Genomic DNA, 72,089 nt, shown 5'->3' with positions numbered 1-72,089 from the left:
ATGACGTCCTTCTGTGGTTGATACAGTAAATGTTTTCAGAGGTTTTCAGCCATGAAATTACTTTCATTGTGAACACTTTCTAACAATCTGTGACTTTCCAGGACAGTGGATTTAGCCATCAGACTTTTACGTAAGCGGTTATACACGGCAAGGTCTTAATATGGTGGAGAAGAGTCTGTTGCTTTCTATATCAGGACATCTCCGAGTGTATTATCAGGCTTATTCTACAGCCACTTACCAAAGGCAAAAAGCAAAGCTGTGTTCAAATCATCGTCAAATCATCATTTCTATCTCTTTTGATAATATTGTATCTGGGAATGCTGCAACATCGCTACACGACAGGACATGCAGGTTGTAAACACACCAGCAGTTTAGGATTATGTACTGCACATTAAATCACTTTATTTGTAGGTAAAACTGAAAGTGAACATAGTGCAAGCAGGTCAAAGTTGAACCAGGAAGTCGATCTGTAAACAGTGATGGATGTTCAAAACGGCCAGGAGACGTTACTTGTTTGTTACCTTTGGACAGAACCAGGCTAGCTTAGCTGTTTTTCTAACTTCTACATTATTCTATATAATCACATTTGTACCGCGGCTGAAAAGAGATGCTGTTTTATACGTTTATTTGAAGTCACTTTCGCCTATCGTTTAGGTCGGTTTCAACAGTGAGAGTTAATATGCTAAAGTAATGGAAGCAGTGCTGTTGCCATGGTTACCTGCAGTTTAATATACAAGTCTGCTGGCCAATCCGAAAGTTTCTGCTTAAAAACAACATCCAAACGTTATTTCTTTGACTTTTAAACGGTCTCGCACCTTTAGCAAAAAGAAACCATGTATTTAAAGCGAATCACTGGTTGTATGCGATCATGTTTGGACTGCAGTGACCCCCCTTTTATTAAGCTTTTCTTTCTTTTGTAACTAAACTAATAAAAGGAGGGATTCAAACAGGCCTTTGGGAATTGCACTAACATCTCTGTTGGCAGCAGTGTAAAAAACAGACATTACACCCCTCCGACTCGGGGTACGTGGCTTGGCATCAGCCCACATTTACACCCTACAGCCAGTCTAACCTTCGTGTCTATCATGCATCAGTTGGCAGCAGAAGTAACATATAGATAACACCTCTCCGCTCTCTCTCACTCTGTCCAGATGTTACCCCACTTCCACTTGCCAGCTGACCAGATAAAAATAAAGGCTTTCAACAAAGAAACTCGATCACCTTTAAGGATTTCAAACCTTTTCATTACATTTCCTCAGGTCTGTCTCTGAGTATGTGGTCTGGCAGTGCAGTTAACCCAGGCGTTAGCCCACTACCTAACCCTCTGTGTGGAGCTGGCGGTGATGTTAAAGCAGACATTAGCCTCCTCCCTCTGGCCTGGATTCAGCTGGCAGGCTCGGACCTCATTGATGGTGCTGCCAGGTGGACTCCATCACAGTTGGCGATTTTGATCAATATCAACGTTAACAACACCCAGACAGCTTGTTGGAGAACAAACAAGCATGTAAATAATGCGTCAACACATCTTGACGCTCTGGACGGGGTGGTTGTTTGTGGAGGGGTCAAAGAGGGACACGTTTATTTCACTTCAGAGGTCAACGTGGGTGAAGCTCCACACGTGTAATGTATATTTTCATAATCCTTGGATTAAAAACTTCACTTCATGTTATTGTCTCTCCAAGGGAAACTCACCTTTTAGTAGCCATTGAAAAAAACACCAAGAGATATTTAATATTGTAAATGAATGCATAAAAGACAAATAAACATAAAAGAACAATAAACAAGTTAGACTCGTAACACAAAAAGCTGATAACACCAGGGACAACAATGGAGATGGTCCAGGACTTTATTGTTCGTGGGCTTTATGAAACATTTTGATTCTGGTTCACTTTGTTAAAGCTTCATCTTGGTGAAATATTGTAGAAGGTGAGGCAGGAACCACTCGTTGGCAAACAAGTGCTATGAGAAGCTGGCGAGCTGACCGGCCAGGAACATGCTAACACTAGTCAGTCGTAAAAGCTCTCTGCGCTTCTTTCTGTTTCCTCTGTACTGAGCCATTTACAGTTATTGAAGAGCTAGCTTGCTAACTGACGTGCCATTGACTCCTGTCACCTGACTGTCTGCAGACCATTCCTCTTTTGTGGAGCAGTTAATGCTTCAACGCAGCAGTTAAATAAAAGTGGCTGGTGTAACGTTAGCTAATGACCTATGATCTGGCTCTCCATCCCCTCAAATGTTGTCAAGACGGCTTTCAATCCAAATCCCCCCAAAAAAAGCTTGTCTTTCACAATTTGAGCCGTGCTTATTAAACATCCTTCTGGTTTCCTTCAGTCTGAAATCTACTGTTGGGTTTACATCTCTCTATTGCATAGTATCTATTAATAACATTATATTTCATAATACTTTAACATTTTAATCGTAACAAGCAAGTTTGTGGCTGCTGCAGAAAAGCCAGTGAGCAGGATCAACCACAGACCAGCAACCCTGGAGCTGGAGAGGCATCAGTGCTACTCAAAGCAAACGCAGAATTTTATGTTTACCAAAAAGCATCTCGGCACAAAGATCACTGATCAAAAACGATCCCACCATGTCGCTGTGAAGACAGCCGGTCAGTCCGCACCAGCTACGCCTGGCAAGGCTCAGCGGTGTGAACGCAGCACCGACGACGAGAGGGAAACACACAGGGAAAGCACAGCTCTAATTATAAACAGGCATTATCATGGGTGTGAAACCAGAAGTGACAGCAGCAGTGGGCAGCCCGACACACACACCAACACACACACACACACACACACACACACACACAAACAACGTCTGTATGGGCCAGAGTCATCATATGGACAAATCAAAACTGCTCTGGCTCAGTAATGTCTGGCAGATGTTAACGCTTTGTACTTAATGACTCCCTCAAGACCTCACCCAATCAGACAGGACACAGTGATAGGCCGGGGGATGTGTGTGTCTACTGTGTGTGTGTGTGTGTGTGTGTGTGTGTGTGTGTGTGTGTGTGTGTGTGCTGCAGTAGGTGGTGGTGTGGTGGAAACGATGATCTTCAAATTCATACATGTCATTAAACCTTGTTGAACATCTGTAATATTTGAATCTTATGTGCCTCAGCTTATATGGAGGTTTCAGATTTAAATTTTGGATTGTGTGTGTGTGTGTGTGTGTGTGAGAGAGAGAGAGACAGACAGGCAGAGAAAGAGAGAGAGGAACCCTTCTGTTACCAGAGAGTAATTTCATGCTTGACTACAGCATATTTCAAAGAATAACTAGATTTTTATTGCACATCACAGCGAAGTTCTGTAAAATAAAATGATCGAGCCAAAACACACAAACACATTTACAAATCTACTCCATGATGATTAAAGTAATGACAAGCCTGGTTGTTTATATAAAAATTGTAGTTTTCTGTTGTTTCTTGTAGATAATTTTGGAGTTAACTTTAAGTTTCATCATTTTTATTTTTTTTTGTACTATTTTGTTTGTTTTTGTTTGCTTATTTTGGATTTTTATAGTCTATTGGATGTGGTCCTTATTTCTTTTATGTTTATGGAAGAGGTTTTTATTTTATGTCTAAATGATGAGGATAATAATGATTGATGTTATTATGTTGCTGTTGTAGTAAGGATACTATTTTTACCAATGTGTTGCAGGGTTGGCTGTTGAAATGAGCCTGAATCTGGCATCTGTAATTCTTTATTTGCTTATTTCTTTTGACTCTGTCAGGAGTCCCTTTTTCTGTTCTGTTTAATGGAGGAAAAAAACAATAATATAGCAATATATTTTCCCATGTGGTGTAGTATAACTGCACCATGTGTTGTCACACTGTGGTATGACTTTAAATTTTGTATTGTGGCTGAAGTTCTGTCATCAGATCCTGAAACGGCACCAATAGGCTGCATGTTCTTGCATATCCATTTTGCTATCTTATTGGTGATGGCCTTTTTACGACATTCTGGCGAAGGTCCTGAGGATGAATGAGGCCCAAAGCAGACAGTCAGACAAGGTCGTACAGTTGACGTAATTTCTGGTGCCTCACTCACCCAGGTGAGTCTTTAGATTAGTTGTTGTTGTAGAGTAAGTAAACTGTTTTTTTACAAAGTTGGCAAACAGCCATAACTTTGCTTTTTGTCTTTTTAACTTTGTCAAATACTTCCATACACTGCTTCTCAGATGCTTCATGTCATGATTACCCAATCAGCACAGCTTTGCTCGTTTGTGTTCTCCTCCATTTTTATTTATTAGCTTACTTTATAAGTCAACAGGGTGTCAATAGGTCAAACTGAGAGTGAATTTGAGGAAAACTACTTCAAACTATATTTTGAATTGAAACAGCTCATTACAGTTATGTAATTTTTTCCCACATTTAAATGGAAGTTTGGATGTCAAATAAAAAGAGACAGCCCCAGTGCGTATACATATAAAAGCTCTATAATATAAAAGTAAAGTAAAAGTAAAACCTTTTCTTGGTGAAACCAGAAGCCGCTAAAATGTATGATTCAGTGGTATCGTTTTGAAGTTAAAGCCAAATTTCTGCATGTCTCAAAGAATATATACATTCATTTACAATACAGTCAGTGTATGAAGATTTGAAAGTCCTACACACACACACACACATACACAGTAAAAAGAAGTGAAGGTAGCTTTGTGCAGAAATCTTTCTCTCCAGTACATAATGTCATAAAAGCAGCAGTGGTCTGATTTGCTGTATTGAAAATGTCAGCAGCAGCAGATGCTGTGCTAATAGCCACTGGATGCTGCGCTGGAATCCAGCAGCTGGTAACCATGACGCTAACTACCACCAGGGAGAATGGCCAAGCTATACACAACCCTGTTGCAGTCGAGCAGCAGTGCACAACACTTCATCACAGTTTTTTGGGACAATTCTGCACATAAGCCTCACTTTAGACTTAATGTGGGGGATTTATCAAGTCCAAGCCAAAGAGGAAGTTTGTTTGTGAAAGTGTTCAGAGTCATTTGTTTAAAAGAGTACTCGATGCAGCAGAAGCAGAGATATTGTATTTTTTATTCAACTAATTTTTCTTCTTTGTCAAAACCTGGCACATACGTTACCCACCATGCAACTTGACTGCTGAGATGAGGAGCGGGCTACAGAGGTCTGGTTAGTTCACTTATTTTTAGATGGTGAAGTTTCATCACTTGAGGCAACCCTATAAAATACTAAAAAACAGTATTGCAAGTTTAGTGTGCCAGCGAGAGGAAAAGTTGCCATCAACAAGCACACCAACACATGAGCACTGTCGCTTTCTGATGCCCCACCAAGAGCTGTCACTCGTCCTCACCCCACCCCCTGTTCATCCCCACCTTTCTCCGTCTGTCCGTCAAACAGGAAGAGCGCCTTTCCCCCCTCCATCTGTTATCATCTCCCCTTCTCCAAGAGTGCTGGGGGGTCAGTGGGGGCCGTCCACGGGCTGGTCATCCCGTTAGAGGCCTATTAACAGTCCCCGGGCTCTCTGCTGGGGCCTACTGGAGAGAAATCCATATCAATACCTGTCTGTTATGCCTCCCACCGCTAGACACAGCCAGGCTGCCTGCCTGGCACAGACAGCCCTGCATGGGCCTCCTGTCGGGACAGAGAGAAGATGGGGTTTCAATGCGAGTGTGGCACTTGAGTGTGGACCTCCTGTCAGTCCTCCTGTTGCACTGATGGACCTAAGTAGACAATGCAGAGTTTGAAAAGGCACACTTCCTAGACCTGTTGGTGTCTTTAATACCATCAGTTGTCTCTTTGGATCACATCTGGCCTGCAGAGTTTACAGCATGCAGCTTCCTCCAACAAGCTGAGAGAAAGGAGGCCTCAGAGGTCAAGAGAAAGTGGGTGGAGGTGAAGACATTCATGGAAACAAACTGATGTTGATGAGTTTGTAAAATGTGCAGTGATTTACGATATGATTCCTGGACATGCCGTCCTGCCGTCACATTTCAGAGTCAGACTGCTGCTGACATTAACTCTGTTAACTCTTAACTTTGTTTGTGCCTTCTGCGGTCGTCATATGCTGGAGCAGGAGAGATGACTAATGCCTGAAATTTGTAAAAAAACAAAAAAAGGCACTTTTCACTCCTGGAAAAATCACATAAATCACTGACACACCAGTTTGTTGAGATAATGCCGTATTTACAGCGATTGCATGTGTACAAATTTCAGACATTTTTCAACCGGGTAAACTCCATCCAGTAATGAAGAACATGTGATATGACTGAAACCTCCAAAACAGCTTATTTAATGGACCAAACTATAAAGAAAACTATTGCACTCTCATTTATATTACATATTACATTTTAAAATATTTTAGCCTGTTTACACCTGCAATTTTCAGCACAGGCAAGCACATTTAATTCTCCTCAGATATGAAGAGATGTTGGCTTTTAGTTTTTATAGATGGTTGCTGATAGCATGAAAAGGGAAACCACGATGTGTAAAAGGTGCCAACAAAAGCTTTATCCAAGTTTCTCCTGGAGGAACAAGAGCCCTGGGTCTATTTTGTACCAGAAAGAAGTGAAAAAATTAGAAACAAATATAGAAATACCTGTTAGCAGTTACCAACCACACAAATTCAAGTTACTTATTGATAATAGTACCGTTGATATGACTACCAATCACATGCCTCCAAATCTAGCCTGTCTTCCATCTAATCCATCATATCAGTAGGAAGTATAAAACAAACATGTCGTGTGCCTCCATCTGTCTTGATGTTAGCGGAGAATAGAGGTCTGTTTCCTCATTAGCAGCTTATTAACGGCCCCGGCCCAGCAGAGAGCACTCTCCCTGGAGGACAGGGGCCCAGGGGGAGGGCATTCGAATGGCAGAGAGCGCTTTGTTTCTGGGTCTGGCCTCCCAGACCGGCCCCCTGTCCGGGCCTGCCCAGGGGACGCTGTGTTATGCATGGAGAGGATAAGGAGAGCCAGAGGAGAGGGACGGAGAGAGGAGGAGAAGGGAGGATGGAGAGGGGAGGAGATGGAGAAGGAGAGAGTTGACTGGAGGTCATCCATCAAACCTGCTGTCAATGTTCTCACCTCCTGCGGAGACACAGAGAGAAGAGATTAAATACGGCCGCTATGAAACGATTTAGAGTCAAACTGAAATTAAAATCAGCAGATACAGTTTGTTTGACTTATTCGGTCAAACTTGTTTTTACAAAAAATAAGAAATGTAAGTTTTATTAGTGCTCCTTACATTAGTGTTCTCTAAGGGGCCTGAACCACAAGGTCAATGTAGGCGGGCACTAAAAATAGTAATATACAGAGTGCTGAGGCTGCAGGACGACCTGTTGCATCAGTTTTCATAGTGTGATTATTTCCTGTGGACCCATGAAAGAGACAGTTAACGCTAGCAGCACCGCCTCCTCTCTATAATGCAGGACGAGCACTGTGTCTGAGATCACTCCCTGGTTCACTCATTTATATATTATTTATTTACTCTAATGGACACTCAACAGTGAGCAGTAAATTGTGATTTTGTGCACTTATCATCATTTCACGTCAACACTGACAGCTGTTGAATCGTGTTGAAATAACATGAACCAAATGTAACGTCTAGTAATCAGTGCTAATGTTAGCAAGCCAGGCTAACTAGCTTCCACTTTCCGAGTGGGTTACAAACTTGATAGCAGGATGTTTCTGTTGAATGTTATAAAGGGACAGACATTGATATGTTTACAGCTTAGTAGGCCTCATTTGAAAGTGATGTCAAGTTTGAAAGTGAAAAGAAATATGGGGATGTAGCCCTCTCCTCATCGCTGCTCGTGGCTAGCAGCTCGAGGCTATATTAGCCGCTACTAGCATAGTAGCTCACCTGAATCTCAGACCGAACTGTCGGCGGTCGAATTGCAAGGAAGAAGAATATCTAACAATGTTATAGGAGTGCTACGCTACATCGGGGGAGTACTCTACACTATGTGGGCTAGTTCAGTTGGGGGGAAGCTGTCTTGTATCGACATTTGTAGGCTGCAAAGTTATGACATATATGAGTCAGTAGTGCACCACGGAAAGTTAAAGTTTGTCTCGTAGCATGAAATGTATCCTCTTTTGATAAATGAAAACCATGCACAATAGCTGCAATATCATTTTAGTTTATATTTCCTTTCACAAAAGGAGGCTCATTTAGATTTCAGTTAAACTTTAAGGATTTATTACATTTGTTCTCATGTCATGTTGCCCGTTGAAGCTGTGATGTCACTTTTAAGACAGAATGAAGCACTTCTCTGAGCTGCTATTTGTCCCCAGATTCAAGAATAACACATCTGTTCAGGGTGTGTTCGTGCCAGCACAGACATGTGTTGACCTCAGACCAGAGCTGCACCCTGCAGGTCTCATGGTGTTTGTTCGGTTTGTATTGGTAATCGGGAAAACAGGGTTCAGGTCTCTGTAGATCAGGTCTCTGTAGATCACACCCGTGCAGCGCCCATCTGTCCAGCGTCCGATATGTACTGTACATGTAAGAACACTAATGAATACATACAGTATCACAATAGACACACAGGAGCACATATGTTCCTACAGATACACATGAATATAATCTCACAGGAGTTTAGGAACACAAACATGGCCAGCTTCCCAAAACGCACACATTTTAACAAGGAAAACACCATATTCCACTAGTTAACGGTCTAATTATGCAGTCGTCCTTATATTTACAGTATTGTGAAAGGCAGATGACACAAGCTGGCAGTTCCTCACAATGCTTTACCAGGCTCTGTAAGGCAGCTGGTTAGCAGAGGGCCTGAGTAGGAGGAGGGAACTGGCAACAGCTGTTGGAATGAATGCGAGCAGTTAAACACAAAGTCCTCCAGAGGCTCGACGTTCGGAAATTATCACCTGAAGCTTTATATTCCAGCACGATGAAGAAAATAAGATGAAAATGAGAGACGTGGGAGTAAAAGATGGCAGTAAACAGTTTCTGAAACAACAAGTCGATATTAAACGGCAAAATGCGCTGTTTGTAACTGGCCTTTAGAGCGAGACGTAGAAGCATTTTCTGATTTGAAAATCCAGTTACGCATTGCTGACTAAAACCAAATCCGTTTAATGATCTGACACCACTATGGTTAAGGTTTGGTTAGGTTTAGGCACAAAAAAATGACTTGGTTTGGGTTAAAAGATTTTGGGAACCTTCGTTGTCATGGTTACAGTAATTACCACAACTACGATTAGGGAACAATTGCGGTCATGGAAGAGAAATATTGACTCTCGGTTAGAAACGGGTCCAATGTTTTGTTGACCCCGTCCACCCACCCTCCCTACACGGACTTTACCGCTCTAACGTCACCTGACTCCTTCCTTTGCTCCCGTCATGCTGACCACAGCCACTAGAGGGCTTTCTCTCTTGAACATATGTCGTTTTGGGGCACTTAAAACTGAAACGACTGATGCCGTCGTTCTTCCTGGATGGACAGTCTCCTCTAAAATACTTAGTGTATATTGAGTGAATAAGATAAAACAGCTTGTAAGAAGTTTATTCCAACTTTACAGTTTTATTCCAGCTCTCTACTGATTCTCCATCCCTGCGACTCCTCTCTCTAACCACTCCTCCCCCACTCTTCTCCAGGCCACCCTTCCCTTCCCAGCCTGCTTTGCGGGCCCGGAGGCGCCAGCCGCACCCTGTCCCGTGCAGTCTCCTGCCGTCCCGCTGAAGACCGTGAAATCGGCATGATTAATAATTATAATTATTGGCAAACGTGCCAGCTGCTCTGTGGCAATGGGCACCTCTGATTTATGGTTCTGTAAACGCAAACAGTCATTGTCCATATTCGGAGAAGAAAGGAGGGAAGGCAGGAGGGGAGACGCAGGCAGACGGGGAGTTTTGGACGCCTGCCCTCAAAATATGATTTTATCTTCGGAAGTCAGCAGCCCTGTCCTGCAGGCATTGTCCTCCGTCCCTCCCTCCTTGCTTCCAACCATTTGTCTCTTGTTCTGCCCATGCTCCTCACCTAGTCTGTGCTCCATGGAGCATTGCTTTTTGATCTCAGTGGGCTTCAAAGGAGTCTGGGGCCACAGGGTTTCAAGCATTGTGCACGCAGACGGCTGGCTTTATGAACAGCCCATCGTTAGCATTGTATTACCATGGTCTTAGCTCTTAGTGTTGAGGTGTATGTCCACAAAGCTGCGTGCAGGGGTTGAGGACAATTAATGATTAGAAGAAAAGTGAAACTAACTGACTGTTTAGGATAAATCATCAATTATCTGGACATAATTAGACCCAATAATAAACTGGAATTCAACCAGGAGTCTGCCACAAAGTAGACAACGCTAACGTGGAGTTTGCACTTCGTATTTGTGCTACCTGTGTGTGTGTGTGTGTGTGTGTGTGTGTGTGTGTGTGTGTGTTTATTTATGTTTGTGTGCTCTGCTGACTGATGGAGCTGCACAGCCTGTTCATCAGGCTCTGGGGGTCTGCTGATGTGTCCATCATTGACAGAACGAGACTATGGATTACCTCGCTCATTAATCACCATCAACATGGCAGCTTGCACGCACTCACTTACACACACACACACACGCACACAGACTATCACATACATGCACTAATGCAAGCTCACACAAGTATGCCTTCATGCAAACACACACACATTAATCTCTCCACACACAGGCAGAGTAGTTGTGACAGCTACTGGCCACCAACCTGTCCGCAGCCTAATCTCATTAGGGTCCTTCTGGCATCTGGGCCTGTTCTGCTGAGGGATGGTCTATGATGGAGTGAAGAAGACAAGGCGTTCAAGCGTATAATAGATGTCTAAATCATCTGGCCTCAGCCAGCGGGTCCTCTTGCTCTTTCATGTGATGCTCTGGAAGTATGCAACTATCTGAAACACCTAAGATAAAGATAGATGGAGGGGGAAAGAAATTAAAACAGATGCATGGAATTAGTTGGAAAGTTTGAATTCTAGCTGGTTAAAAAAGGCAGCAACAGTAATAAACTGCATGTATCAGTGGTTGGTGGTGGCACAGTGACACTCTTCACACCTGTCTGCTGCAGGCTTGTCCTGTCCTGTCTGGTCCTGGAGTGCAGTGTTGTACCTGTCTGTGTTGTGCAGATGGGCTCCAGCTCCCCCAGGTACCTGGGCTAAATACCCGTCATTAATCACCACATAAAGCCTCCCCAGCGGGAGATGCCCCAGGTTAGACCACATCAAGAAATAAATTGGCTGAAAAATGGCTCTGGACGAAAGCTCCGTCCCTGGAGAGGAGAAGAGAGGAGAGGAGACTCTGAAAGCAGCCTCCTCGAGCCCACTAAGTGATCTGTCAGCGAGCTAAGCGACATCATCATTCACTTGGCCCCAGTCGTGTTCCCGCGGTGCTGACAATCTCGGCTGTTTGCTTTCAGATTTGTACACATTCATCTTCTTTATTTGCCAAAGTGGCTATGGTTAGACGGAGGGCTGAGCTTTAACACTTCGAGTGTGAGGGAACTTCAGGTCCATCAGGCTTTGAATAAACACTCCTGAACATGAAAGCATCAGATGGAGAAAAGATGCAGACGGACGGAGGAAAGTTCCCATCTTTATTTTTTAGCAACAAACTCAGTGGTCAATATTGGATTCTTTGCTTATTCTACTTTTAATTTTGGGGATCTTTTCTCTTCTCACAAACTTAAAAACTGTGTGTTATGTGGTAGCTTCAAATACCAACCCCCCCTAAAATAATCTATATTAATCTGCCTGTGACCCACCTTGAGGTCATGACCCAATCTTAGAACAACATTGCTTCAGGGCTCACACTGATTTAGGGGCCAATAACGACAGAAAAGCTAAATTGGGACACTGCCCTCTGTAATATGGGGTCCTATCAGCAGAAGAGAGACATGTCCTCCTTTGAGCAGTTAATCAATCAATCAATCAATCAAAATGTATCCACACAACATGTTACATCCATGAAGATGCGATAAAATAAGCAAGGACACACTACAGTCACGAGCGTAAAGAAACACAGATAAGTAAAGAATCACAATAATAGAGAAGATAAAAGCACAGATAAGGTCAAGGACATGTTGTAGTCCAGTGGCCCAGACCTGTCCACCTCAGAGTAGCTTGTCTCCGGCTGTCCAGTCCTATGATTAATGACCACAGGGATTTCCCTGGTCAGCCACTGAACCTTTATTGACACCAGTCCACCTTTCACTAGTGATATTCTGCAGCACCTCGGGGGCTGGCTCGGCTTTCCACCACTGGGCTCGGCTTTCTGCCAGCGGTGGAAAGTTATATTAGTTACAATTATGTTACTTCACACTTTTACTCCACTACATTTCAGAGGGGTACTTTTTATTGCACTGCATTTATCTGACAGCTAATAGTATGTAGTTATATTGCCGATTATGTTCCCATCAAGACATATCTTCTAGCTTCTGAAACATGATGCATTGTTCAGAGAAAACAAAATCTAATCTCTTCCCAAGATATTGAGTAAAATAAATGAAACTTTAAGGGATCTTTCAGTTGGTCGGTCGGTCCACCACTTTGGTCCAGACTGAAATATCTCAACGACTGCTAGATGGATTGCCATGAAATCTTGCACAGTGCCCAGAGGATGAATCCTACTGATTTTGGGGATCTCTAGTGTCGCCATGAGGTTCACATGTATTATTTATTTTTAGAGAAATATCTCAACAACTATTATCATGAAATTTGGTATAAAGCTGCCGCGCAGGATGAATCGTAATCACTTTACTGATCCTCTGACTAAGTGCAGCCTCAGAGCAGCTAACATGTCTGTGAAGTTGTTATGTATTTATTTTCCAGACACAATAGTTTCAGAAACAGAAGTAAAACCCCCCATAATACAGTAGCTGCCAGCACACAGGCAGAGCTTACCTGTCTTTCTTTCTTTAGAAGCAGGAAAAGCGCAGGTGGAAACGATGGATCTGTCGCATTAAGTTTCCGAGGAAGCTTCTCCAGTGAGCCAGCATGTACAGTACCAAACCCTGGACCCAGAGCTACTTATCAAAGATTAAAAAACACTGACATACAGTATAAGCAGCTCATTGAGGTCACTTCATACATTTCTATGGATGAAGCAGTTTGGGTTTCTGACAAAAATGTATATTGTTGTCAAATGTTGCTGCTGTCAGGTGGAAACCAAGTATTTTAACAGTGCGTTTAATGTTGATAGTCATGCATTTTTAATTTAGGTGAGAAATTTAAACAAAAATGCTATTATCTTAGATTTGTAAATGAAATTAAACTTCAGAACTCCATAAATACACTATTTTTGTGTAGATTTCCAAGTTGTTTAATGTATTTTCTTGATGTTTTAGAGGCTCATGTGTTTGTTTGTCTCAGTTAATGTTGCATTTCTTTCTGCTTATACCTTTTTTAACAGTTGTGCATGACTGGCAATTAATGTGAATGAAAGCACCAGTCCCTGAAGTTACTGGGGTGACTTAACAATATGCTTCAAACTCTGCAGAGATCACAGAAACTCACACCAATTGAAATCCCACCATAAGTCAGCGCTGACTTTGAGCTGAAATGTGGCCTTTACCTCTACGTCTCTGCACATCACGTCTGAACACAACACACACTTAAAAGGCATAGCAGAGGACCACAGGCCATTATGTATTTTAAAAAGAGGGGCATGGTGAGCGGCCAGGTTATGCTCCTCCATTCTTCTTATTCTTCCTTCAGCAGAGCGGTCCGTGTCAGTAGGAGATGGCGGGACAATGGAGGTGATCTCTCTGATCTCAGTGGTTCTATTGTTGCTCGTCATATTATTAATGTTCATCTCTGAGAAAAGCCACAGCCTCTGCCTCACTGCTTCTGCATCGCTCTGTCATCTTCTCTCTGCTGGACTTTCTCTCTTCTCTCTGTCGTACTTCATCTCCATGCAGCTCTGCCATCTCTCGGTCAAGCACACATGCATGCACAGAAAAGTTCTTGTCCCTGTTTTCAAGCCATCTTGATCAGTTGTAATAATAAGACAAATCAGTCAGATTTAGAGGACACTGATCTTTAAATTCCATCCCAACTTTCCTTTGCTTCAAACTTATATTCGGACATTCCCACTCATTCCCGAGGTCTTTGTACTCCTGCAATTGTGCAAAAATGAAGGTGTGTGTTGCCCACTCTCCTTTCAAAACACACAAACGAGAGAAGCCACGGTAGCTGTCGCTCATTTATCAGCTGTGCCGTGGGCTGCCCATGCCTTGCTGTGCCGTGCTTGGGGTCAGGCTTCCCTCACTGTGGACTCTGGGTAATTATTAACCCACTGGGATTGTCCCGCAGTCCTCCGGTCATCTGGGACTGCTGAGTGTCAGTTGGCAAAGGTCATGACAAGGCAACACAGTGATGAAGAAGAGAGAGAGACTGACTGATTAATTAAAATCAAACTGGAAAATTAGACCACTTTCACAGCAAGAGGCGTGGATCATGGATTACACACTTAAATCTGGTTATATTCTATATTTTTATTTTCTTATTGTCAACAAATCCCATGAAGAGCCGAAAAAACCCAACAAGGAATTTATTCTACCAACAAGCAGAAACTGACGTAGCTCACTCCTCTGTAGTGTGCAGTGTATTCTTTCTCAGTAATGAGAAGTGTAAGGGATTACAATTCAGTAATTACACTACAGTTACTAATCTCAGTTCTGGCTTGTTTGTTTGATGGTGGGTTGATATCAGATTGGTTTCTGTTCGTGGTACATGTTAGCTTGATGCAGGTGATGGAGATCTGGGGAGGAGGTTAGCTTCTGTCAAAAAAGGAGAAATGTGTCTCCTGGTAATTTCAGAGTTGTATTATTTGCATTTCGTGCCTTCTTAGCTGGCTTGCTAACATTGGCCACTGGTGTGCTTACATTCAGGAGCCCCATAGCTTCTCGAGGACGGGACTGAGGCTAATGTTAGCAGGGATTCGGACAGAAAACAGAGCGGTGGGGAGGCATGTTTATGGTACCGGTGAGACGATGAAATATGATCCAGGAAGTCCAGTTAGAGTAACAGATTAAAGACTTTAAAGACTCATCAGACACTGAAACACTGCACAACAGTTTGTAATACTCACAGACGGATTTTACAACTATACGTTATCACAACGTCAAAACGTAGTCTGGCTGCTTGTTAAACCGTTTTCTAGTTACACCTGTTAAATACAGAAAATGTGACGTGTGGAAGAGGAGGCTTTGAAGTTGTTTAAAGGCATCTTTGATGGAGAAACGACAGTAAAGTAACAAGTAATGTAACTAGTTCCTTTTGCTGTTGAGTAATTAGTAAAGTAACGTTATTACTTTTGCAATGAGTTATATGTAATGAGTAATCGATTACATTTTTCAAACTGTTTTCACACTTTTCCTCTGAGCTCCACAAACACCATCCTGCTGGGAAAAACAAAAATATGGAATATCATTTCTGCACAGGTAGCTAGTATTGCTATCTCAAGAGTTAAGAACAAGTAAATTGATTTTATAATGAACTTTTTACTCCTTGAAACTTATCACTTATCATAATTAATGACCAAATGCCTGAAAATAATGAGTTAAAGTCTGTGTGTAAGTAAAATGCTCAGATTTATCATCAGAAAGTCTTCCAGCTGAAATGATTAGTCAATTAATGAATTTTAAGTCGATTCATTTGCAACTATTTTGAGAACCAATGAATCATTTAAGTAATCCAAGCCTCTCATTCATCAATTGTGAGGATTTGTTTAATTTGTTTAATTTTAACTTATGTGGCCATAAAATCTTTGGACAAAAGATGTTTTATAGACCAAATGATTAATCAATGAATTGAGAGAATAATCTGCAGATTAATCGATAATTAGTTTCAGACTGAAACCGGCAATTTAATGAACTAAACACCACAGATCTTTGTGTTCCAAATGTAATGAATTAACTATCTTAAAAACGTCCTTGTGTCCTTAATAACATTAATAGATATTCAGGTTTACTTTTACTTTTAGGTCTCTGTGATCTTACAGCTCTTTCTTCCCAAACTAAACATTAAAAAAAATGACAAAATCAATGATATGGCTCCTGCTTCCCCAACCCACTCAGCTGGACCCCCTATGTGTGATATAACCTGGGAAAAAGTGCTTTTTGTTATCATGGGAAGAGCAGGGTGTGGACGTTCTCTACATAAAACCCACCACCTCTAACTGAAGGTAATTTATACTGCTGCTGTGGCATTGTGGCCTACAGAGCCTTTGTGAGGCAGCGCACAACACATCTTCTAAAGATGTTTGGGTTTTGTGAGGAATAAATTGTGCTGTTAGTCTGCGGTCCGGCTCTATATCATATTCGGCTGGCTTGTCGGTGCCACTGAGGTGGTGAATGGGCCGCCGGAGGCCCAGCCACTAGCGGGTGGTCTGACACAGAAAGGTTAAATATGGTTCAGCCACGGACGCTCTCAAAGGGCCTTGCTGTTAAAAAAATAAGTTATGTGGGTTGTATGTCTTCACGCAGTCAGGAAATTGACAATACTGGCGCAGTGAGGCACAAGGCTGTCCCAGGGCTGAACTTCATGCTTGACCGTCCAATTGAAAAAAAGAGTCACAACATCACTTGTTTCCGGTGGATTTATTGACGGCTCATCAAAGCCCTGGCTAGACAAGAGGTGTAAAATCAACACAATGACCGTGCCTCTATAACGGTTATATTCATCTAACTTCTTTGTGCTTAAAAGTATGACGACAAACTTGAACTCTTCAGTGACAGGAAAAAATGGAAGAAAGCAAAAATGCGGCAGTTACAGAAAATGAATGGTTGAAACATTAACATAGTACCAGCATTAATCGGTGCCTTAAATACCGGGAGAAACACTGGACCAAAGACTTGCACACACACTGCTATAGTCATCTATTGTACTACTTGTATGGTTAATTGATCATTTAATTCTGCTTTGTATTAAAGGGTCAGTTCACCCATGCTACACATGGAGGATATTGTTGTTAAATGGGAATACAGAATGGGGGAAAAGACTGGAGCAGCTTCTTCGAGTTCACTTAACTCTATTGAGGCGGCAGCAGAAATCTTTTAAAGGCAAAACTATCTACATGGCAAGATACCACAAGAGGCAAGTAAGAAAATATGCTTTTTATTATTTGGGTGGACCAACCTTAAGGGGACGATGGAGGCCGGTTTCCACCAGTCCCTGCGCAAAGAGGATGAAGTGTGTAGAAAGGATCCCTGAGGAAGCGAAGCACTGGTTTTGCGACTGTGTGGTCATGTTGAGAGAGACTCTCTCTCTCCACTCTCTCCAGGCTGAGCTGAATTTAAGAGGAGCTACTGTTTGATCCCCCAGTTGCAGGTCAGAGGCAAGTTGCTCGTCTTCTCCTTCTCCTGAACATGATGATGAATGTAACAGAACGCAGTGTGTTTGAACTCACTGAAGAGGAGTTTCGATTTTTTGGCTGTACATATGCTTGACTGATGCATTTCAGGGTTTATATTTGTGCACATGTACACGACAAAGACTGCACAAAGGGAAACAAATACTGTGATGAAAAAGACAGGAGTGAGCAGGTGTTTCAGCCACGTTAGCAGCGTTGCAATGTTGGTCAGTCCAGACTGAAATCTCTCAACAATTATTGGATAGATTGCCATGAAATTTGCTACACACATTTATGAGGATGAATCCTAATGACTTTTTCTCTAGTACCACCATGAGGTTCACATTTGTGTTTTTAAGTGAAATGTCTTAACAACTATTGGATGGATTGTCATGAAATTTGCACCTAACATTCATGGTCCCCTCAGGATGAACTACCTTGGTGATCCCTTAACATTTCATCCATCATCAGATCAAAGTTTTAATCTGTTCAGTACTTTGACTTATGACAACCTAAACTAAGATAGTGAACATGGTCAAAATTACTTGCTTATTAACAGCAGCATGTTAGCATTGTCATTGTGAGCATGTTAGTATGCTGACATTAGCATTTAGCTCAAAGCATTGCTGTGCTATAGTGCAGCTCACAGAGCCGCCAGCATGGCTGTAGACCCTTAATCTTGTTTAAGAATTTAATGCAGATAATCGCACCTGCAAAGAATTTAGTGTGCATGTGCCTCCTGATGATAGGCAAGTACTGGAAAAAATGTGATCACAGGTACTTGCACACCCTGAACGGCATAACCCTAAAGTTCTGCACACAGATGTGTATCAAGGTTAAGCTCTATGGCTGATATGGCGAAGTAAAAGTCAGTGTGTTTTGATATTTTCCACAGGGGTGGGAGTGGGAAGTGTAAAGAGGGTGTGTGTTGGGGTGGGTGGGACCGAGAAGCAGTGAACAGGATGGGACGGAGCTTCAAAGTGCGGGGAAGAGGTCCCTGGCCCCCCACTGCAGCCTTGTTCACATGAGAATCAATCTGGTGCCAGTGTTTGATGTGAACCACAGATAAAAGAAACGAAACAAAGAATGACAGCGGGGAGATATGGAAAGATGGGGCACAAACAGACAGGGAGATTAATGGGACAGGCAGATAAAAAATGTAGAGGTATGAAGAGGTGCCACATTTACCAAGGAAGGACAGGGATACGGGATCTGAACAAGACAGGACAAGCAACGGTACAGACGTGGAAAGAAGAGCCGTGAAGATGCTAGAAGCATAATTCTAGGGAAGGCAGCCAAAAAAACAACAAACCAACTGATTGACAGAGACATGTAAGTAGGAGGACAGACACAGTGTTTCAGTCAGACAGACATCGAAGGGCAAAAGAAGGTTCAAAGCCAGCGTGTTGGACACTAGTGCCTCGCGCAGTCTCCCCCGTGACGCCAGGAACCCACATTAGCATCACAATGCAAACTGCATTATCATCATCGCCATCACCATTATCATGAAAAATGAAAATCGTATTGAGTTCGGAGCAAAGCCTTCAGCCGGACAGCTTTCGATAAAGGATTCACCCCTCAGGAATGTGGAGGTTATCTGTCTGCGTCTCTGGTTATCAAGAGCTCTCTCATACTAAGCTAACATACTGTGTCAAAGGTAGAAGTTGTAAAATTAGCATAAGAGCACAATAATAAATCAGAAGCCCCCTTTTTAAACCTGAGTCCCGCATGATCAGGGCCGAGAACTGCCCCCTTGCTGGTCCATCAGTCGGTCGTCATGCTCCTCATGAAACAGTGTAGGAATGTTGTTTTATTTGTACTAAGTTGAACAGAAAAGTCAGAGCTCTCTTATCACGGGCCGCACGGGGACAATGAGAGGCGGAGAGAGCAGCTTTTGGGTCTTTTCTTGTTTTTATTTCAGTCAAAACAGGCGCTGACATTGTTGTTCTTTCTGCTAATTAAGCTGTTAGAGAGAGGGGCTGGTCTGACAGGGCCCTGCTTGGCGGGGAGGCAAAGAGTCAATGGGCCGAAGCTGAACAGGAGACATTTATGGGCTGCCTTAAGCCATTGTTTCCCCCCACCGAGGATCTTTTCAGGCCGGCCGCCTCTGTCTCGGTGACCTGTACAATGAGAAGAATGCCACTCCGAGAACCCAGAGCCGGCCACAAAGAGCAGCCCCGCCGATTGAGGATTTCACGGCACTGGGTCGAATCCGGACACTGCCAAGATTCCACAGATAGTTTTCTCACTTCTTCTGATCATGGAGACACTGAGACACTCTGAGACACTCAGAGTGTGTGTGTGTGTGTGTGTGTGTTTATCTCACAAAGGTGGAGAAATACTTTGGATGTAGATGTTTTGCATGTATTCAATGACACAGGTAAGTTTAGCTGGACAAATCAAAGCTCAAAGCCCAGTTTGTAATAATGAAATTGAGGATATTTTTCTGACAAAAACACATTCATAAGAAGCGTGAAAAGTTCCTTTCCCATCAAAGTGTTTCTCCTCAAGATTATAAAAGTATAAGTTTCCAATTAATGTGCTCAGAGAATCAGATCTGGGCTTTAATCAACTCTTACAGAATGATCCCTCTAAGTTTGTCCAGCAGCAGTTGTTTGAGCCACCTGTTCCTGTTACAGAAGCTGTCGCCCAACCTTGCAGATTAAACAGGTGAGATTAAGGCAAAACTCTGGGCAGCTTGCAAAACATCCCCTAACACAGGCTACAAACACCCCTTCTGTGAGTGCGTACGTGTGTGTGCGTCCATTTGATGGTCATCCAAGCGTCTCTGTGTGTTTACTTGGACCGGGAGGCAGATCCTTCCTCTCTCGCAGAGTCACACAGCTCCGTCGCTGGCCTGAACATGAATTTCAGATGATCTGCTTAGTTGTTGCAGAAAAACTTTTCCTTTTTCAAATTGTGGTTTTTCTAGTGACTTAAAACAAACCATTTCTGTGTCAACACCACCTGCTTATGTCTTATCAGTGTGCCAGTTTCTGCTCCTTTAGCAACTGCCATGTGTTGTCATAATGTAACTCCATTTACCACAAAGTGTTGAACGGCACTTTCAGACAAGCCAGCGCCTCGCACAACAAAGCGGCCCAATTATAGAGCCATTTATGTGTTTGTCAGGGGCTTCAAATGGGCACTGGTTTCTCGGGGTAGCCATATTGGCGAGGTCAGGCGCAGCATCTGAAAAGGCAGCTTTATTACAGAACAACCCATCCCTCTCTTAGATGAACACCCAAGAAGAAAAAAAAATGACAAAAAGAGGAAGAAATAAAAAATGACAACTTTGTTCTTTATAACAGTTTGGCTGGGCCTGCCTGTCTGGCTGCTCTGCGGAGCGCAGCAGCATGTGTTTCAGGGATTGTTCTGGAAGGGGGAGTGCAGAAACAGCAGGGAGCAGAAGACAAACAGGCAATTCGTGACTCATTAAACACGGCGACGGTGGCCAGCACAGTGGAGGGGTGTGAGGACCCGCGTTCCAACCGGGCGATAAACCCCCCCCGTACCAGCTGGAGCAGGCATCTGTCAGCCGCACGCCGCACCACGCCACGCCACCGATTATCAGCAACAAGCCATATCTGAGTGGCCGGCCGCAGCCATTTTCAAACACCCTACACTTACATAACAGTCCTGATTGGCTCACATGGGACCCGCAGGTCCGCTGACAGGCTTCACGTTGGAAAGTTGTTGCGGGCCGAGTCACGGAGAGGCAGGCAACGCAAGACTCTCTCTCTCTCTCTCTGCTATACCAGAGGTCAACTCATGTTATTTTGTCATTTTGTTATGAGCAGCAGGTTGGCAGTTTGGTTTGAGCCCGTCTGCTAACAGTGGCCCATAACACCAAAGCAAAGAAAGGACACCAAACCCAGATTAACAGCCTGCTCCCAGGGCAAGAGTTGGAGTCCAGGTAATTTTAATTACAGATTTAGGGCACATACAACAGAGAGTTACTTGTAATAGGTCATTTTGCTTGTCTCTGTCCTTGAAGAAACTAAAAGAAATGCATATACATATTGCACTGGGTGTGGTCTGAGGCGCAGCTCTTTATGAACTGGGAAACTGTGACTGTAAAATGGTTGTAAAAGTTGTTAGGAAACATTTGGCTTACTTGGTAACTTGGTCAAATTTAAAATTTTCATATGTGAGTGCAAAATAGAGACGCACTAATGTCTTTAAAGTGGCTATGATCAATATTTTTATAATAACAATGGCTCAAATGACAATGTAACATTAAAACTCACAGAGAATTATCACCCAACTCTGCAGCTCTCCTCATCTCTACAGAGCGTTTTAGCGTCTTTCAGCGGGTTGTTTTGGTTTTACAGCCCACAAGTATACTGTTTTGGTTTCATCTTATGGTTCTCATAGCAGCTGATAAACCCACTGTACGCTACCTGAACCAGCTCCAAACAGCAGACAAAGTTAGCAACTAGCTGGTGAACATAATGGAGCTTAGCTAGCTGCTAAAGAGCCAGATATTTCGCTCAGGAGTTAGTGGAGACCAAAAACAGAGCTAGAAGGAGAAGATACATTGGACACAAATGAATGCTCATGTTGTTCCTTGTCTGGCTAAATATTAAATTGTTTGCAAACAAGTTTTGCTCGTTTAACTTAAAAGATGATAATATGTCAGTGTTGTGCCCCCAAGTGGCCAAACAATCACTTATTACAGGTTTAATAAGTGATAAGTTTGATAAGTTGCTTCACATATACCATGTGTAAGTTTAAACTTGCATATTCAGACAGCAATGAGGTTAATAGGTTGAATTGAGAGGTTGTAAACTAGAGACTCCAGTTTCTTTAACAACTATTTACTCTTCCATCTGTCTCAATGAGAAGAAAAAAATGTCAGAAGAGAATATTCTCCCTGAAAACATGAGGTGCTAAACCACAAAGACAACATAACTCAATATTAACTTATGACGCCAAGGATGCAAGGTAATCAAAAATCCTCCCTCGCCTGGAAAAGCTCAACATCAGCACAACTTTGCAACGAGGTAAAAGTTTGCTCTCGATAGAATTTAACGAGCTGCTAACTGCCTAATTAAACGCTGAGAGCAGATAAAAGCATGAAATATAGATAAGCTGGAAACGCTGCCTATAGCTCTACGGTGGTCCGCGCTGAGGAAGACAGTGATGTCTCCTAAAGCCACAATCAGCGGAGCAACTAAACCGCGCCTCGTCCTCCACCCGGTTGTGAATGTTTAATAAGAACGTGAAGCTAAACATGCCGCCTCACAAGGCATGAATAAGGCTGAATCGCCTGCCAATGGAGCAGCGTAAAAAAGTGTCTAACTTTCGATGAAAAGCCAGTGTTAATGTGGTACTTCCGAAGCCCATGGCACTTTCCAGGACTGAGGGATTGGGGCTTTAACAGCGCTCGAGGTGTGACAGAAGGGGCCTCTCCCTCTCCTCACCAGTGGTAGCCAGGGTTGTAATTCTGACTTTAGCAGTCTTTACGACTCCCTCTCCTCATTTCTCTGGAATATGAAAACATCAGCATATGGCCACCGACAGCACCGAGGCTAAGGAGTCAATTTCCCCTAAGTAACATTGGGACAGGGGTGACATTCATTTCTGTACTGCCCCCCTGGCTCAAAAACAGGACAGAGGAGAGACAGAAAGAGAGACTGAGACAGAGCGAGAGGAGACAGATGGCGGGACGCACAAGGACAGAGAAATTCAGAGGGAAAGAGAGAGAAAGACAAAGATGGTTTGACTCTTATTTTGCTGCACCAGCAGGTCTTCGCTGCCTCTCTGTCTCAGTGTGTTCAGTGTGCAGTTCACAGAGTTTCATGTGGCTACCAGGAACAGAAAATCTGTCCGTCAGCTGCCAAAGGTTCCAGCTCTGCTCCGTTCCTCTGAGCGCTCTTAAAAACCCGCTGTTTCACACCCATGAATTACACTATTTATGGCCCTGGTTAAAATGGGCAGTTTCTGGGCACGCTGCATGTGTGTGCCTCTGTTTCTGTGTGTGTGTGTGTGTGTGTGTGTGTGTGTGTGTGTGTGTGTGTGTGCCATGTGGCAGATGGGAAGCAATATGGCACACCTCTGCCCAGACAGATGTGGCACAGCACATCACAGCGAGCTGGGAGAGGGATCGCAAACCTCGGGAACATCTGGACCTGTGGCAACCTTCACCCTCAGCCAACAAGCTAACTTTACCTAGCTGCTGAGGCCCTGGGAGGAGAGGAGAGGAGGAAGCGCTGGCTCGTAACACGTCACTCGTCCCCGCAATCCCTCACATCGCATCTTCATCTCCAGCGGCATTTTGACTGACAGATGAGGAATCCCACCTCCCTCAGTGAGGCCTGTCAATCATTTGCTCCGTGGAGTGGATCGCTGAGGCCTGTCCCAACATGGGCCTGTCATGGCCTGCTGCACAGGAGTACATTCCCACCACTCAGGGGGCAGCCTGGCTGGAGCAGACTGGGGCTTCTACGAGGGCCGGGGTAGTGAGAAATCACATAGGGCAAGCCAGGAGAGAGAGTGACGAGGTCAGGAGAGAGGGACTTCTTGGGAAGAGGTGTCCGAGTGTTTTCCTGCTTATGCTTGTGTCTAATGTCAACCAGCAGCTGTTGGTTTCCGTTCATTTCACTGAATTATTAAGTGGCAGGTACGGCAGCATAACAAAATCTAATATCATAGACAACACGGCCTCTGTTCACTTACATTTACATATACTGTATATACTTGTTCATCAGGGATGACTGTTGGATGGTGGGTCCACTACTTTGGTCCAAACTGAAATATCTCAACATCTATTGGATGGATTGACATGAGATTCAGTCGAGACATTCGTGGCACCCAGAGGATGAATCCTAATAACTTTGGTGATCCCTGACATTTAAGCTTGCAGCACCACGAGGTCACAATTTAAATTTCTCTTTGATTTATGAAATCCAAATCAACCAAATACCTTCAAAGTAATGACATCCCCACCAGTCTCAGTTGTACTTTGCAGTTAGTGCTAATAGCAGGTATTAGCATGCTAAACACACTAGCATGGTTGTAGACACTTAAGTCTTGTTTTTTAATGTAAAAGGTTGTTGAACGCAGCTGATTCTGCAATCTCACAACGCCTTTGAACAACCTACAAGTTGTGTAAACAGGCTGCGCTTACAACTGCATTTCATAATTCTGGCCGTGAATAGATATATAGATAAACACCACCACAGACTTTAGTTCAAGAATGACAACAATGGCTGCCTGGAAGGTAGGAAATCAATCTAAACATTTATATTTACCAAACTTGTTCAGCAAAAGATATCAGGTGCAATTTGCTGATAGCATGACCCTAATCATGATACATAACAATGATTGTTATTCTTTTGACAGTAAAGTTTGTAAAATCCACCAGATCTGAAACAAAGATTTGAATACAAGAATTAGTGGTTAAGTCGCTTTGAAAACAAGTTTCCCTCCTGCCAAGACTGTGATGAAACAAAAAAAAAAGGTATTTCAGTGTGTTTCACAGATAATATTCAACATTAGGTAAACCATAATAACACACTGAAGCTCAATTAAACAATCAGAGAACAATTTCACAGTAGAGCAGGCAACAGTTAATTAGCTGACGTTCCAGGGTAAGAATAAAGCAAACAACTGTGTTTTGTTTTACTGTATGTTGCAACAGACAGGACACAGAGACGGGACAGTCGTGTGAGAGGGTCAGAAAAGGAAAAGTCTGTCATGTGAGCCTCTTCCTCTGTGGGAAGTGTGACTTCCAGTCCATCATATTCTTCTGTTTCTGGATATTATGTTTGAAAAAGTATATTTGAGGACTAGACAGTACTGGTCCCACCATAGTCTCTGCACTAGTAGTTGCATTATTTGTGTTGTTTGTACCAGTACATTTGAGAAACAGAGCTAGAATCTGATTTTCAAAAAAACAATTACCCAGCAATTTTTGAAAAACCCAGGAGGTTGGAACGAGGAGAGGAACAAGAACATATGTCATTTCCAGAAACCTGGATTGAACAAGTCTTTGAGGAATCTGGAGATAGAAAGTATTGTTAAATGACCTCCTGAAGAAAATTAATTTATCACTAAATTATCACTCAGATTATGATGTTGACTACTCAGCGCAGCAACACATTTCATAACTGATCGAGGTAACGTATTAATAGTCGTGCAAATAACGAGCACAGATTGATTAAATGTTCTATCTGCTGTTTCCTTTTCATCTGTAACTTCTACATCAGTGGTCAAAGATCACATCATTTACATGGTGTTGTATCATTTGTTGTGCCGTTAGGAAGCTCTTGTGGGGATGAGAACGGACATGTTGGACGGAGGTGTGCTGGATGCCTGTAGACTGTAGCCCAGATGTCCCCCTGTTCACACAAAGCTCAGTCAATATGGAGCACATCCTCCCAGTCTCACTTCAAACTAAACTTCCAAGACTCAAAAGCAGCCAAATAAACACTGTATGTATCCCCATATCACCATCTGGAGTCTGGGGATATACTGTTGAATACACTGAGCATGTTTTATTTACAGTAATGTAACTTTATTTATATATCTGAGGAAACCCACTGTCAATGAAGAAGAAATAAAATCGCTTTACATGTAAATAGACTATATTATAGTTGTATTTGTATTTGTGTGTATAAATAGTGAAACAATATGTTTTACAATGTGGAACTGTTCTACAATAAAGTTTTGAGCGGCTGTGACAAAAGATTTGTAAATCTTTATAGACATGTGTGTAATTTTTCCCTTATTTTGGGTTCCTGGCAGCTTTACACTTTGTTAAACTGACTAAATGAGAAGTCAGACTTCTAGCTGAGTTTGTTCTGAATAAAAGGACACCATGCATGTGGGGTAAGGACAGTTTAAAAGATGCTAAAAGACAAAAATGAAAGCATAGAAAGTCCCCATGGTGTTTGCATGCTCTCTTGTATAAAGCAGGGTAATCTCACATTACATTACAGAGAGAAAAACGACCAACAGACGCCTTCCTCTCTCTCTCTCTGTCTCTCTCTCAGCTCTTTGAATAATTAGTGATGTGTGTCAATATTGTGGCCCATAGTAACCATATGGTGGGTGCAGGCAGACAGGCCATTGTTGGGAGCTGTGAAATATTGTGTATCCCTGCGAGGGCTGGAGCCAGCAGAGGCAGGAAGTGTTGTCGGGACTGACAGGGACATTGTGCGCTTGAATGGGCGAGTCCTCGGTGGCAGGGAGCACCGCGGACCCAGACAGAAAGTCTTGACCCTGGCGAGAAAGGCTGATTAGGCATGGTGCTGCAGGCCTCTCCTTCATCCACCCCCACCACCACCACCACCTCCCCTCTCATCCACACCCCCCACTGGAGGCCGTTAGAGCCCGAGCAGAATACAACAAGGCCACTTAACTCAGCGGCGCCTTTTCACTGCGCACATAAAAACACTCATATATTCATGTCAGGGGTGGAGAGGAGAGGAGAGGGACGGGGTCTCGGGGCTGCACCGTCAGTGTGTGAACTCAGGAATGATCAGAGTGTGTGTGATTTGTGGGAATGACAGTGTAACATGGAGAGTGCGAACCCGAGAATACAAAATACAGAATACAAAAGAATAAAGTCGTTATTTTAGATTTTTTTGATCATTTTCCTTCAGCAGACGCAACTCACTTTTTAACATGCATCAAACCTAAATGATGTAATTAGTGTGCTGTGTAGAGGACAGATTGGAAATGATGCTAAGCTTTGGTTTTACAGTCCTCACATCGCCACAGCATAATCAGACAAACACATTAGTTCAGATGTAATAGAAGGAGGCCAACATTATCCTGTCACATTAACAAGCTGTGGAGTGCAAGGAAGCCGAGCAGCTAGTGCATCCTGACGCTACACAAATCCTTAAAATACCACATAACACCCCAACAAATATCTGACTCTTATCTCTGCAAACATTTAAATTCAGGAAATCCTTCAAAGTGTCGAGGGGAGACATTTCATTGTGAAACTTCTCTGGCAAACGTCTGAGCTTTATGGCAAACATTTCAGTTGTTAATTAACCATTTAACAAATTAAATATTCAAACTTTATGTTGCACAGAAAAAGTCCACGTCACTCACAAGACTACTGAATAAATCAATATAGTATTTAATGAGGATCCCGCCACTTTTAAAGTTTTTAAAACTGAACTTTCAACATTTTTCCCACAAAAATTGATAATGTTTTGGATTTTTAAGAAGCAGCTCAGGCTCAGTTGTGTGTTTTGTAATTATGGATGGGGGACTCATTTTCTTCCCTGCAACACAAGCTGAGCAGCTTCAACCAGAGGAGCGAGTTCATCTGGTTCAGTTTAATTTTACCATCCTCGGAGTCTTCTGCTCCTCTCTGCTCCATAACTGCCTGATCAAATACGCTTCCATCCACGTCCCCTCTCCTCCTCGTCTCTCCATTCCTTCTCCTCTTTCATCCCGTCCTCCTTTCCCCTCTCTGCCAATTATCTCTCCGTCAGTCTGTCACACTTTGTTGTCTAATAAAGGCGTCCTAAATTGATGCCCATCCCGCCTTTATCCCCCTGATAAAGCACAACAATTAAGGCTCATGTCTCTTTGCTCAGGGCCTTTGATGGCACACAAAGCTGCACCCAGAATGAGGGTGAGGTGGTGGAGCTGCACTCATGTTAGCAGGCAGCTCCCTCTCTCTCTCTCTCTCTCTCTCTCTCTCTCTCTCCAAACCAATGTATGCACACAAAATGCAGGTATGAATGCATACACACAGAAAAAAACAATGCACATCAGAGACTGCAGTCGGGAATCTGATGAATTTAAACTGGACCAGTGACACTTAGCCCTTTGATTTGGAGTAACTTGATATCCTTAACCCTTAGTCCAGACATTAAAATTAGTCTTGAGTGGGAACAGGCTAAACTATAAAAGATAAATGTACTAAACTAAATGATAATGTTGGGAGGCCTGATATCTGTAATCAGAAAAACGACACCCTGAGCAAGAAGCCAGCGACAGTCTGAAGACGTGTTTTAACTCAAAGCCTCCCTGGTTTTCTTTCCCCCTGCTCCCTCAGTATTTTATCTGTACTGCACAATTTGTTTTCCGTCCCCGTTCATTCCATCTTTTTCACAACCTTGACATATTAAATCATAACTGCCTCTCTGTTTCCAAGTGTTCCTTTCTTATCTGTTCTCCTGAAATGTATGTAACGCTGCTTCTTGTCACTCGGTCCTCCGAGCGCTCGTTCACTGCTTCCAGAAATCAACTCTCGAGGGTCAAGCCAATATCTGGTGAAATAATCAATCACGACACTCACTACTGATCATTTGGATTCTTCATCCCTGCATTTACTTTGATTGTCATCACTGTAAAAAATGAAATAAAAATTACAAGGTTCTATGCCTGTGTACCTTTCATTTTTAAAGCCATTCTTGGTAAACTCTCTATCTGCCTCCTGCTTCAGTTATCAGACCAGATCCTATGAATGGATCATCTTCAGAGTCCCTGTTCTGAACTAGGCAAGACTGCATGTTGCACTCCACAAACGCTTTAAACTTTATATATACAGTATATATATGACAGACTTCATTTGGAGACACTACCTTCATGTTCGGCATTCAAACTCCACATTCAAAACGTGTTTCATGAAGAATATAACTGCCGAAGATAGTCACTCTCTTCTTCGTGCCTCTCAGGTCCTGTCTTATATGTGAATAATGTAAATTATTCATATGACTCTTTATAATCTACTCTATTTTGGCCTGGTCTCTCCTGTAAAAGAGATAATGGTCAAATAACAACACATGTCAAACAAGTGAGAGAGAAAAAACACAAGTCTCTGAAAGCATCGATAACGATGTAGTGTAACAGTATAACATACTATAAGGAGATTGTGTCATTGTACTCTCAGCTATCCTGCTGTGAAATGTGACAAATTGAACAAACTCTTAACTTGTTCTTCTTTCTGAGGGGAGAGCAAAAGTTTCTGTTTTTGAGGAAAAAGAGAAAATTGATTGGAAATGATTGATAAGGGTCTTGAAACAGCAAAAGTTGGTAAACAATCATATTTCCTCAGGGTATTTCAAATTTGTTTGATGAGAATTAAAGCATAGATAATTACGGAGTAAATGCTAAAACATTTAGAACAAAAAAAGGGGAACATTTAAAAAACACAGCGTGATTCCTGCAAGAATGTTCAACATGTTACCTCTTTGTTTATTGAGTTCTTGTTGTTTGTTTGTTTTTTGTTTTTTTGCTGTATGCCATGACACCAGGGGGTAAGCTGCAAAATTGAATAGTCAGTGGAAGTAAATGGAAAGGTGTGAAGGAAAGCAGAAGACACAATGTCGTTAAAATCCATCTTCGGTCTGCGAAGGATTCAGACACACAAGAGTAGCTCTGTTGTTGTTACGACGACTGAAATCAAATCTGCACCCTGTTATTATACTGCATCTTTTCACCAGAGAGACTCAACACAAACTTTTCTACTCAAACAAACACAAAAGGATGGAAGTCATATTTCTCTGGATTAGTTGAACTTATCTGTTGCTGCCTACAGCTCTTTTAATATTTAATAATATTTAATATAAGATTATTCTGTGTCATTAAAGAAACATTGTGCACTGACAGTATGTGTCATTTGATTTGATGGCTTTCCTACAGTAAAATTAAAGTTATTGCACCTACACAGGCCGTTTTCTTATTTAATCGTATTAGTATTACACACAGGGCTGAGACTGAGCTCCCATTAAAGGTACAATTTAACCATTTAGTGTTTTTCTCTCAAACTAAATAAACTGAAGTTATGTAGATTATTTTAAAATTAGTTGCAAACACATCCTTGTTGTGGCTTAAGACTGCATGTTTTTCATTATCTAAATTATTTATATTTAGAGTCAGTAGTAGTAAATTGGAATTACAGGGTGTAGACAAAATAATGTAAACACCTCTTAGAAGATGGCATTTAAAGACTTTGGCAACTCCAACATTATTACTGTGCAGTATTTCGCTAAAATACAAAGCTACTGTAACAGAGGCACAAGTAGAGAATAGCCATGAACTGACTCGGCAATGTGCTTTTTATGCAGCAATATCTATCTGAAGTTTGCTAACATTACCCACCATAAACTGTAAGGCTGCAGCAGCTGAAGTCCAGAGTGAACTGAGCAACAACACGTTTTATTGCTTATAAACTCGACTTTTTATTTGTAAAAGGAACATTTTGTTATTTCTTCTGTCAAAAGTGATGTGAATATGTGAAGGAGATTTCAGAGAAATGAGACACAAAGATCAAAAGAGGCCAAACTGTCCGAACTGCAGGAGCATTGGTATAAGAAACAAACAGCTGTTGCCGTACAGTTCAGTGTGTTGAATGAAGGAATACAAATAACATTGTTAAAATCTGCTTTATTGGCCAAGTACAAAGATGAATTTGAGTCCGTTTTCCACACAGCTGCAAGAACAAACGGGAAGACACACATAGACATATATATAAACATGTATGAACAAACAGACAAAAACAAACAGCATGTAATTACAGATCAAACTGTAAACTTTAAACAAGGACACAAATTATGCAAAGATGTGTTGGAGTGCAAAGTTCTGGAATAAATATTTGATAATGTAATAAGTTACTATATATACATACAGTAGGTGGTTTATGTACATGTATACACATCTATGTACAGTACATACAGCCTGCTTATATTTATATTTGACAGTGATGGGTGATATATACATGTTATTGTATACTGAGCTATAAAATCAGTCCAGTGGATGTGTTTTTCTTCTTCATTTGGTTGATCCACGTTTTGTGAGGGCTGTGCTGAGGCTGTGTACTGTCCCCCCCTCCAGCAGCACCAGCTCAGCAGTATAGTTACCTGGGAGGCAGGGCCTTGAGAGTGAGTAATGTTGCTGAAACAAAAGCCCTGACAGCAGAAGTGTGGAGAGAGTGATGAGACCCCCTGCTGACGTGTTAGCTAGCCCGGCCTCGGAGTCTCCTCCCTGGCTTTCCCTTTCAGACTCCTGCCCCTGAGGGCTCGCAGCCCTGGTCCCGGCTCACCTCTTATGCAAATGCTGTCGTCCACTCGAGCTCACTTCCAGAACAAGTTTCTGATTCAAGAACAACTGATGTTGATGTTAAAATTGTCAGCTTTTATAACCACAGTATGAAGGCAGTGGGAGAAGTTTGAAAGCTGCTGCATTTCAGTGTTCCAAAATTAAGAGCCTGAACTCTCCTACTGTGATGAAAGGGAGTTATTATCAGTGGTGGAAAGTAACTAAGTACATTTTCTCGTGCTGTACCTAAGCACAGTTTTGAAGTACTTAGATTTTCTGCAACTAATACTGCTGCTACTTTACGTCACTACAGCTATAGTTACTAGTTATTTACTGCAAATTAAGATTTTGCATACAAAACAAGTTAAGTATTTCACACATTTTGTTGCTAATACGTTTGTACATTTGCTCAAGTAAAAGTTTGAATTCAGGACTGTAACTGTAAGTATTTTTACAGCTGGATACTGCCACTTAAGATCTGAATACTTCTTCCATCACTGGTTATGATAAATAAGTACAGGCGCCTGATTTTGGAGGGAAAATTAAGATTGAATAAAAATGTCATGAGAGAAAGTTTCACAGTGATAAATACTGTATAGTATTCAGTTTACTGACAAACTACTAATAGTGTTGCCATCGTCCGCTCACTGTCAAACCCAGCTTCAAAACATATCATGGGAACAGATTTAATGATCTGTGTTGGGAGGCTTCACATGGGAGACCCGGCTTTCTGTTAAACTCTGTGGCTGTGACACGAGGTGACACAACACCTCCAACTTCTCCCGGCTCCCCTCGTCTTTGCCAGCCTTTAGTGGTTTCCAAGGTAAACGTCATGGCGACCATGGGATCGGCTGCAGGCTCGGAGGGACGTCCGGCTGTGATGGGGCGCGTGACATGATACTCAACAATCAGACACCATGACAACCTGGCAACAATGCTGTTGATTCAGCGATCCAAACTGTATGAGGAGCTGGAGGGAGGGGACGATAAACATGTTGCTGCAGGAGGAAACACAGTTAGGTGTTACAGGAGGCTGTCTTTTAATACCTGCACAGGAATAACAGGAGCTTGAAGCATGAAACATCATCCAAAAGTGTTTTTCTGTCTATTTCTCTCTTCTTCTCTGCCTGTCTCTCTCGCTCATGCACATATATTATGTTGTCCAGGCTTTTACATTTAGAAAGTAAAAGTAGGTTTTTAAATGTCTTTGAAACATTTTTAAAGTAATAATGTTCAGACAGGAAATGGAGACACCTGTCCTGGAGCTATTAAAAAACTGTGAAATGGGAAATCTCCAGGGGGTGATATGTTTACCATAGTTTCATGGTCAGGATGTGTTTTGTGTCGACATCGGAGGCTTTTGCATCAAAACTGGTGCGTGACTTCAAAGTAAATCTTTATGCTGATTATATAATGTTAAAGTCATTCAATTTCATGTGCTCTTATCATCCCTCTTCCTTTGGAAAACACAAGGTATGAGGTATGCAGGAATTAGTATTACGTCAAAATATCTGAAAATAACATCGCAGGCCTTTTAAAAGCAATACAAGACCCCCTCCCCCAATATTGGTGTCATTATATATGTATTGTGTGTGTTGAATGTAATGTCATGTCACATATTGTCTGTGAAAATCAGAACATATATACAAAAAATAACAGTAATAATGCTAATGTTTAAATTCATCACCTCTGCGAACAGATTTTACATCAAATTAAAGTCATTATTTTGAGAAATGAAAAGCTGAAATCTTTCCACAGGTCCTGCTGTAATCGACGTGTATGAGGATGAAAACACAAATGTTATCATTTATTTATCAAAATTATTTCAGCTGATTCCTGTTGTTTTTTTTGAGGCGAGACAACTTTATTTGCGTACACCTTTCAAACTCAGAGGCAACACTAAGTGCTTTACATACAGCAAGTGCATTAGAATGACATTTAAAAACCCAATGAAAGGGAAAATAAAATATAATTAAATTAGATTTTAAAAGATTAGATAAAATAAAACAAAATGCAAATAGACAAAAAAAAAAATAATAGACCAGAAATACAGTTATGTGTCATCTGTGTCTTGTTAAAACTCTGGCAGCAGCAGCGTTGTGACTGTGCTGAAGTTGTCTGATGGTATTTTTGGAGGAGACCAGACAAGAGACCGTTACAATAGTCCACCCTGCTGGAGACGAAGGCATGAATGACTTCCTCTAAATCTTGTCTGGTCATGAAACCTCTAATTCTTTCCGTTTGTTTGAGATGATAAAATGTCTTGATGTGGCTGCTGAAGAATTTTTAGGCCCTGATGAAGTGGGAAAAAAAGCACAACAAGAGAAACAAACAGAGAAATATCATTATAAGTCTGTCAGATTAGCCAAATAGTCAGATACTAAAAATTTTTAATTATCTTTACCGTCTACTTGCTATGATCAACTCTGATCTGCCTCTCAACTCAAACTGACAGGCTGCACAAACCTCAACCAGGCCTACACTGCCACCATGTGGTAGCAGTACATTAGTATAATGTAAGTTAATGGTGAGATGCTGCGTCTGTGTTGTTGTACCCAATCAACGGTTCGATTGTCAGTTCACATCAAATTTTGTGTTGGTTTTCCGACAAATAATATAGAATGTTTCAGTTTTTGTTTTTTAAATAGTGAACATATTTCAGATCAGATAAAAGAAGAAACATGAAAACTGTAAAAAAAAATATATAAAATAAATGAAATAATAAAATAAAGAACTTAAATTCTACAATATACATCATAATGTCATACAATACATTTTACCATATTCATAAATTGGTGCAAATATGTGCAAAAATAATTAGTCTAGTAGAGCCACCCTGTCAAACAATGCTGCAGTCATTTTATGCAGTTATATAAACCAGACAGATTGTAAACCACTAATATAAAAGGTGAAGAGGCCTGACTGTGTTTCAGAGAGTTTGACATTTAGATATGTGTCTGTATTTTGTTTTTTTAGGTATATAAGACACCTCCAAATAATCAATAAGCGCTCCATGGTTCTGGATGATCTCAACTGGAGGCTCATCTGCTTCTGCAGGCGATAATTTGGCCTGAAGGGAGTCATTCAGATTGAGAGATCGCAGAGTCCTCAGTATCCAGCTGCTTTGTGGGACCTCAGTGCTTTGGCTCATGCAAGAAGAAGCCTCAACATCACTCCATCAGACCTTCTGCAACTTTAAAAGATGATGTCAAACAAAGTGCTTGGACCACTTCTCCCCGCTTGTGGTATATTCTTTGTTTCTTTTCTGGACATTAAATATATTTTATGTTGCAGACACTAGAGGGAGCCCTCCACTCAGCCTCCACCAGTTCCTGAGCTCTAATAAATGTACAGTAGAGCCCATCTGGACTGCGACATGAGGCAGAGGGACTGGTATTCAAATATGAGTATAAAATAATTCAAAAAAGGTCCCAGGTACAAGACTTTACACTCCTAGACAGCTCCTCCATACCATCCAGACATACACACACACACACACACACACACACACACACTGTACAGTCCACACATCTGGAGTTTAGCACTGGTCTGGGGTCTCTGTCACTGTTCGCTGACCCTCTCTCTAAATTTATCAGCTTGTCATCACGTGTGTCTCTCATATTTCTGCTGGCCGATGGGACCAGCTAAGAATAGAAGAGCACTGACACAGATTAACACGGCCGAGTCTCTCTCTCTCCCGCTCACTCTTTCTAAAAAAACGATCATTTTCCATCTGTCACTCTAACAACCATGAACCTCCTCCTTTCTCTGCGCAGGTCTTGACATTTTCGTATGTTTAACCACTGACCTCATCCAATATAGTGTATGGGAGGAGAAGTGTGAGGTCCAAATAAACAATTAGGACCACAACAATCCTAGAATATATTCTGACTATATGTTTTGATCTATTAGTTGTATATTTGTTGAGTATTTAGCAGGTAAATAACAGTTTTCTAGTTTCCCATCATGTGCCAGCAAGACTTTCAAATACACTTCACAACTTACTGCAAAAAACCCAAGTTTGCAACCAGGAAATCTCCTCGACACAAAGCTTTATCTTCGACTCTGAATGTGACACAGGAAAGACAAGAGAGTCCTTCAGTGACTCCTAAATGTCACATCTAATCCCGGAATGGAGCAGGATCTCCAGCATATGTGGGGTTGTCCCTCATAAAGAGAGTGTTGATCTAGCAGCAGTCAGACACCCAATCACAGTTAGCCAACTAAAACCTGACTGGCTCATGTGAAGGGTTACTTAGGGTGAGCTTCCAATGCATCTTCAATTGCCCAATCCCTTTTCTCCTCCTCTGTCTTTGCCTCCTTAGCTCTATGTAAACCATGTCGTTGTGTGTGTGTGTGTGTGTGTGTGTGTGTGTGTGTGTGTGTGTGTGTGTGTGTGAGATGGTGTGTCCAGGTCTTATCAGTTAAAGTACCTTTGATGACTTTCTCCAAACAGCAGCTTTGTAAGCTAACACAACTTGAATGAGCGTTTAGATTTGCTAAATGCTCGTTCAAGTTGTGCAAATACACGTCACTGCTGCAGCTAATGCAAACAGACCAAACCAAGGCTACTGACTAAAACACACCTGTTGAAGACAAATAATCTAAGGAGCTAGTCCTTGACTGCAAAGAGTAGCAACATAGGAATAAGACTCTGTGGTTTACAGTTACATCTGTACAACTTTTTTTTTTTGACATTTGCTGTATTTATATATCTCAACAACTATTGGATGGATTAGAATGAAATTTGGTACAGACATGTTCCCTCGGATGAACTGTAATCCCTTTGGTTATCCCTTAACTTTTAATGTTGTGCCATCAAAATTTTCAAATAGCCTACTTATATCACCCTCAGCTGTACTTAATTAATTGAATAACCTAATTAGCGAAAGTTAGCATGTTAACACAGTAAACTAAGATGTTGAACATGCTGACATTATACCCACTACGCATAAGAATTGTCATTGTGCACATGTTGGCATCATAGACTGTATATAAGTAACATCTTAATATTCAGTGTATGGTTAGCATGCTGATGTTAGCATTTAGCACCGCTGTGCCTAAGTATAGGCACTAAGTAGAAGTATACTTCATTGTAATTCATCTATGAAAGCATATTTATTAGTTTTAAACTCATATCTTCCCCACCAGCAAACTGAACGGCAGGCGTCCCCACTAGGTGGAATCTGACATGGGATTACAAGGCTTGAAGAAAAGCTGCCCTCCTATTTATGCAACTCTGTCAGCAGATAGTATTTCCACAATGTCAGTACATAATGCTGGACATGAACAGCTGGGTAAACACATGAAGCGAGTTTATCGAAGTGAAGAGCTTTTATGACTTTTTGTTTAGCAGTCATCGCCACTGGGAGCAGTTACACCATAAAGTGAGTAAGTGGAGAACAACATATCTCCGCTGCATCACAGACATATGGCTAAACACAGGAGATAAGGCTTATCTTTATTGTGGGCAGGCCGCCTGTGAAAGCAAAATTAACCTTCATCAAGGTAGTGAGCACTGTACACAGAGGGAGGACGAGTGGTTCAGTGTGTAGACATTATGCCATGCCTGTTAAAGGCCACAAGAGGGTAACAGTGACTGAGTGAGTTAATAAATTAATGGATATCACATGTATGTCACATTTAAACTAACCTTGAGTCTATAGCCATGCTAGTGGCTCTGTGCTTTGAGCTAAATGCTAATGTCAGCATACTAACATGCTCATAAGGACAATGCTAACACGTTGATGTTAAACAGGTATAATGTTTACCACGCTAACCATTGTAGCTTACAGTGTTGGCATGCTAACATTAGCTAATCAGAACTAAACACACAGTACAGCTGAGGCTGATGAGAAGGGGGTCACCAGGGTCATTAAGATTCATCCTCGGGGGACAATGAATGTCTACAAATGTCATGGCAATCCATCCAATAGTTGTTGAGATATTTCTGTCTGGACCAAAGTGGTGGACCAACAGACCAATGTTGCCAGTCCTGTGCTATTGTAGCTCAAAACCAACGTTAATAAATCTTGACATGTTAGAAATTCATCCAAAATGCAACTTATTGAACAGATACATCAGAAAGTCAAAGCCATTCAGAAGAGGCCAGAAATGCTTCTTTTGAATTATATACTAATCCTGATGTTAATGACTATTTATAACACTACATGATAATATAATAATAAATATTTCATTGCGTTGAAAGATTGTCATGCACACTACTGATGCGTATGGCACGGAGGACCTAATTCTAACTTTTCATTGTGATCAACAGATGAGAAAGAAAACACAACCAAGCAAATATTAAAGCTAGATTTGAAATGCAGACTCATGTTTCTTATGCTAAACAAAACAGAACAAAGAAAGTGCAGGTAATGACGAGACACACTGAGGAAATGAATCTAATTTCCTCCAAGATTCCTATCTCACATTCTTTGGATGGAAACCAACGTTGTAGATGACACTAGTGGAAGACACATGAAGCAAATAACATGATTATAAGGCCCAGTTGAAATAAAGCCCAGGAAAACAGGAAAAGATGGTGATGCTGTGGTCATAAAAGTGAAGCTGCAGCTTCAAATGTACCATCATGGTACAGCATCCTGGTGGGACAACAATCCAGGATGCATTTCATGTAAATAGTTTGAGTCCCACACGTGTAACTCAGCTCTCTACCCATGTTACCTGAAACTTTCTACAACTGAATAAAGGCAAACATACAATTTAAAATGAAACAAATACACCTAACCACTATAACTAATTTAACTTAAATTTACCTTTAAGTCGTGTTAAAGGCCCTGAAAAAACATTCTCTTGCTATTAGTGATAATGGCTATACTATTTTATACTATACTATACTATTTATTCTGTATTTTTGTGTTTTCTTTGTTATATAATATACATATTGTGTGTGTTGAATGTAATATCATGCCACGTATAGTCTGTGAAAATCAGAACATATACATAAAAAATAACAGTAATAATGCTGATGTTTAATTCATCACCTCTGCGAACAGATTTTACATCAAATTAAAAGTCATTATTTTGTTCACTTCAAATCTCTTGTTAAAAGTGAACAGGGTTCTGTTGGAAAAAGGCGATGGCAGTTATTTCCGTGCACCAATCAGAATTTTCTGTAAATTCGGTTCAATTTGTGCAACATTTGGATGGAAATCTGGTTAATGTTTATCTGTATTGTCTCTCGTAAATAAACACAAATAAAGAAATAACAAATAAAATAAACATTTCTCACATTTTCACAAATTCAACTGTGTAATTATATTTCCTATATTAATTTTAAATTAATTTCCCTGAGATGGCCTAAAGGTTGATTCAAAGACCTCTTTACACTGCCAGGAATATAATTTTCATTTAGAAATCCCTTCTTTACCTGAAAGCTGTAAATTGAGTCTAAAAAGTAATGTGTAATTTGTGACATGACCTCGGTTCCCTCCACAGGGCAATATTCTTGCAGGGGTCCATAACTATTTACTCCGCCCCTGAATTCAGGCTACAAAAGGAGTGTCAGATTCATTTTTCAAATATGTAATGGCAGTATACTTAAAAGAATGTGTTCTTTTATTTTCAAAAACATGAAAAGAAATGTTACTTTGCGTCTGTGACATAAAAAAAAATAGTTTGCATAGTGCGGTGCACTTGACCCAGCTGCAGCAGCCTCGGGGCAGCATGAACCTCAGCAGCCAGCGCGAGAAGAAAAAAGCTTCTTTGACGTCAGCCACGTTAGATTTCAGTTGTCCAAGATGGCGGAGGTGAGCGGGTTGAGGAGCAGAAATCACTTCGAGCCCAACTGCAAAAGCCGAGTCGTTGACGAAGGTAAACCGTTGTTGATTTTTTCGAGTGGATTTATGACAGCGAGTCGAGTATGAGCTTTACGGAGTGGGAGGTTAAAAGTAAAAGTGTTTTTTTTGTTTCTGTCGTCTTTGTGAGTGGTAAACTCGCTTTTCCGTTAGCCAGACGTTTCTGTTTTCAGTTGGGAGACCCGCGGTGTCCTGCCAAATGTGGTACCCCTGCCAGAATATGTCTCCTCTTAGTTCGCAAACATAGTGTCAGCACAGTCCAGTCCAGACTGTGTGGAAGTTAGCTAGAGGGAGACACATTTCTATCAGCGTGTGTTTTCTCTCTGTCAAAATATGTTTTCGCTCTGTAACTTTAGGCTGAGAGAAGCTGTAGTTTGAAACTGACCCGGATACAAAATTTAAACCGCGACACCTGTCGGCTCATTTGTCCCGGCCGTCACTTTCACCTGTCCCGCAGAGGACCAGCGGGCTTGTCCGTGATGTCCTGTCTCTAAACCTGCCTGTAGTTGCACAGTCACTCTCTATTAGCTTGAGCTGCACCGTTTCTGAACTTTGAAACGCCCCGCTTTAACCTACACCAGGTTGCTGTAACGGGGGATTCAGCCTAACTAGCTATACACAACATATATAATCTTCTCATCCCACTAATGACCCGGATAGCCTATTATTAGTCTGTTCAGTTTGCCAGCAGACTTATCCCCGTAATTGCGAGACTAATTTTGTCCTCTGAACACAACTAGATACACGAGTGTGTATTTTACAGCCAGTGAAAGGTTCCAGGTTCCTCACTTTGCAGACTCAGTGTGGTGTCTAACTCAACTTAATATTACTTACAAATGTGCACAAATGTCTGTATTCCCAAGCTTTTTAAAGTAAATGTGATAACAATTTCTTTGGACTGGGTTCTTAAGCATCAGTGTTAAGGTTGTTTTTTTAAAACCAGGATCAAGGTTTTCATTCCGAAACCACCAAATATACAATATATTATGATAGATTAGTAAGGATCCATCTCCCCATCTGTGTTAACAGTGCTGTTGATTTAAAGCACTATGTTGTAATGACTGCTTTGGCAAGTGAGAGAAAGAGGGCTATTGCCAGAGCCCTGTTTTATAGATCTGAAACAATTAATCGATTAATTGATAATCGGCAATAACTTTGATAATCCATTAATCATTTCAGTTGTGTAATCGAGCAAAAATGGCAAATGTTATCTGGCTCAAGCTTCTCAAATGTGCTTCTGTCATATCAAACTACTCTGGGTTTTTGACTGTTGGTTGGATAAAACAAGGCATTTAAAAATGTCACGTTGGGCTCTCAGAACTTGTGACGGGCATTTTAACAATTTGTTTTGTTAATTACAAATAAAAAAAGTTGTGTATCAATACAGACATTATGTTTTAACATCTTAAAAGACAAAAAACAATATTTTTCTTCTGCCAATATGACAGCGGACAAATGAATGGACAATTTTACTCCAGCGCACTCTAATCTTTTGTCTGTTGTTGTACATTTCTACAAACATGTAGAAAAGCTCATCACTGAGATATGGTCAGGAGTCCCTTATCATGATAACCCTTATGTCTACTTTCACACAGGCCAGCTGACTCTGTGGCAACAACATTCATTCACTTCGGCTGCTCTTAATCTGCACTTTGTCCTCACAGACTCCCAATTGGTCTGCTTGCTGCAATTGAACATTTGCCCTCGTTGACTCTTGTCCAGGGAGGCCGTGTCAGGTTGTCTGTTGGCGCTGGTGTGCAGGGAAGTCAGTGTACCTGCATCTTAATAGGCTACGGTGGATTCCTCGTTCTCTTTCGTAAACTCACTCTGTGCAGGCTTGTTGTCTTGACATATAGTAAACACATGTAGCCTGGTTGCTGAAACTATTATTATTATTTGAAGTGCATAGCCTGGATGTCACAAGTCTAGAAGAGGGTGTTGAGGGATTAATAATCAGTGTTGCAACAGTAGAAAGGAGATGTTTTCCCTGCTTTCTAAACTTAAAGTGCCAGTGTTCTCTCTTATGATTCAAATGAAAAGGTGAAATGTCGTAACCAACAAAACATCATTGTCACTGACTAACTCACAGTAGTATTTTCCTTGCATAACTCAACTTCACTCCCAAAGATTTGTTAAGGTTTCTACACTAAATCCTTTGGAAAAAGCCAGAGAAATTGCCTCTTTTAAAGTATGAAACATCCCGTATTTAGACAGCTGGTTAACTTAAGTGGACCATGGCCTTATCAAAGTCTGCCTCAGATATAGTGCAGGAGTCCAGGGAAGGCAGAGCTGATTTGGGACGCAGTGCTGATATGTAGGCTAGCCTGCGTACATGCACTCTATTCTTGCCATGTATAGTTAAAGATAGACCCCCATCAGTACAGGAGGGATGCACAACACTTGTGTGTTTATGTACTGTACAAACTAATCCCTTGGTAACTTTGTGAGTGTTTTGGGCAGGAAAACATGTAGGCCAGTTAACATCTGCTCAGTGCCTCCATAAGATAAGAAGTAATGTAGCTAATTTTAGTTCTGCCCTTGTTTTCTGCAAGCTGAGGAGTAAGACAGTGCATTAGCCACTTTATCATGAAGGGTGAGTGTAGCAGTGAATGCACGTATCAGCTGAGCTAATGGTTTTCCACTGGCTGTTATGCTTCCTTGCATGCTTATTGTGTTTTGTCTCTCACACACATTCTGCTGCAATACAGACTCCTCACAGCCCCACAGCAGAATAGTGTCTTTGTGCTGGTCCCCTCTATGGCTGCAGTCTGTGCCACTTCATCCTGCTGAGTGCTTGAGGGAAACCTGCACTGCCACAGACTGGGGAAATGTGCAGGAGCATTTGTGTGTGGAGCAGATTACTGTAACTGCTCCGTGCTTACAGCAGCTCCTCAAACACTAGCACAGCATTGTTGCTGCCCTTTGAGAATTTGCAGCACCTCCAGGTTGATCTTTGAATGTCCCATTTACAGTTGTCCTCGTGAGCAAGAATGTCACTCAATGTTCTCAAAACTGCCCTCCCACCACCTTGAAATGGTCTTGAGTGCAGTGCCAGACGCTGCCAGTGCCGGGGAGTCAAACAAGCCTGCATTTCCTTTTTTACTTCTTAAAAAAGTACATAAACAAACACACAGCATAACAACTAAGAGTCATTGCTTGTATCTTGAACATTGTCTAAATCATGCTGTTGGTTTTATAGATGCGCCATTTGAAAAATGTTCTTTCCCCCTTACATCACTGGTTCCTTGGCTTAGACCAGCAGATTGATAGTGCCCAGCACTTCCGAAGAAAATGCTCATTTGAAATTCATTATGCATCAATGTACTGTGTAAAAAAGATGTGATGTCTGGCTGTCTTGTTTTCTAACTTATGTGAAAGCTAATTTGTGTTCTCACGACCAGACACTACCTGAGGCTATGCATGGAGGACAAGTTTGTAATCAAATTGTTTGTACAGCATAAGCTGCTCTCTTCCTACGTCAACCACACAGGTGGCATATCAGCATCCAGCAGTCAAGACAGACAGACAATACTCTACAAGTTTGTTTGAGAGGTGTTCTGTTTCCCCACAGTTATTGCTCTCTCAATTAAGCACACAGACTTGGATATATTTGGTTTTGAAGTCTAAACCAGTGGATTCAAAGCTGCATTAAAAACAACAAAAAAGCTTTCATATCTAGCTTAATCTTTAGATAATTATCTACCAACTATCTATTATCATATAATAAATGATTAGTTGATTAATTGTTTAGAAGACAGACAGTTTTGTTTTCTAACACACAATTGTGAGGATGTTCTGCTGTTTGTCATATGTGATGTTAATTTGACATCTTCGGGGTTTTGGACTGTTAGTCGGACAAAACAAGATATTTGACTTTGTCACCTTGGGCTTTAGCAAATTAATCAATTTAATCAAGAAGATAATTATCAGGTTAATTGATCGTGAAAATAATCGAATTAGCATTTGTGTGGCTACTTAGTGAGGGGTAAAATCATTTGTGTGCACTCACGCAACCTTTAGTGTTCGTTGTGTGCCCTCTTGATGTGTCATTAGAATTTGTTTTTGCTTGCTAGACATAGATGACCTCATAGCTACTGTATGCTGTATTAGTTTTCTTATTGTTGGATACAGGTGTTGTATCCAGGTGTGTCTATGAAGCAATACCAGGAGCAGTCTGTTGGGTCCTGTTGGTTTTCCGAAACCTAATTTGTATGTGGTGAGAACCATTATGGTGCTACAACTCTGAACAGCTGAATGAATACTCACTTGAAATGTTTGAATGATTAATGCTTGATACTTGTTGTCCTACCTGTTCAGTGGACTCACTGTGGACTATATGACCAAGGGATTGCCACTTTCATTATGTACTTCAAGGAGTGTCATCTTAATCCTGCAGCACCAGTGATTTCTATGTCTTGAAAGGAAAGCAGGGAACAAGGGTAAACTGTGATAATGTTACAGGATGTTAGTGCTTTTTTTCAAGCTGCTTAATTTGTGAATAATATGGTGATAGTGATAGTTATGGACACAACGATTAATTGATTAATCTATAAAATAAATCAATTGTGAAAATGATAAAAAAAAACAATGCTGCCAAGACGAGCTACTTGTGTGTGTATACGTTGTAGTTTGTGGTTCATGTGACAGGAAGGAAGGCATCTTGCAGTTTTAGAGGAAATGTGCTTTAGATTTAAAGGAAAGACTTTCACAGAAACATCAAAATGGCAGAGAAGAGAAATGTGAAAACGCTGTCCTCGTAGCTTTTTTTTTTTTTTCTTGTGTCCTTTTTGCTGGCCCTTTGTGATTTTCAGCGCAAGGCTATTTTTGAGCTTGACCTACATGTGGATAACAGTATTTAGCGCAGGACAAAATGCTGGAAAGATTCCTGTCTACAATTTGACCACATATAGGGCCACATAATATTTCACTTTCTCTTTAACTTCTCAGAACAATAGTAGTTATGTCACGCAAACAAATGTATAACAATGAATCATGTTCCTTTAGAAAAATGGTTTTTGGTCATAACCCTGTTTCCACATTCTTCTTCTTCTTCTTCTTCTTACTTTACGCCCATTGTCTGCAACCTAACATGTTGAATGCTGCTATCTAACCAGTCTAATTTGATCTTTCTCTCTTTTTACTCTAAAGGCTTGAGTGGCGTGGAAGATGTCCCCATTTTTCGGCATAAGCAGAGGCCTCCTTTAGCCAGGCCCGAAGACCTGGAGGATGAATTGCTTCCCAGGACCACGGCTTCAAACTCGGGCAAAAATGCCAGCCTCACCCCCTCACCAGATGAAGAGACTCAGGAAGAAGAGGTAAAGTGTTTGTTGACAAGCATGTGCACCATATCTAACTATGATTTGATGCAGCTGTAACTTAGAGTACCTGTTTTTCTTTCATCTTTCACCACTCTGTACTTTATCCAGAAGAAAATGCTTTTAACACATAGCTTTGGACCTAAGCTACAACAATTTGTTTAAATTTGGGAGTACATACTATACTACTACATTTTATGGAAGGGAATAGGCAAGAATCGAGATAATCCAAATACATTTTCTCAATTCATCATCAGTTAATGACAATCAGGGCTGCAACTAACAGTTATTTTCATTATCTATTAATCTGATGATTATTTTCTCAATTTATCGAGTAGTTGTCTATAGTAGTCTATAAAACAATGATGAAAATTAACATATTTTCCCAGAGCCTGATGATGTCTTAAAATAGTTGTTTTGGTTTGACCAACAAAGATATTCAATTCACTATAATGAAAGACAGGAAAAAGCAGCAAACCTTCACATTGGAGAGGCTGGAGACGCTTTGTTGCTGATCTCAGCCTTGTAATTTTCCGTTCCCTCCCTCCTCCATGAAACCTGCCTCATCACCAGTGTAAATCACTTAAACCTCTCTCAATGCCAGAAAGCCCTGATTGATTGCAAACTCATGTCTTCAGGCAGTGATAGAGGAAGAAAAGGCCAGGCCCATCCAGATCGTCCTGGCCAACGAGGATGAGCACAGCTTTGAGCTGGACGCTGCAGCGCTGGAGAAGATCCTGCTGCAGGATCACGTGAAGGACCTGAATGTGGTGGTGGTGTCTGTGGCCGGGGCCTTCCGCAAGGGCAAGTCCTTCCTGCTGGACTTCATGCTGCGCTACATGCACAGTCAGGTGAGATAAATAATGTGTGATTTTCATACTGTTTCTGGACATAACAAGGGTTCATAGTCTGTGGAGATTCATTTAAAAGAGCATGTCAACACATGATGTCCAGTGTTCCTGTTATGTTGCATATTGATTAGAAGTTTATAATCAGGACAAAATAATATCCAGTCAGAATTTACACCATGGATGCACTGATGATACGTACGTATCTGTACGTGTCTTTGCACCGGCTGAAGCTGGAGGAGTTCACAATTATAATTGTTTTGATAACTTGCACAGTGATGTGTTTTGTTTTTTTAAATGTATCAATATACACATGACTGATAATTACATGGTCATTTTTGCAGAAATAAAACTGAGATTTGTTTCTTTAAATGCCACACAACTGTAAAATAGTGCTGCAACTAACAGTTATTTTCATTAATGATTATCAACTGATTATTTTCTCTGTCGTTTGGTTCATAAAATGTCACAAAATAGGGAAAAATGTCCACCGAAATGTCCCAGAACCCAAGATCTCTTCAGATTTCTTGTTTTGTCCAATCAACAGTCAAAAACCTAAATATATATTTAATGTACAATCAAAGAAGACTAAGGAAACCAGTGAATTACTCAAAGCGATTAATCGATTATCAAAATAGTTGACCTGACCTCATCTACTTCTGAAGTTCACATTTGTACTAATTCTGAATGGCCCCTGCTGAAGGTGTGTTTACATGTGCCAAATAAACAGTGCACCCCTCCTCTGGGGCTTTGATGTTGTGTAACGTTCGCAGTCAGTAGAGATTGTGAAAACCGGTGGGCTAGATGAATAAGTACAAAACAAGAGTTTCCTGTTTGATCTCGGACTGAGAAACTTACTCAGCCAGGTGAGTAAGACGTGCAGTAAGGAGCATTAATGTGACAGGGTGGTTTAACTGGTCTCAGACGTCTGGGTAGGTGGATTTTAAAGTGTTGGGGAACGCTATGATAGTAAATCAGTGTTTTGTTAGCGTTTTGATCTAGTATACCTAATTTTCCTGTGTGGTTACAGGCCTTTGTCTGTAAATATGAATAACACAAAGTGGTACATTACATGTCCACACACACACACATTCTTGAGCATGTCCACCCAACAACTGTGTGACTTCCACCGACATAAGTATCAACAACTAGTCCTTCAGACCTTCTGACAGCAGCCAGGATCACCTTACACTCACTTGCACATGCTCTCTAACACACACACATGCACACACACTTTAACACACACACACAACAGGAAAGAGGGAGGAATGTCCGGGCCCTTTCTCACAGCTGTTTGGCAGCATGAACACGGCCATTCATGCAAGTCAGACCAGAACTGCATGTGTTCACATTTTTCCACATTGATGCTGTTTGTTCAGGCTGTGGTTATGGGGAGTATTCTTGCACTGCAGGTATTTATTATTATCAAATGACAAACTATCATTTTGCTCTGTCATAAGATCCTGGTTAGTCACTCAGCACAGACGCCATGCTGCAGTAACCAGGAATCAGAGTTCATGAATGCTTTGCCTTGCAAATGAGGTATTTGCTTGTGAGGTTTGTTTATGTTTCCTATTTGTGGTCAGTCGATCAGCTAACTTGTCAGCCAGAAATACAAGGTCACAATGTCTTGCTTTCAACAGTGTTAGCTGTTTTGTGTTGAGGGGCTTATAATGATCAGTAAAAGCTTTTCATTCAGAGTCTTCCAGAGTGATGTGTTCATGCTGTTACTTTAGACACTATACACTGTAAAAACATGAGGTGTTGGGTGTGATGCTACAGTGCCCTGCTGTGGATTAACACTGCAAGTAGGCAAACAAGAAAGACCTTTTTATCAAGGTCTAATAAACATCCCAGTTGTTTTCTCAGTCAACACTGCACTGGTAGATGATGTGTTAGTTATATAAGGCTTGTCACAGTGTGGCCTGATGGTGGTGTTGGATTAAAGACTGCAGGGTCACCAAAATTATGGGTTTTTTCTATTGAAGTGTGAATGTGCAGATCAAATTTCACACCAGTTTGGACACAATTGGAAAATGGAAATATTGTGGTCACAGACTAATTAAGATACAATATAACAATATAATACATTATTTCACCACAAATAAAGACGGCTCCTCTTGTAAAATGAATATTCCTCCAGGTATTAATCTTAGCCAAATGCTGGTGGACTTCAGTCCATTGACCTATACTTTTTCACTCCTCCCTTTGCCTGTCTGTCCTGCCCCTCACACTTCACCCCTCATCTGTCCTCTCAAACCATGTGGATTTTTCTTCTGTTTCTCTTTCCTCTCATTTTACCCCCTCCCTCTCTCCTCCCTCGTTCCCTCTGCTGCAGGATGAGTCGTGGATGGGAGGTGACGACGAGCCCCTGACAGGGTTCACCTGGAGAGGAGGCTGCGAGAGGGAGACCACAGGAATTCAGATCTGGAGCGAAGTCTTTGTGGTCGACAAGCCTGATGGCAGCAAGGTAGACAAAAAAAACAATACCAGAAGTTCTTGTGAGATCCAAATGTATCTTTGGGAGTATCTTGGCCTACAAGCTGAAGCTGGCAGCATATTACATTTATTGCATCTCGTCCCAACAGGTTGCTGTGCTCCTTGTTGACACTCAGGGAGCCTTTGACAGCCAGTCCACCATAAAGGACTGTGCCACTGTGTTCGCCCTCAGCACAATGACCAGCTCTGTACAGGTGAGACTTAAAGCATGTCTTGTTTAGTTTAATAAGCTGTTTCTTTTTTTCCCTTTAAAATGTAAAACTGATGTTTGTTTTTTTGTTTTCAGGTGTACAATCTCTCCCAGAACATCCAGGAGGACGACCTGCAGCATCTGCAGGTTGGTGTCATTTCTTCTACCAGGAAAAAAGTCTGTTACAGTAACGTCTGTTTTCTGATCATAATTAGTTTTTTTTCTCATATGTAGCTCTTCACAGAATATGGCCGGCTGGCAATGGAAGAGATCTACCTGAAACCTTTCCAGGTACTGTCTGCTTCTGGACACTGTGTGTACATGCATGTAGTGGAGACATTTGTATAGTCTTAATTAATGAATGCCTTATACTATTGAACTACTTTTTCTTCCCAACATCAATCATAATGTGTCTCATTGTGTCTCTGTGATGTTGCCGGTGTGTTTTAGTCCCTGATGTTCCTGATTCGGGACTGGTGTTATCCTTATGAACACAACTACGGGCTGGAAGGAGGCAACAGCTTCCTGGAGAGAAGACTACAGGTGAGACTCTTTCTTTTAAAAGTTGAAAATGTACTTTTGTTGTTGTTTTTTGAGGATGCAGGTTGCTGATCAAACAAATAGTTTTTCTTCACATTGTTGAAGATACTTTTGCAGCAGGTCACACACTCACTCTTCCTGTCAGGCACACCACACCCCTTTTTGAAAAGCATGAACATACTTTGTTCTACACAAATTTGCTTAGCACACTTTCACTGTGAGAGTATTTTGTTTTCTGCTGACTCAGGTGAAACAGAACCAACACGAAGAGTTGCAGAATGTGAGGAAGCACATCCACTCCTGCTTCTCCAACATCGGCTGCTTCCTGCTGCCACATCCTGGCCTCAAGGTGGCCACCAACCCCTACTTTGACGGCAGGCTGAGAGGTGAGACAGCATGAACACACACGTGTACTAATGATGAAGAGGGATGGCTAAAGCATGCTGGACTGAAATGTCATGCGTGTTTGTGTGTTTCAGACATCAATGGCGATTTTAAGAGGTCGCTGGCCAAGCTGGTGCCTCTCCTCCTGGCCCCAGACCGACTGGTAGAGAAGGAGATCGGAGGCAACAAAGTCACCTGCAGAGATCTCCTGGAGTACTTCAAGGTCCTGCAGGATTTTATTAAAGTCCAGTGGTTTTCACACTCATAGGTCACAGGACGATAACCATACAGCCTCAAATTATACATTCTGCTGCCAAAAAATATCAAACAGAATATTTATGGTGAATAAACGACACAGTAGACTCCTCTAGAGAAAAAGAAAAAACTTGAAAACCTCAATCATAAAATGATGACACATCAGGGTGATGATGGTTTGCAGAGCTGTGTTTTAAACTTTCCAGACACACAAGTGGACGTAACATAGGTGTGCTTGGCAGTATTGAATCCTGTTGCACACTTCAAATATGTCCCCCAAAATGACTCTTGCCAGGCAGTTTATTTCCTGTGTTAGCTGCCAGACCGGAAACACTGGTGTGATCATCTGTATTATTTCACATTCCTGCAGGCCTACATAAAGATCTACCAAGGTGAGGAACTGCCTCACCCAAAGTCCATGCTGCAGGTTAGTTACTATCTCAAAACAGAGGGATCTCTATTAAGTATGGGTCACGCTTTTCAGGTTTTAATTCTCATCTCCAGTGGTCATCAAAGCTATCTTGAATGTCAATGTGTTTTCCTGTTTGTCAGGCGACCGCAGAAGCCAACAACTTGACTGCAGTGGCAGGAGCCAAAGACATGTACGGCAAGAGCATGGAGCAGGTAAGGGCGTGCTTAATATGGTGAATACTGAATATAATATAATGGAAGTGGAGTCTTCATCTCTTCTGTCAGTCACACGTTCTTCCTCTGTCACTTACTACCCGTCTTTCCTTTTCAGGTCTGCGGTGGGGACAAGCCGTACATCGCCCCGGCTGACCTGGAGCGCTGCCACGAGGAGTTTCGCGAGCACTCGGTGCGTTTCTTCCGCTCCGTAAAGAAAATGGGCGGTGAGGAGTTCTGCCAGCGCTACCAGAGCCAGCTGGAGTCTGAGCTGGACGAGACCTACTCCAACTTCTCCAAGCACAACGACAGCAAAAACATCTTCTACGCAGCACGCACACCCGCCACGCTTTTTGCAGTCATGTTCGTCACCTACGTGGTGTCTGGGGTGACGGGCTTCATCGGCCTGAGCACCTTAGCGGCGCTGGCTAACCTGGTGATGGGCGTGGCTCTGCTGTCGCTCTGTGCCTGGGCGTATGTGAAGTATTCTGGAGAGTTTCGGGAGGTGGGAACGATGATAGATCTGGTGGCTGATACACTCTGGGAACAGGTGGGTCATTGAAGTGTGTGTGTGTGTGTGTATTTATTAATCTACATGGTGAGGAGAGATTGTGTAGCAAGAAATAAAATGTTTTAAAGATTGGGCTTGAAGGAAAACACTTTCAACAAGTTTTATAATGGTTATTGTTAGGGCATTTAGGTATTAATTATTAGGAGTTATATCAGGTACTTTCAGCTAGAACTGATGCACTTTAGGTCAAATGTTTTTCGACAGAAAATGTCTGGCAGATTAGGACCAGCAAATGTTTGGCATTTGTGCTTAATAAATAAGTTAAATGATCAGGATCAGGCCGTTATAAAATTCTGTCCATCGATTGAACAACTTCCAGCCCTGCATTTCATAGTTTGTCCACCAGAGAGCACTGACAGGTTTATTATTCAGCTGTAAAATGTTTCACTCAATACATATACTTCCTGGTTAATAGCTAAATTTAAATGATCTCCATCAAAAATGTTTATTTATATAAAAAAAAACTACTGTGTTTTGTTGTTCATTTATGAAGACTGGGGATTATTTTTGGTTAAGTTGGGGTTTACATTTAAGTCAACGTTTAAGACACAAGAGTCAAATTACAAGTTTTTAAGTGAGTGACATTTTTTCTCTCCAGGGATATAACAACGTGTGTTTTAGTTTGAAGTTCTCCTTGTTGCCTTTTATTTCTAGGTGAATCCTTCCCTCAGTTTTTGTTTCCTTCTGTCCGCTGCATGTTTATCATCTTCATCATCCAATCATCCATCACAAACTCCAAAGAGAACCACTGTTTCAATCCACCTTCCAGCTCTCCGTCCACACTGAAACTCACTTTCATTTCACTCTCTTCAGTCCTGCATCAGTTGTTGGCCTGCAGACTGTACTCAGGAGAACAAGAGTTTGTAGTTATTTATTTTGAGTGCTGCTTTTGTGTCTCTTCCTCCCTCCCCTGCTTTACAGAAGACGGTCAGAAAGGTGAGAGGGGCCTTCTGCCTGCCGTTCTTACGTTCTAAACATCCTGCATTTCCTTTCCTTTTTACTTTCTCCTCCACTTCCTGCTACCAGTCTCCCTGTAGTCTTTTCATTTGTATGGTTCAACATCTGCCCCGTTTTCTCCTTTAACTCTCCCCAGACATCTGGGTCAATCGTCCTCATCTTTTCTTTCCTCCTGTCTTCCTCCACTGTCTGTCTGCTCCTTGTTTAACTCTCCCGTTCCTCCCTGCTGTCCTTGCAGGTGTTTTCCAAACTTTTGGAGCCTGTCAGGAGGCGCCTGGCTTGGCCCGTCTCTCTCCTCCCTTCATTCCCACCAGGAGCGACTCTTGGACTCGGAGGTCTGTCTCCTCTCAACAACAACTACAAGAAGACTAAATAGCTGCTGGACTGTCGGACTAAACTTTTTTCTCGTATCGAAACTTCTGCAGTTTGCTGGCTTCTTCATTTTCATTTGTCAGTCCAATGGTGCTGGATTCTTATACTTTAACCCCCTGAGGCCCTCTGAACTTCACTGAATGTATCTGAACACCGGCAGGCCAGGACCATCTCAGGATCTCGAGGACTTGCCGCCTGCCCAAACGGTTCTTAATAATCTTTGATGGCTCATTTCTCTTTTCTTTAATGTTTTGTTCAGTTGTGTTGTTTGAGAAGTTTCTGTGGTCGGCATGTTGGAGACTACATCCTGTTTTTGTTGTTCCTTTATTTTAATGTTTTTCTTCCCTAACTTGCCTTCTTTCAGTTTCTTTGTCCCCTTTTATAGATGATTTTAGACAAGTTAACTTAATTTGTTCTCACACTAAATCAACTTTTTGTCTCCTGTTTCCCCTCTCCTCCTCCTCCTCCTCCTCCTCCTCTCGTCTCCTGCAGGTTTTGAAGCCATTAAGTGAACATTATATGGAAGACAACGTCAGACAGACGGTGGTTAACTCGATCAAAGCCAGCTTGACAGAACAGGGCTCGCAGCACACCAAGTTAAAGACTCACTGACGCTCTTCCTCCTCATCTCCCCCGTCATGTTCATCACCCTCTTGCCCACTCGCTCAATGTGTTCAATCCTAGAACTGTGGAACTAGTTCAACACCAAAGCCGTTTTCCCCCTAAACACCCACCATCACATCGCTGCCCCGTCTTTATTTGCTGTTGTGGACCGGTTGGCTCGCTTGTCTGCCCTGCTCTTCATCGCCCCCCAGTGCCTCAGAGCAGAAACTGCACGTTCATGAGAGGACCGAGCAGTTGCCAAAACAGGACCTGAAGGACGGTCATCTTCTCCAGTGTGCCATGCTGTGATAGATGCATCTTGTGTTGTAACGCATAGGCTGAGACACACACACACACACACTGACATATTTGCTGGTAGTGGACTGCACTTGCTTCAGGATTGAGCTGTAATTCAGGGAAAACTGACACCGCCGTGGGCAGCTGTTATCAACAATGGATGCAAACTAAAACCCTTCTCTGTGCATTGAATCGTTTTGTCAGGCCGGAGCTCAGTTTACTTTCTCTTCGGCCGGTTTGTTAACGCTTCCTTCAAGCACAAGTGACTCAGAAAACTAATAATGAGGTGATTGTCATGTTCACTTTTTCTTCTGTTATTTCATTAAAATCAGGAAACGGGTTGTATTGATTCTGCTGAAGCGAAAGTAAATTGAAAGCACTGTCGTGGCCAAGCTGGAGAGGCTGTTTTTAACTGTCAAATTTACTGCCTGTCTCCTTCTGCAAGTCTGAACTGAACAGACGAGCGCAGGAAATCAAGCAAGACTGTATTTCTTTCCTCTGACCTACTAGTAGTTCACCTGCCTGCCTCCGTGCGTTCACACTTTGGAAGGCGTGTTAACCAGGTAACAAACTCTGGGCTCAGGTTGCTTCTAGACAACATCTGTGTACGTTTCTCTGTCTGTCCCTTTAATGTGTTGTGATTGTATTCCTGAAGAGAACTGTAGGACGCCTCGAGCCTCTCAGCTGATGTTTGATCTGTTTTTAATTTAGAACTGACGTGTTTTATCTGGCCTTTAGTGTCTTGTAGCAGACCTGCCAGCGTTTGGCCCTCTGCATGGTGTTAATAGGTACTGTGTTGTAGCATTAAGCTAGCGAAGAGCTTTTTAGAGCCCAGGCCTCTGTAGTCAGGTAGCCAGGGACGACTGTCATGTTGAACCATTTTCTCTTCCACTGCCTTTCACTAAAGTCGCACTTTCCCATTACCCCTAGCATCTTTAGGACTTACAGGTTGTACGTTTGATTCTTGCTTTTGAGGAGTTTTAATTTTATAGCGCAAACTCGTATTAACCCCTCTAAAGGAATAATTTGACATTTTGGAAAATATGCTTATTTGCATTCTTAGACTTGGATGAGAAGATTAATACCACTCATATCTGTAGGATGAACATGAAGCTACCGCCAGCAGCTATGCCAGTTAGCTTAGCTTAGCATAAAGACTGGCAGCAGGGTGAAACTTGAAATTCAAAAGATCTGCCATACCAGCACCTCCAAATTATTACATTCATACGCACATAAACACCAAAGTGTAAAAGTGACAGTTTGTCATTTTTACACTTTGTTTTTTGTATGAATTAAACAAACGTGTTTAATTAGTGAGCTTTAGAGGAGCTGGTGAAAAGATTTTGTTACCTTTGTACAGAGCCAAGCTAGCTGTTTCCCCATGTTTCCAGTCTTTGTGCTAAGCTAAGCTAACCGGCTGCTGGCAGTAGTTAACTAACAGACATGAGAGTGGTATCAATCTCTCGGCAAGACGGTGAAAAGGCGTTTCTCCCAAAATGTTGAACTATTCCTTTTTAACTGAAGAAATTATTCTGTCCACTTCTCACTGGACTCCCTCTCTTCAGCGAAAGATCAAGCAGTGAGTAACTTTTACAATTTAAAAGTGGTTACTCCGCAATAAGACCCTGACTTAACATAATTAAATGGACTGAAGAAACCTGTCCCCCTTTTTTTAAATTATTATTTTCTTTGTTCAACAGCTGCATCACATCTGTCTGAGCTCTTTTGATTCCATCCACATTATTTCTCACCTCAAGCGCCGTCTCGTACTGTACAGTCTCTCTTTGTGTTCACTTATTACAAATCGGGCATGTATGTTGGATTAAATATTTAAATAAACTTTGTATACATTTTATAGTGAATCAGTTGACAATGGCTGTTTTTTTTTTCTTCTCTTGATCAACTTAACAGTTTGTGGTTTGTTTAAGAATGATAAGTTGCTGCTGTAGGGTTTACACTAGTACACTTCTCCTTCAAGAGGACGGACGTTAATAGAAACGTGGTGTGAATACTTTCTGATAGGAACATGTTTTGATTGTGACGAGTGGGTTGGAGACAATGTCTGTCTGCCTTTTAAAGATATCTCTGGTAATTTATTTTTGAATAAACTGTTTACCTTAAGAATAAATCATCAATTCAATTATGTTGGCTCCTTTTTGTCTTTTTTATTTTTAAATTTATTTCTTTGAGGAGACTTTATTTAGTCTGAACGAAGTGACCAAGAAGCAACTTATCACATTTCACTTTCCTCTTGAATTTAAGCACAATTTTCAAAAAACACATTCCTCTTGTGTCATGTCTTCGCACAACACTTAGTCTTAGTATTTAGTAATATGTGGATACATAAATTATAAAAAATATTTCCCAAAAATCAATTTGGGAGTACCCTATGTAACCCTGAGTGGTGTCTGCAGGTATTCCTTTCAGGTTGCTTATAGTTGCAACCTCCACCAATAAGGAAAAGGCAGACAGAAGCCTGAGAGGCGAAACTGAGGGAGACTCAAAACAATTATCATACTGCTTCATCTTCATAGCCTGGAGAAAAGTGTTAATGCAGTTGGTAACTAGAGGAATGGAGAATCTCAAAATGAATTAGCCAAGTTCAGAGTTTATCAGTCGGTGGCCTTGATTCAAAAAAGTTGCTGAGAAATTACCAAGAGAGGAGGAAAAGCTGCATTTGTATGTGACTAACACTGAGGCGTCTTCATGACGCGTGTCCCGCTGGGCATTTAACTTCATTATTCAGTCACATGCAGAGGCAGCGCACGGAAAAGATCAGCAGTTATCGGCTGAGGATCGCAGCCACTTTACACTTTACATTCAAGTGAATTAAGTGAGGAGCTGTTTGCATCAGCAGTGACCTGTTTACTGAAGAAGTCTGTGTCCAGATGTTTCACAGCACATAAATAGCTGCTGAGATGTTGAGCAGTGTGTTTCCAGTAATGACCAACAGGAGGCGCCAGATTCTTAAAAATACACAGTTTTATTTTATCACAGAACTGTTTCAAGCTGCAATGTAAGTAACATTTTAATGGTCCATGCCAGACTCCCATAGCAACCCAAACACAAAGTACGGAAGAACAGACCAACGCTGTGCTTTTAAACAGACTGTTAGGATGTATACAGCTGGGGTTATGAATAATATTGTGTACAACTAAAGTAGACTTTAAAAAAAAAAAAAAAGCATCAAAAGGCCACAAAAATGCAAAGAAACAAAAATATAATACTGATAGGCACAAGGCCTTTTATCCCCCCCCCTTCATAACAACATAACTAACTCAGCGAGAGCCAAGTGGTAACGTCTGAAAACACTAAAAACTACTTCTGATATAAAACTTATCTTCCATGAGAACATGTTGAACGAGAAGCGTCACAAGAACGCCAAAGAGTGAGATTTTAAAAAGTCTCCAAATCTCACGATGGCACATTTCACGTCACTGACGGCTGCATACTTTTGTTTTTACTGCGTTCAAAATTACATCAAAATCTCTTGTGTGTGTTTATCAGGAAGAGTAGAAACTGTGACCTCTGTTTCTATTTGGTCAAACTGAAGTACGAGAGGATGTTTTCAGATAAACCAAAAAGACTCACGCTGGTACTCGAGGCACAAATAGACAAAACACCACTCTCTAAGACAATGAATATTCAGATTATTGATTAAAACCTCGTCTTTAGGATTCAGTCCATCCTTACATTCTTTGAGAATTTACTGATTCGTTATAAAGGAAGCTTAAAACACACACGAGTGACACGAGTGACCCGAGTGAAAGTCGAGAGAGGGAGTGGAGCGGTTTACGTTTGATGGGCCATGACCTCCCTTCAAAGTTCATCATTTTCCCATGTTGTCTTTATGTATTTGGCTTGATCAGAGTTAAAAGCTGCAACAGTCCAGAGTGATGTAACGCTCAGGTTTCATGTTTGATGTGCAAACATCATTAAAAAGAAAGAAAAAAAAGGAAAAGCGTCACGTTGAGGATCACAGTTTACAAATTGATGAGTTAAGTTTACTGGTTAATTTAGATGAGCCAGACACCATCTGAGAGCCTCGTTTATAAAATGTGTTAAGACTTTATTTACACACCATCATAAGTGATTTCTAAAGAATGTGATTGTTTCAAAGGAAGTGAAATACATTTATAACTTTATATAACTTAAACACATTATTGCAATCTAACATTTTATCAGTATTTTTTATATTTTTGTGTAAAGGAACAGTTTATGAATGAGGTTCTGGGATACTGCCGCCGTCTTCATTAACGCTGCCTGGGCTCAGTTTTGTAACATCTGGTTTCTGCTTTCTTCTACATACAACAGATTTTTTAAAGTTTTTTTTTTATACGTTTGGTTGTGAGTCGCACTCTGCAATTTATCTCAGAGAAGTAACCTGTTTGATCAATGGCATCGATTGGGAAACAGGAGAAGCAAGCACACGTTTACACACTGTGCTGCTGAGTTTAGAAGGAAAACAAATATTCAGTAACATGTTTCAGCTTATGTTGTTGCCAAGATGGCAGGATGAGACGAGTCTCTACTGTACACAAGACTGAGGTCCTCTAGTCTTCTAGTCTGCTGTGCCGTCTCCACTCAGCCGGAGGCCAGATGTTGTAGAGGAGCGTGGCCCAGTTATTGATCTCCCATGGAGGGTAAAGGCGGGGACAGTGTTGGAGGGCGGTGGTCTAATCTAGTCTAATGAAGGGCCTGCGGGACATCTTAGATCATGGCCCGGAAAGCAAATGAGACCGCAGCGCCCAGCGCCAAGCCGAGGGACAAGAAGAAGGCCATGATGGCCCCCGCCGTCTCTGCCTCATGCTGTGGCACTTTCCTGTACAGAGACAACAGAGGGACAACACTCATTAGGAATCAGCGGTTCAACATTAAACACAAAAGCTGTTTGTGTTTAAGTTTAGATAAGTCCAACATTAGAGGAAATATTATTATTAACCGTCTCTCCAAGAGTTAGATGAAAAGAGGCTGAAGTACATTGTTTTATGTCAGCTTGTGTGTTGGCTTTTAGCTTTTGTTTTACATGTTTCTTAATATCCTTTATGTATTTTATTATGTTTTATGTTCAAGTGTTTTACCTGGGTGCAAGACAAACTTTAACTTCAACTTTAACTACAGTTAAAATTAAAAGCTAAGCACTCTCATATATATACGTTAAGTATGGTGCTACAGCCCAGAGCCAGTTAGGTTAGCTTAGCTTAGCGTTAAGACTAGAAGCAGGGAAACAGCTAGCCTGTCTGTATAGCAGTACGTAAAAAGATCTGCCTACCAGCTCCTCTACAGCTCAGTAATTTACATGATTTATCTCAGTTGTTTAATTCGTACACAAACAGATATAAAAATGTCAGTTTGTGTTTTAAGGGGGAGTTACAGGCTGTAACTATTTAATGACAAACAACACTTTATCCATCCGCCCAGTGCTATGTGCAGCATCTGCCCTGGTTGCCCGGCAACCTTAACAGCAAGACTGCAGGAAGTCACAGCGGCCGGCTGTTGTTGCCAATAAATAGTTTCAGCACATAATTCCCTCTAAAACCACAATTCTGTTTATGTCCAGATTTAACAAACGGTCGACTTCATGTGGAGTTTTAGAGGTGCTGGTGGGAGAACGTTTGAGCTTTGAAAGGTACTTGCCTGCTTCCAGTCTTTATTGCTAAGCTAGGCTAATCTCCTCCAGGCTCCAGCCCAATACTTAAAAAGAGTACTCCTCTGATTTAGCACTGCGCTCCTGTAACATTGTGCGTTCATGATGGACAGTTTAATAAAACATAGATGCAGCAGAGACATCGTGTGTACATTATTAGAGTATTCTTAATTGAGCGGTCTCGATCTTCTCATCTAATCCTCAGACAGAAAACAATGAAACCAGAAGCTTCATCAGCCACAACTAACAATAGTCCCAGCGAACACGCTTCATTTACAGTTATTAGTGTACAGTGTGTGTGTCTAGTTCTTACTTTGGTCCAAAGCACATGCAGAGACTGGCCAGGTATCCGTTGGAGAAGGAGAAGATGATCATGAAGATGATGTACCAGGCGTCGTGGGCAAACAGCACGGGGAGGTAGTTGCGAGGCTGGACGTTACACAGCATGAAGAGAGGGACGAAGACGACACGCAGACCCACCAGGACAGGAAGCCACACACTGTTTTTACCCGGCTGGAGAGAAACACAGCAACATCAACCACAGGAACAGACATGGTACAAAATTTAATATTTTGTGGTTGTGGACTGTTGGTGATGCCTTCAAATGACTTGCTTTGTCCGACCAACACTGAAACATCTGTGTTTTAAGTTCCTCTGGAGACAACACGTGGCACGGCAAAGTTCAATAACAAACTCACTAAATTCATGTTAACTTGTGTTAAGTTAACAATCTTACATGTCTTACAATCTTAGTGGGAGGAACATGTTTAAAGACACGACTGACCAAAGGACCTGGAGTCACAAAAGCAGCTCAGAGGAAACCGTCAGGATCCTGATCAGCATCATCTAATGATGATAAATAAACTCACATGGTCCTGGAGCAGCTGACTACTGATATCTGCGATAATACCAAGAGGCTGCATTCCAGTGCAGGTCAGACAGGGTTAACTAACTGTACTCGGACTGAATTGATTTAATTTGATCTCCTCTGGAGCGCAGAAAATTAAACTTGTTTGTTAATTTGTTATTTTCTGGACAAAGTTTAAGGAGATCTGAGCCAACACTTGACAAATAAAATACACATTAATATAATGTATTAACGTGTTAGTATAAATAAAGCTGCCTGACACTAAATTCCTGTAATATAACATAATGCCAAGTTTAGATATTTAAATCTAAAGGAAGTGGTGCTAAAACACTAGACAGCTGGAGATACTGTGGACCTAAAATAATCTATTAAAGCTTGTAGCAGAATAAAATGGATGCATTCATGATAACAGGTGTCTATTATATTATCATATATATCATAGTGCTCAGACATGTAGCAGCGCTGAGGGCTTCTTAGCAGTTCAATAACCTCCGAGCTTCCATCGTTCATCCACATGTGCAGAAGAAGAGTGAGCAAACCTCCAAAATCACCACTGTCACTCCTCTCTGACCACCAAAACCACTTCCTTCACACAGCGCACCCATCCACCCACCCACACACACACACACACACACACACACACACACTTTTCTCCAAAACAAACCTCTGATCTCAGCAACAAAACTCGCCTCCTTTATTTTCACCCCCAACTCTGAGCAGCTGATGTTTTTCCACTCAGTGATTTATTCATGTGTAAATATTTTATGCAGCCAAAGGCTTCCATTAAAGTGTCGACAAGTGTGTCTGTTGTCCATGGCACCACAACAGCAGACCACAATAAATATTTTGATGTGGTCATTTTAAATGGACCCTATAAGGCAAAAGTGTTTGTAAACAGGGGTGCTGTTACTTGATGGATTTGTTGATAGGGCTGCATGAGGCAGCAGCGTTTAAGCATCGGTCACTGTCATTACTACAAACTGGTACATTATGAAATATGCTGTGTTGTTAGTTACAGCAAACATAAAGGCAACTGTTGGGTCCAGAGAGAGATCAGAGACTACCAGGCAGTTATGACAAGATTTATGATAACATTTACCCTGAATAGATCCATTAAACCTGCAGGAAGCTCGACAGTTAGCTGGGACCAAGCCTGTGAAGTAATTAAGCCGACTCTGAACCCAAAGAGGAAGCTGTCCGAGCAGGTTAGAGGGACCGAGCCCCCTGGGTAAAACGTGTTATTTAGTGTTGTAGTGTTGATACTGACCCACATACAGACGGCTGTCAGACTTCTGCCAATCCAGTCCATCACATTGAAGAGGAGGAAACATGACACAGGGATGAAGTACGTTTCTGAATAGGGAGCAAAACAAACGAGCTGCTGTTAACAACAAGACTACAGATGTCTGACTGCTTGAAAGAAAACTACCCAACTCAAATACAGCTGAAAAGCTTTGTAGCTTTCTCCTTCATGGAGGACGGCAGCTGTCGTCAACGTGGATTCACGGTATCAAAATATCAAACTACTTCGGCGTTTTGATACTTATATTTGTTGTCACTCCGGGTCGTGTGAATCCAAGCGGACAACAGCTCCTTGAAGGAGAAAGCTGCAATTTCAGAGTTTACAGGGAAGAGAGGATTTAATAAAAGACAAGTTTTCAGTGGAGTGTTCCTTTAAGGATTAAGCCTTGTTCACTGCCTTTCCAATTTAAAACTGCAAATATCTGCAATAAAAGCAACAGTTAAGTCTAATTTAGTGCATCTATGTGGTGAGGAGGTAAAATAAGCAGTTTTAGAAATATATTAAGTCAGATACTACTGCAGAATTAAAAGCCTTTCAACACAGTAAAATTATGTGAATGAGTTTAAACTATTTCCAATTGTCTCGCAAAATTCTCGCTCCACAAAACACCTGATCTTACCGTCTGAGGTAAGGAGATCAAAATCGCCTTGTTGGGAAACAAAAAAAAAAAAAAAAACCCCAACCCAAAAAAAGTTTGTGAATAAATGTTTGAACGAGGACAAAAACTCAGCAGTGAAATCTCTCAAATGTTACTGGCTCACTAGCTGCTGTAGCTTCGTCCAGATGTTAGAAATGGAGACTCACCCCAGGCGCCTCCACCTGCGACTGTCGACTGGACCTCAACTGTTACGGCTGGAAAGGTGCCGATGGTGATGGTGAAGATGAAGCACACTGACAGAGCCATCACCCAGATCTGATTGGAGAGCATAAGACAAACATAAGGAGGTATTATTGGCTGGATTTATTCTGTACAATGCTTTTTGTGGCATTCATTAATATTCATTCATATGTCACAGTGTGAAAAAGTCGTTTCACCTGTTTGAAGATGTTTAACACAGACACGCTGGGTTTGGCCTCGTCCTCCATCAGACTCACCACCGGCCGCTTCTCTGCTGGACTTTCTGAAAAACAAACAAACAGCTGTCTATCATTATGTTGGTCACATGGGGGTAAGACTATCATTCCCACATTCGAGTGGGTTTACGCACAAGATTTCTATTGTTATATAACATACAGTTCCCATTACACTCTCACGCACTACTAATTAATGCCACAGACTCAGTTGAGTTGCTGCCAAAACACGAACTGAAACACTTCCACAGTCAAATCCTGCTAATTTCCTGCATAGACGATGCAAGGTGACTTGGACAATTGGAGCACTTTCAAGGCTCGGACGGACACGAACTGCTCCCTTGTTGCCAGTCTTCTGTTACCTAAAATTCCCACGACAGAAACTCTCCTGGTTGAATCGTCCGTATAACAGATGAGCAAATTCAAATGTCTGATTCTTTGATATCAGACAAAAAGGTAAAAGCCTGAGTATGTGAAAATATAACTAAAAGAGAAAGTACAATTTCCTATAGGATGATTTCTATGAAAAAAATGACAGAGCTTAAAATCATCTTGTGTGCAGCGCTAACTGCAAGCGTGAGCTACAGATGACTCTTGATTGAAACCTGATAACATTCAGAAGATTAAAAAAAGAATTACTCTGATAAAAATGCAAAACTGATGGCCATAACATAAACCTGCAGTGTTAGTAAATTATCCAAGTGGCTAACTTGTGTATATGCTGAGGATGTCATTGAAAGATAACTTTGAAATGGGAAATTAAAGTGGGGGAAACATAATTTCTTTGTAACTGTATCGAGGATCTTGATCCTCGAGGGTCTGTGCAGTTTGGTTGATATTGGGCGCCTTGATTTAAAGATCTGCAGTACCATGGCTACAAGTCACATTCCTCATACTGTCATAAATATCAATTAAAGCTAAAGCTCCATGATGTTTGGAAGAATTATGCATTTGTTACATGTTATAACCAAGATCTTCTCTAACTTTTAATGCCGCGGTCGACCTAAGACGTGTCCACAGCTTCAGCTTCCATAATTATTCATTTTTGGAAAGTGGAACCTGAATATCTGATCAGGCCTGTGAGCATACAGTATGTACCTTTTCTGAGTAAGTCCATCTTGTTCTCCTCATCAGCAGAGGGTCTGGATCCATTGCTCTCCATGTAGTACTGGAAAAACTCCTGTTGACAAAACCAAAATCCACAATGAGCAGGCAAAGATAAAGAATAAAGGGAGGACAACATGTTGCTGTGATGTGTTTTCCATCACCTCAAAGACTGAAGCGTTTGGACTGACATAAAAAAATAAAAAGACTGAACTTCATACAGCAGCTATCTAAAAGCACTCAGCACTTATCTCAAGTTTACAAAGTGATTTCTAACTACGTACAATGTTAATAAGAGCAATATGAGAACATATTTGAAAGTGGTATTAAACAAATACCTCATGATAAAAAAAAAAATACTATGAGGTCTTACCATCCTGGGCAGCATGAGGTAGGACATTATGGCCAGGAGAATAACAACACAGGCTGTGATGAAGTAACCAAAAGCGCTGTCCTGCAGGGCTGATCCACCTACAGACAACCACAGGACACAGAGAATCATTAGTGTTTTTATTAAGACTATCATAAGTGTTGATTTAATTCAGCAGTTTTTATTGTGGGCCACAGCTTTAGTTTACTATTGAATAAGAAAGAAAATAGGCACCAACACAGGAATATCTGCTCGTCAAAACAACGAGCTACAGCCTCAAAAATGACCATCAGGTTGAATAAAAACCTCTTACAGGCTCAACAATTACCAAACACTAAGTATTTACTGACGGCAGGACTGTGCAATAAACATACTGTAGCATTTCTTATATAAGATCCTCCTGTGTGAATACAAACATGAACACAGTAGCGACTCCAGCACCAGCAGTGTGCTGATTATATATTTGTGTGTATTTGTGTGAGATGTCTCTGCATATATGTTGTCAGTTCCTAATGGCAACATAATGCTGAAGTTAACGATGAGATCGGAAGTATAAAAATGAACACCACCTCCCATAATTGACCTTCACAGCTTCATCAGGTAACTTAAGCATCGTCACATAGACTGAGAAGGTGAGATGTGTCCAAATTGATGCAGCCTGTTGTCGTTTAAAAGCCAAGAAAACAAACTGTATTTTAGTGACAGATTGATGTCAAGCTAGACGAGATGTAAGTGATAACAGCTAAACTGCATAAGCATGTCTGAGTCATGACTTCAAGAGATAATTCTCACAGCAGTGCCAAAAGGACTTCCAAGAAACTTATTCTGGTTTCATAATTCTGTCTAAGAGGGTCAAATTCAAAGAACAGCAAAACTATTTATTACTAATCACTGAACATTTGGCTGACTTTTTACCAGAAACAGAATTTATCTTGGAACACATTTAATATTGAACAACATTTGTGAGTGAATGCGAATACAAAGTAGCTGCAGACTTTAAACTTTCTGTCACTATTTTATTAGCAGTTAAAATTACAAACTGTGCCAGATATGGAAAGTAATTTTGCTTCTATGAATGGCTTTGTAGTAGACAGGGAATGTGCAGTCAACTTGTCCAGCACCAGTACTACCTCCTAAAAAGGTCATGTACAGCACTGGTAGGTGTGTAGTATTGTAAGGTGTTTTTTTTTTGTCCACCACCTGTGTATCCATAAAGATAGAAGAGGTGTGTGTGACATACTGGCCAGTGCGCAGATCATGGAGAAAGCAGCGAAGGTGCCGGCCAGCCCCTGTCCACTCATGATGGGAGTGGTGTAGGAGGCAGGCAGAATCCCCGCCAGCCCGAACAGACTGCTCTGAAGAATCGCCCCGAACGCTGGTGGGAGGGACACAGAAAACAAGACAAGGATGTTTAAGAATGAGTTGACTTTAAAGAGTCACAGTAACACAGAAAAAACACACGAGCAGCAGCAACAGACCTTTCTGAAAACAACATGGCGCTAAGTAATTGTTTTGCATAACTATTTTCTTTCTATCACTTTACACAAAGTTGTAGCCAATAAGGCTTTTTCATACAAACTTGCATCACACTGGTGGATTACAACCGTTTACTCAGCAACACTGAAACTTAATTAGCTGTTGAAATCTAAAAAGTGTCCACTCAGAGGAATGTGCTGACGTCGATATCAAAAGCTTCAAGGTCACGGCGTCCTCCCCTCTAAATCAAACACGATGGGCTGTTCCTCATGAGGACCTGAGGGTCAGGACTGGCCCAATGGGGATAAGGAGGGGGGTGAGCTTATCCCTGCTGCTCAGTGAGTCATTATAAATAAACAAACGCAGTGAGATTACAGATTGTGTTCTGAAGCTCAGTGTGGTGTGAGAGTGTGGAGGACTTTCCAAACACAGTGGATGCAGATGATGTTGATCAAAGAAGGAGAAGATACGTGGAAATAATCATTTGAGTTCAACGTGGAAATAAGATGAAGGCAGTCCTTAAACCAATGCCGTTCAATACAACAGCACTGCAATAAATCCAACCTTCATTAAAAGTTATAGTGTTCAGGTGTTGATTCAACTGTATTGTCATTTTGGAGGCTGTAGATTGTGTTGCGTTATACTGAGAGGGGTTTTTAATATTTAGTCTACCATCATTGATATAAATGGTTTCAAGCACCACTGTTTGTTTTCTTGTAAGTCAATAACTTGATTAGGGGGAAAATGCCACAAAATAACCCAATAAACAACAAATCGGCTGACTGAATGAACAAAATGACAAATCAGCTACATTTTCCCTTCACACACCCACAGTCTAAAGCTTGTGGTGTCTAGTAGGCAGGTTTAGGAAGAGTTGTTATGTCTCTGCTAGTTGTGTCTTCTGTTTAATTTCCCGTCATAATTTTGTACACTACATTATTTCATTTTGCTCTGTGACTGTTGGTTAGTTTGATATATGTTTGAGCTTTCTTTTTGAGTAGACAGAGAGACTTTCACCGCAGCGACTACTGAATGATCATGCCATTTTTATAATTTATGCATTTAGAAACTCACAGTTGATGCAGATAATTTTGATCATAGTGAGGGTGAAGAAGGGCAGCGGGGCAACGTCCACCTTGACGAGCACCGCCGTCAACAGGAAAACCACCAGGATGACCACCAGACTGCCAGAGATCCGCAGCTTCTGAGGAATCCTGAGACGCACAGTTAAAACAATAGAGAGAAAGGAAATTTAAACGACTTCATATGAAAGTTTCAGATTAGTTTCAGATAAACAAATATTACTACTACTTATATTCATCATATAACAGAGGAGTGTTAGCAGGGTTTTGAAATCTTTACAGGAACATGGAAGAGTGGATTATGATTCATTGTTGAGCAGAAGTAAAAACATTTTCCGATTATGAAGCTAAGAGGGTCAAGTTGAGGTCTATCCAACAGAAAGTGGAAAATAGAGGGAGTCAATTCACAACGAGCAGTACTTTGTTCATCAAAAAAAACAAAAAACACACTGTGTTTTTGAGAGAAAAAGACGAGGGAGAAAATAGACAAAAAAGGTCCGCAGAAATAAAGTGATTATATTGAGGAAACGAGGGACAGCAGGAGAAAAAGAACAGAGACAAAGTTTGGAAGACACGCGGGGAGAGGTAAAAAAGAAGATGGGGGGGGGGGGGGGGGTAGAAAACATAAATAGCATTCCTGGGTGTGTTTGTGCAGGGGAAGAGTCGGTCGTGGTCGGGGTCCACCCCAGATCTCTCTCAATCCCACTCTAATTAAAGCAAACATACTGGAAGCACACAGATATACATTCACATAACAGGATCATGTTACCTATAGTGGCTACACATAAGCAGGAGGGTAGGCAGAAAGAGCGGGAAAGTAAAGGTGCAGAATTGACCTCAAAAAGTCTTCATCCCTTGAATGTAATGTCTTGTGTTAAATCTACTCCAGAGACTCTCTAAAGGACACCAAACTGACTAACGAGGCCAATAATCTTACTGTGGTAACTTTAGTTACATAAATCTACAGGGTCAGTTTTTTTAGTTTGGTGTGAGTGTGTCAGGGTGGAGTAGGGTGGATACCTCTGGTGCAGGAAGGAGTTGAGGCAGGTGAAAATGAGAAGAGGCACCATGGCGCAGAGCGTCATCACGTTGTTAAACTTTGACTGCAGCACATTGCGAGTATCCCCGCCCTCCAAAGTCTTGTTTGCAGTCTGATTGAAGGAGAGGTTAGTGGGTGGGTCCTTCAGCCGACTTGTGAAGAACTAAAAGAAAAGGATGGAGGAATGCACATTTATTACGATGGTTATCAGATCTCACAACTCAACAGTAACAGTTCCTGTAAACGATAAATTAATGAATATGGAGTTTGTTCCACAAACTGGAACTTTATATCAGTATGAGTGGACTAAATATTAAAAACTCCTCTCCACATTACACAATTCAATGGCACCAGAAATCCGCCTCCAAAACCACACAGTTGAATCAACACCTCTCTAAAACAATTTCAACAACAACTGGAAGTTATAAACTTCTGGAAACTGAGTGAATGTTAATAAACAAAGAGGTGGAAAGTCACTTGGATGAAACATTAAGTGCTTTAATGACGCACATATTAAACACATGTTTAAGTGACAGAATTTAGCTAGCCTGAAAAGCTTTTGCATTTATAGATTGTGGCCATGTACTCATAGTTTAGCCATATTTCGTCTTTCCTCGTCTTATTGATCAAAGTGGCTTTCCAACTTTCCTTTGTCAAAACAAATAAGCACTATAAGCTATTTGAGCTTCAACAAAAAGTCCCCCCCTAAGGGTGGGTCCAAATTAACTCCCCCAGGATAATGAAACTGAAATTCCACATTTTAAGAAGTTAACCCCTTAAAGCTCAAAAAGAATGGGTGGGGATTAGAGAGGATATACCACTGCCAAGGAAATCCACCTGGCTGCAGTCAGGCCAGCCATCCTGAGTGAAACCAGGTGGTTTTGGGAGGAAAGGTAAACAAACAATCTTTGTTTTCTCCAAGTTAGATGACCTTCCCCTAAGTGAAGCCCAACCTTTTAATTAACCACTCACTAACCACGAGGAACCACCAACAGGGCTCTTCCTTTCACTTCCATCTGTCTGTTGCTGCAAATATTCTCACATTCAGAAGACTGACTGCAATTTTCCTAAATGTTTCATACCATTGTTGCAGTCATGAAGAAATTCCATGGTAAGAGGGTTCCCAAGCCCAGGATGAAGAAAATGATCCACACTGCATTGTATCTGGGAAAGAGAAAAAAGGAAGTTCGCATGAAAGTACATCAATGAAGTCATTCAACTTAATGTCAACAAACAATTGAGAACAATTTATTCACTGGACATCATCCAAATACTGAAAGTGCAACAGAAGGCGTTTGTCTTACTTGTCCCGAGGTGCGTTGATGGCCGTCATGGTTCTCGTTAGACTGTCAGAGGCTCGTGCTCAGTCAGGGCTTGATCAGGGTGGCACCAGGTCTGAAACACACAGATAACAAATACATGTTTCAATGGTGGATAACATTTAGAGTGTGCCAGCACCTACATGTTTATCATCAGCAGCCATATGTCTCTTCTTTCTATATTTAGATATGTTAATGAGTTATTTAATGTGTGGACCAACACTGCAGTAATAATGGGATGCATAATGTAATTTGAACAGAAAAAAAACAATTAACCAATTCACTTAATCAGATCCAAATTCAGAGGCCGCATGGCAGCACCCACGCTAGAAAACCTCAAGCTTTACGACACAGAAACCACTGAGCTTCCTAACCACAAGAGCAATGACAGTGGTTAAACACGCAAGCATGCAACATAACCCAAAAGGACATCTTGCCACTTTGTGGTAAAGTTGCATAACAGAAGAGAAAACTCAGGTCAGAAACACATGCATCACCTCGCAAAGCATAGCATTCCTCTTAAATGTGCCGAAACATGAGAAAAACATGATCATTCTGCCATTATCAATCTTAAAAGCAAACCACTCTTTGTAAACTGTTAACTTACTTTTCAAGCAGGGACAAAACACTCCTCTTTCTTCTGATCAGATGCACAACTAACGCAAAGGCCGAACAAGCTCTGCCTGCTTCATTTTATACCACACAGAGGTTTAGTAGGTGGACACCCCACTGTCTGCTGCCCATTGGACCTGCCCCTCTTTGCATCTCAGCGTCCATCCCACCTTCTTCCCTTTACCTCAAACTCCCCTTCCTCCTCGACCCTTCCTACTCATTTTTACATTTACATTCCAAGTATGTGCGACGCTCTTTGCCATATAGACGCTAACTCCTAGATTTCTATCATTTCAAGTAAACAGTAACTGGAGCAAAAGTCACATCCTTCCTTGACAAGATTCCTGCGAGAAGTCAACAGTCGGGTGAGACTGAAGAGCTCTGAAAAGAAGCAGATGTAACAGCTACGAAGAGAATGCGAAGGATAGTTTTTTTGAGTCTCTTGCTTTTATATTCCCATCTGTTCCACTCTCTGTATTTTTCAATCTATACACCCTCGACTTCTTAATTTCTCCCTCCATTTCCCCCCATGTTTCCTACTGCCTACTAATTTCTCACCTCATTTCATCCACTGTTCCTCTTCAGCGCCTTTATCATTATTATCTTCATGTCTGTTGCTCCCCTGGCCTTTATTGTGCAGCTCATATTTTCTTGTCCTACTTTCTCCAATGCCCTTCTAGTACCATTTTATTCTGCTCTCATCTTAACTTATCCAACAATATCTATGCTCTCCCTCCGCTCTTTCCTAGCATCTTCTCCACTGGATCTGAGAGAAAACATGCGCTCAGATAGCTGTGTGTGTCCAAACAGAATAACTTTTCTTCATGACACTTCCTCCTTAAAAAACACAGAGCAATTTGGGATCAAATCAAGCTAAACAACACAAAGCAGAGTTCAGGCCGTCTCAGTAAATACGTGGATCATGAGCACTGAGCCTGAATGCAACCGCTCTAAATTAAACGCACGGATCAATGTTTATATGAGTGGCTTCCCGTCTCGTTTATGATCCATTCATAATTACATTAAGACAATAAAGACAAGACCTGCATGTATGATTTGATTTATTTACGGACTGTGGCAGCGCATGGGTCTAACTTCTTATTGCTGACAGACAGAACTTGATGAGTCCCATGTTTGATCTGGCTGGTCATGAGTGTGCTCTCAGTAAGGACAGAGACTTCTCTGTATGAACGGAGCCACACACACACACACACACACACACACACACTATAGACCGTTATGTATAATGCATCTCAACTATACTGGACTGATTGACTCTCAACTCTGAGAAACAACCGTCTCTGTACGGCATATGAGATGGGACAAAAGTCTAACAGACATGAGACTATTTGTTAAACAACAAGTCCATATGTGTTTGCTTACACGGAAGTTTACCACAAGACCAGGTAAACACTGTGTGAATAACCAATATATTGGCTGATATTAGCCCGTCACTGATATATCACTGTATTTTCGGCCAATAAGCAACAAGAAGTTGCAATACAAAAATGACAGAAGATAGAAACAGTGTCTGCGTTACATAGTTCGTCTGCCAGAGAGCACTGACATGTTTATTTTTCAACTGTAAATTGTGCCTCTCAGTGCATAAAAATAACAATAACAATAATAATAATAATATATATATATTGTTATCAGATATTTTTAAATCTAAAATGTTGATATCTGTGTTGGTCTAAAAACTGTGACAGTTAAAAGATGGTCTCCTTCATTTTAGGCATTAATTTGGTGGTTTTATCACCGAAAGAAGAGCTTGAATTAGTCAGTATCCGACTTGGTCTGTGTGCTTCCTCCTATAAGCCCACTGCCATGACGAAGACCCTTCATTGCGCCGGCTTTGCTTTTTTCTTTTTTTTTTTTTTTTACACACTGAACCAAACAACGGAAACTATTGTTCCAGAAGCACGGTCCAAACTTTATCAGAGCCAATGGTATTACAGGCACCACTACGAGTGACAGTTTAAAACATACTGGCTGAGCCATGTCCCAGATTCCTGCAAAGTATGCCTCTCTCAACCTAACGTGTCATCAAAACGAGCCAGCTGGCATGAGTTGCCTGGTGCTGAAATGGTGCCCACCACACACACACAGCCACACAGGCACTTTGTAGTCTGTAGAGTGGTACAAAACTCCAGTTTGGCAACAGTCTGACACTTTAACTAGCCGGCCTCTCAGCGACATCCAACTCCAACAATCAGCACTCCAATGGAAAAAGATTTAACAGGAGTGACAGTCATTTATTGTTTCCTCCTCTAATGTCAAGGTAAAAAATATAGTTAAATCTTGCCAAACAAGGGCAGTTCAGACTAGTCTGCTTGCCATGGTCACAGTTGTGAGAAACATTTTAATTTTGCAACTTGAAAACCTCTACTCATTATTTATTTATAATTTGATATATTGGTATTTCTTGCTTGAGGCTTCTTCTCACAAGACACTATGATTTCCACAAGCATCTGCTGTTGGTCAGATGATTATTGAACTCTAATTCCTCTGTTATGTGAAACGTCGGCACAAAGCTCCAAATTATTGTTTTTACTGCACCACCGACTGGCTGGTCAGAGTGCCTGCACAGTGTGGGAAGGAACTGGGAGGCGATGGCGTGGACCTCCTGCACATTATGCTCTCCCGGTGAAGCTCATTAATGGCTGGTGAAAGGAAGTGACTGGCAACATCGTGCGTCTATCTGCAGCTCTCCCCAGGCCAACAGTTTTTCTATATATTGTACACAGAGTAAATCTTAATGGAAAAGGACAGGAGTACATTTTTCTCGTCTCACCAGCATACCTTTGTAACAGGGTCGCCTTTATTCCCAGCCGGACATGCAGAATGGCTTGATGCTGGTCATATGATGAGGCGATGGAAGAACAACCCCTTTCCTCGAGGTAATTTCCCAGTGCTTATAGATGGCCAACACTCTTATCAAAGACATAACATTTCCTCTGCCAGAGTAAATTCCTAACAGGGAGGTACTTCTTTTTACACCATCAGTGGTGATATACTCCAAATGCATCCGCCAAGTTCATGCCAAGAGTTGTTGTGTTAGTATCAGTGAATCTCTTAAATTCAAATACATAGGTGTCATTTGGAAAGACTGCAAATGTACAAAAATGTTCAAAACTTCAACATGTTCACCTCTGAATGCAGCACAGCTTAAACTATCACCAGAGTTTCTCAAACCTTAGTGTTCAGGATGTAAAGACCTGCTGGTTTCCATTCTGGCAATCTAATTAGAGATTAATTCACAAATTGGACACAACCTGAATGCACTTAACTGCGATTAACCAGCTAGTAGCAGAAGGACGAAATTGAATTTCAGTAGCTGCAGAGTATTGTACACACAAAACAGTTTCAAGAGCCTTTAAAATGTCTTAACCATCCCTTCAACATGCCTGCTGTATGCAACAGAAACAGGATGCACTGCTACAGTGTAAAATCAGTCTCTGGGTAGAGGGTTTGAGGGGCAACAGGGTTAACCCTGTATCCTCTATATGGCATCAGAGGTGCAGTCTTCGAACATTACAACATGGATGACACACCATATAAAAAGGCTTACTATGCACAACTCGTAAAACTACTCACTGATGATTCATATGCCGTTCACATCTGTGCCTGACT

The 72,089-nt window shown here is 41.4% G+C and overlaps 2 protein-coding genes across 3 annotated transcripts; one reads left to right on the top strand and one right to left on the bottom strand.

The window, feature by feature from the left end:
• The first annotated feature begins 39,053 nt into the window (after positions 1-39,053).
• On the top strand, positions 39,054-53,506 carry atl2 (atlastin GTPase 2). 2 transcript variants are annotated; one of them, XM_070915563.1, is made up of 15 exons: positions 39,054-39,126; positions 44,259-44,425; positions 45,064-45,276; positions 46,653-46,655; positions 47,612-47,743; positions 47,862-47,966; positions 48,059-48,109; positions 48,197-48,253; positions 48,413-48,505; positions 48,750-48,888; positions 48,982-49,109; positions 49,512-49,568; positions 49,694-49,765; positions 49,884-50,315; positions 52,158-53,506. In XM_070915563.1, the coding sequence occupies exons 1-15, from the start codon at positions 39,054-39,056 to the stop codon at positions 52,275-52,277; spliced, it is 1,842 nt and encodes a 613-aa protein (XP_070771664.1). In that variant the 3' UTR covers positions 52,278-53,506. The 2 variants fall into 2 exon arrangements, with proteins under 2 accessions (XP_070771664.1, XP_070771663.1); XM_070915562.1 differs by lacking the exon at positions 46,653-46,655.
• A 2,023-nt stretch (positions 53,507-55,529) lies between these two features.
• LOC139293997 (equilibrative nucleoside transporter 1-like) lies at positions 55,530-67,858 on the bottom strand. The gene is made up of 12 exons (XM_070915732.1): positions 67,830-67,858; positions 67,608-67,689; positions 66,507-66,688; positions 65,479-65,618; positions 64,169-64,303; positions 62,932-63,029; positions 62,553-62,634; positions 61,419-61,504; positions 61,188-61,296; positions 60,348-60,433; positions 58,526-58,725; positions 55,530-57,387 (listed from the first exon to the last, which is right to left on the bottom strand). The coding sequence occupies exons 1-12, from the start codon at positions 67,856-67,858 to the stop codon at positions 57,276-57,278; spliced, it is 1,341 nt and encodes a 446-aa protein (XP_070771833.1). The 3' UTR covers positions 55,530-57,275.
• Between the last annotated feature and the right edge of the window lie 4,231 nt (positions 67,859-72,089).

This window comes from Enoplosus armatus, chromosome 12, assembly GCF_043641665.1.
Source record: "Enoplosus armatus isolate fEnoArm2 chromosome 12, fEnoArm2.hap1, whole genome shotgun sequence".
Lineage (NCBI taxonomy): Eukaryota > Metazoa > Chordata > Actinopteri > Centrarchiformes > Enoplosidae > Enoplosus > Enoplosus armatus.
The sequence above is the reverse complement of the archived record's forward strand: the minus strand, read 5'-3'. Positions and strand labels throughout refer to the sequence as shown.

Coding starts and splice junctions, on each gene's coding strand:
- atl2 (XM_070915563.1), top strand. CDS start 39,054: ATGGCGGAGGTGAGCGGGTTGAGGAGCAGAAATCACTTCGAGCCCAAC. Junction 47,967..48,058: donor CAATGACCAGCTCTGTACAG/GTGAGACTTAAA, acceptor TTTTGTTTTCAG/GTGTACAATCTCTCCCAGAA. Junction 48,110..48,196: donor ACGACCTGCAGCATCTGCAG/GTTGGTGTCATT, acceptor TCTCATATGTAG/CTCTTCACAGAATATGGCCG.
- LOC139293997 (XM_070915732.1), bottom strand. CDS start 67,858: ATGACGGCCATCAACGCACCTCGGGACAA. Junction 62,635..62,931: donor ACCTCATGCTGCCCAGGATG/GTAAGACCTCAT, acceptor TTTTGTCAACAG/GAGTTTTTCCAGTACTACAT. Junction 57,388..58,525: donor TGCATGTGCTTTGGACCAAA/GTAAGAACTAGA, acceptor GTCTCTGTACAG/GAAAGTGCCACAGCATGAGG.